The sequence below is a fragment of the Apium graveolens genome, chromosome 2 (genome assembly GCF_009905375.1).
Source record: "Apium graveolens cultivar Ventura chromosome 2, ASM990537v1, whole genome shotgun sequence".
Lineage (NCBI taxonomy): Eukaryota > Viridiplantae > Streptophyta > Magnoliopsida > Apiales > Apiaceae > Apium > Apium graveolens.
Window position 1 is genome coordinate 168,108,414 of NC_133648.1, and position 63,672 is coordinate 168,172,085.

A 63,672-nucleotide genomic window follows, 5' to 3' on the forward strand; every position below is an offset into this window, starting at 1 on the left:
AATTATCATCCTGGAAAGGCGAACATGGTAGCCGATGCTTTGAGTAAGAAGGAAAGGTTGAATATGATAGCAATACCAAAAGAATTGTGTGAAGAGATTAAGAGGTTTGAATTGGAACTTTGTAATTGTGGAATAGTTGAAGAGGTTTATCGTACTATGACTTTTCAGCCAACATTATTGGAAAAGATAAAGAAATGTCAGGAAAAAGTAATGCAACAGGAGAGGAATCAGCTAACAGGAGAAGAGATTGGGACTCAAAGGGATGAGCAAGGTATACCAAGATTCTCCTCAAGAATTTGGATTCCTCATGTACCTGAATTGAAGAACGAGATTTTGCAAGCAACCCACAATTCAAGATTTTCAATCCATCCGGGAAGCACCAAGTTGTACCAAGACTTAAAGCAGAACTTTTGGTGGCCAAACATGAAGCGAGAAGTGGCAGAATGGGTTGCGAAGTTTTATACTTGTCAGAAAATGAAGGCAGAACATCAAAGACCGAGCGGATTAATTCAGCCCCTAAAGATTCCAGAATGGAAATGGGAAAACATTGCTATGGACTTTATAGTGGGATTACCCCGAACGAAATCCGGACATAACGCTATACGGGTTATAATTGATCGCCTTACGAAGTCGGCGCATTTTTTTCCAATTAACAAGAGGTCTTCTTTGGACAAATTGGTCCATCTGTATGTGCATGAATCGTATTAAGACACGGCGTGCCCGTATCGATAGTTTCGGACAGAGATCCCCGATTTAACTCGAGATTTTGGAAGCAATTTCAAGAAAGTCTTGGCACGAAGTTAAACATGAGTACGGCGTATCATCCGCAAACTGACGGACAAAGCGAAAGGACAATTCAAACAATCGAAGACATGTTGCGCAGTTGTGCAATTGACTTTGCGGGGAAGTTGGGACGATCACCTGACATTGGTAGAATTCTCTTATAACAACAGTTATCACTCCAGTATTGGCATGCCACCATACGAAGCTTTATACGGACGAAAATGCAGATCACCAACTAGTTGGGATAAAGTGGGAGAAGGAAAGATTCTAGGCCCAGAATTGGTACAACAATTGCATGAGACAATCAAATTACTTCAGAAGAGGTTACTTGCTGCTCAAGATAAGCAAAGAAAGTATGCGGATCCAGCGCACAAGGATGTCAGATTCCAAGTGGGTGAAGTCGTTTTGCTGAAAGTATCACCGAAGGAAGGATTGTCTAGATTTGGCAAGAATCTAGATTTAGCACCTAGATATATTGGTCCTTTTGAAATTTTGAGTCAAGTGGGGAAGGTGGCTTATGAGTTAGCCTTACCACCTCAGTATCAACATGTGCATAATGTGTTTCATGTGTCATTGCTTAAGAAGTACAATCCTGATGTGAACCATGTGATAGAATATGAACCTATAGAAATTCAGGCAGACCTGTCATTTGTGGAGCAACCTATCAAAATACTCGAATGGCAAGCAAAGAGTCTTAGAAATAAGTCGGTGAAGTTAGTAAAAGTACTTTGGAGGAACCCCAAGGTCGAAGAGTCAACCTGGGAGTTAGAGTCTGATATGCGTTCCTGGTATCCTCATATGTTCTCTTAAATTCTGAGGACAGAATCCTTAAAGGGGGAAAGGATGTTACGACCGTCATTTTATGTAATATTATTTGTGAACTCTGTATAATATTTGAGTCGATTATAAATATACTTATTGATCATACATATGTGTGAATGGAATTTGCAGCGTTATAAATTGCTTTACTCAGAATATGAATTTTTCAAAGCGATAGTTTTATTAATTGCTCCTATTTTTGATTTATAAAGAATATTCTTTACCATGGAAAATTATCATTTAAAAATTATTTCATTCACAAATTTCAAAACTGATTTCATAAATTTCTAAAAATCCAAGTTATTTTATTGTCTAAATTTTATAATTTTTGAACTTTTATTTTATTTTATAAAAATAGATCTTTGAAAATTAGTTGTTAAGTAATTAGAAAATTACATGAATATCCTTTCATGCAAATACCCTCCCATTCAACTAAAGGTCTAAAAAGATAATTCCAACCCCAATAACTCTCATTTTGCTAGCCAAATTACCTCTTTGTCCTTGCATGCAAAATGACCTAAGTATGTTGGAAGGTTATTCTTGTCAATTCTCATTTCCACCCACTTCTTTTAGTCAATTAAAATCATAAAACCAAAATGCAAGGTGTTGTGATCATTCACCCCACTCCACACTCCACCCTCCCTTTTTCTCATCCCTCCCCTCTCAGCTCATCCTCCCTCTCGACAATTTCCATAGCCGAGGCCCCACATCCCCTTCTTTTCTTCATTCCTTCACTCAATCATTCATCTTATATTCAAGTAATCTTACTCCATACATGTTGTTCTTATATATTTCAAAAAGTTTAGAGTGAAAAGTTTGAGTTTTAATCTTGCATGTCATAGTTTAACTAGAACTCAAAATACAATCTTGATTCTCATGGATTTAAGGTTGTATTGTTGAGGGAACTACAAGGAATGGTGAAATTCCAAGTCAAGAGAGTGAAGCTCTTATTTTTAATGGCCATTTCCCTTCCATTTCATTCGGCCATGACCATAAGGGAGCCGAATGAATGGCTCCCTTATTAGGTATGTAATAACCCCAAAAATTTTGGACTTTTTGTAACCCTTATGAATAGTGATTTTGCTAATTATGCTGATTAAGGAAATTTTTCATGCCACACTATATAGGAGTACTGTTATAGAAATTCTAAGATCTTATTAGTACTTTATATGGGATATAAGTGTATGTAAAGATCGTCAGAATCCAAATTTGAACATTTTGATTTTTCCCGAAAATCCACCAGATACCGAAAGAATTGAGTATAAGGTAACATGATTAAAAAGATTTAAATTCAAGGATTTTAAGAGAGGATCATAAAAGGAATATAAAATATTGAGAAAGGTTTAGGGGAACCCAAGTAATAAGATCCCGGATATGATCCCTCGAACGATCACCGAGAACGAGAGTGAAGCGAACCGTAAAACAAATAAGCGACCAAGGATCAAGCTTATATAAGTAACCAATGGATTAACCAAATAATTAAGCACTAATCAAAGAGATTATAGGAGGATGACATCATCAAACCATAAGGGAAGGACATGTGGCAAAGGAATGATGCAAGCAATGACATGTGTGAGTGATGTCATGACTTTATCAAGATATTTGTTCAAAAATCTCCTCCACCAAGCATTTCTTTCTCATTTCCCAAGGAAAAACAAGCAAGAAAAAGCTCTCCCCCATTTCTTTCTTCTTCCATTCGGCCTTTTCAAGAAATGAAGAAATAGATTTTCAAAACTCAAGTTCTAGGCCATGGAAAATTACAAGGTTTGTTTCCTTGGATCCTATATTTCATAACTTAGTTATACCATGAGTTTAAGATCAAGATTCCATGGTTTACTTAGCTAATCCACTCATCAAAGATGATGATGAATAGTAGTGCATAGTAACTTACTTTGATTTTCTTGATTTTCATGAAAGCTTAAGGTTGATTAAGCATAGATCAAGGTTCCTATAGGCTTGTTAGTGACTACCCACTCTCCAAGGAAGGTATAAACTCTTGAACCCTTAGTTTTAAGCTTGGTTTGTTTGGATGATAATGGTGCTTAGATGAATGGGTTTAGTTTGATGTTGATGGATGTTGGATTTTTGTTGAATTGGTGATGATTTGGTATAGTTTAAACTTTGGAAATCGTTAGGTTATAGCCGTCGTAATGCCCGATTTTCTATAAACTGTTTTGTGATTAACTGTTGGACCCGAACACCCACTTCTATAAACTAACCACTTCCATGCTTAGATAGGTTATATTTCAAGCTTCGTTTTGATATGTGGTTCATTTGAATCCGATGTACGGTTTAGGAGAAACGACCGTTTTAAGTAACGGCATTTCGCGACCGAACCATTACCCCTCGCCTTACTTTGAAACCTTGGTTAAGGCCATTAAATGACTAATTGGAGTATAAAACATTTATGTAAAGTGAATTAGGAAGTTGATAGGGTACTCGCGAAAGAATCGCCTTAAAATTCTTAATGGTTAATTTATTAAAAATGGTGGAGCCGAGGGTACTCGAGCGACTTAAGTGAATCTTTAAGCGCAAAAGCGAACGTTAGGGTTCAATTGGTTAAAGTCTAGTTTCTTAAGCAACCGGGGTTTAATTCCGACTTATGTTGTTGTTCATAGGTTATCGGACCCACTCTAAGCTTCAGTCTATCCAGGAGCACTCAGGCAAGTTTTCTACCCGTTATACTGTTGTTGTGATGTAAATATATGTATATGCATTATCTTGTGATAAGTGCATGATTGTTATTAGCAAATTTTGCGATATATTGGAGCATGCTGATATGGTATATATGCATGTCTGTTTCGTAATCTTGATATCTAATTGTTGATTCAATTGCTTATAAGTTGCATAATACCTATGCTAGAGATAAGCAGTAGTTGCGTATACCCTTAGTATAGGGGACCCAAAGGTGAACATATTTTCTAAACCGGGAGACGATGTTCCCGAGTATAATATATATATATATATTTATATATATATATAGTTTTTAAAACTATTATTCTAATAAGGTTTATTCGATAACTTTATTTCACTTAATGAATATTATTTTGAATATTCATTCGAGGACTTATGACTCCGCTTATTTTATTTAATGAATATTGTTTTGAATATTCATTCGAGGACTTATGACTCCGCTTATTTTATTAAATAATATTCTTTATTTTATTAAAGAATAATGTTTCGATAATCAAGCTTATTTTTGATTATTCAAATAAAGATCGTACTTTCGTATAAGTATATCTTTGGTTATTTATTATTCATTTCAAGTATGAGTTTTAAAACTTCTACTTCAATTATTTTTATAAAGATTATTCTTTATAGGAATATTATTTAAATAATAATATTCAGATATTTTCTAATATATTGGGACTGATTTATTTTATTAAATCAGCATTACTCCAAACATTCTTAAAAATGTTTTCGAGTCTTCAAAATAATTTTTAAAGGTTAGGGCGGATCCCAAAACTCATTTTTATATTTAAGATCCTCCTTTCGAAGGGGATTTAAATACTCGCTCAAAACCTGAGGGATCCGGCTCTGTGGTGTGTTTTATATTCGCAACAAGGTTGCTGTTTTGATAAAAGAGTTTTTGATTACTTACCCAACACTCGGGAAGTAAAATTCTTAGAACAAGTTAATCCATTAACAGGCACCGCCTGGGAAATATCGGTGAGTTTTCCTTTTCAACTAGATACGACTTCTTGGTGGAGCCGTATCAACGAGTTTCTACTTGGGGAAAGGGGGGACTAGCTTTGCGTTTCAGAGTCATGGATTTCATCTGAACTAGGAGTGGCGTAAGTGGTCGAGTGGCACCGGCCCAGTCTTATTATATTGGCCCAAATGGCCTGGAAGTTCCGCTAAGACGGTCCATTCCTTAGGAGTCCAGTGTTCGGTTGATAAGTAAATCCGACAGGTTCTCCTCTACATGTAGAAAATGGTGGGGTTGCACTACTGCGACTGATCATCGTAAGTGGTCTTCCTGGCGTGGCAAACACCCGTAATGAGTTCATCATCCAATTGGATATTTCTGCAACACTACCCAGAGCACTTCGATAGAAAGGCTACGACTGGGCGATTGTTGAGTGTTGGCAGGGTCGAGTTTTCAAAATGATGTTTTCATCAAATGAAGTATCTCATAACTTCATTTCATTTTGATGATATTTCAAATATTGATTCTATACAATTTTTGTCGTGTAGCTTCATCTATAGGATGAACTATTTATACCTTGAACGGTGGTAGTTCAAGTAGTATTCGGAAAAAGATATAAGTATATTGGAGTATCTTGTAACTTCATCTTTTCAACTTATATCTAGTTAATGATTATCTTGTGAATGACAAAGGTTTTCAGAAAAATGTTGAGACAAGGTTAGATATATGAGATCACCTTGCAACGATATTTTTATACAGTTATAAACTGGAACTCTGTGTATATTATACATGGCAGAGGATTTCAATGATTTTGAAAAGTATATATGTATATACTGAATATTTTGCGACTTGGTCGCGTTAAGATATTAACTTAGTTCATTTCTTCTTAACCAAGACTTTCTTGAGTACTATGAGAATGCTCATATATTGTAAATTATTATACATATTATTTCGGTGGGCTTGTTGCTCACCCTTGCTTTCTTCTTTCATCACACAACATCAAATAGACAAGATGAACAGGATCAAGCTCCCAATTCGCGAGCGGATAGGAAACGTTCCGCAGTTTCCTGTAGGCGTTGATGCCGTTGTAGCTGAGGTAGGATCTATCAATAGGCCAGGCTTTCAACTTTTGATGTACCAGACTTATGTATATTATGAATTGTAATATTGGCAAAGAAATATAAATTTATTCAGAACCCTTTTGAGGTGTAATAGCTTTTAATTGTGGAATAAAATGACTTGTGTTATTTTTGGTATTCATCTCTGAGACTATAACTTGTGGTGTGTGTGTATATATTGTGGGGTCACAGTACGCAGTAGTTGGCTGACTGTTAAGATTAAGTATTGACAAGGGAAATGGAACTCGTGACAACCCGGATCCCCGACCCCGGATTTGGGTGTGTTACAGAAGTGGTATCAGAGCTAAGCGTTATAAACCTCAGAGATGATATGACGTTAATATAATAAGTTCACTAAGATAATAAGGTGATTATAAGGTGATTGTAAATTGTGTGTATATAGGCCTAAGTGCCATTGTGTTTAAATTTTGGTTTACAAATAGGTTGAGTTGATAAAAATATATTATAATGAGGTTATTATTATTTGTGTAGGATCTCGAGACGAGGGTAAACTTGCCATTAAGGTCGAGTAAAGCTTCCAGTTGCTCCTACCTGCCAGTTAAGTCCAGCCTTTCTCAAGGCAAGTGATTCAACCTGCCTTTTTTGTTTACACTGCAAGTATGTGATAACTATTTCATATATATGATGCGAGTAATTTAATTCACCTTGATATACATGAACCAAGTGGTTTCGAATCTATATCCGTATTATATGAAAATGACATGAACCATCAAGTATTTATTTCAAGTAGTTTAACTTTACTTGAAGATTGCTATGCAAGTAAATCAAAAGTCCTATCATGCTAGTTTACCCAAGTAATTGTGATGCTGAACCATGTGCAAAGTTATACTCAGTAACCTTATCTTAATACCTAAAAGTCAGTTATTCCTTAATGATTATCCATGATTGTTTGATAACCCTATCTTTACCCTAAAGCATGACACTCTGTTATACCTTGAGCCTATGTTCACTTTCTCTATATACCTATGTCTCATATGGAACCAATAATGCTCACCTTCTCTACATTTTACCTCATTTGGAACCATTAATGCTTACCTTCTCTATATTTTTAAATACCTATGTCTTACCTGGAAACATTACCTAGAACCTCGTTTGACCTTGTTCCTTCAAACTATCCGATAACCTTGCTAAATCTCACTGTCAAAATCCTTGTATATAGAAACCTTGCAATTCCCTTGATAAAGTATAGTCTAGTTGATCATGGCCTTGAAATTTAGTGGACCTTTTCCCTGTGCTTCAAAGTTGATCTAGAACCCTTGATAAAGATGTTCATTGTTCAATAGTTTAACTGTCAATTGGCATCAAATAAATTTGTTTTAAAATGAAAAAGTTAAAATTTGGATTTCCAGTCCCAAAGGGGGACAAATATTTTCTTTAGTGGATCTGGAATGAGACGCAAGTCCTTTCTGCTCTTAATTTGTAGGCTTAAAAGTTGCCTAGGGATCCCATTAATGTTCTAGAACCCAGCGAGGTTCGGGATTACTTCGCGGCTGATCACCGGTTGTAATCCGTAGTGTCATAAAATGGTTTTGTTAAAGAAATGGTTTTGAATTGTTTTGTTATAAATAAATGATGTCATCACTCAAAAGTTTATCTCTTGTTATTATTAGCTCTACCTTCACATTGTTATCCTTTTATCTCGATTTATGTACTGTACTGTATTGTATAGCACTTGTTGAGCATTTGGCTCACTACTTGCTTTCACCCTGATATTTCAGCGAGCAGATATGGTTAGATTCAAGCAGACAGCGTGTAAGACTTGTGATGCCGATGCTTATGTCCGAGCTCAGTTAGATTAGTGATCGTTATGTGTGAGGACTCGATATTAGAAATCATGTTGTAATAGTTAATAGTGTTGGGATGTTCTAAACCCTAAACTGTAAGATCTTGGATTCGGTTGTATTTACTTTCTTTTGTTAACTATTGTAATAATTTGTATAATATATATTATTAAGTCAGGGCGTGACATTAGAGTTTGAAGAATGAGAGTCTGATGATCTATCTACTTATCTCTCTTGAGTTGAATCACTTGTAGAAGTCTCTGGATTTGAATCATATTGCTCCCCCTCAACATATGCTTCAGTGTTAGAAGAATTTCCACTGTCATGTGGATCATCAGAGCTTTGAGTGATATCAGGATTTACTGTATCAGGATCGGAATTTAAAAGTTCAGCATATGGTACTTCATTTTCAAATCTCAATTTGTCATGGTCGTCTACATCTTCTAGACCTGTTATCTTCTTGTCATCAAAATATACATGTATAGATTCCATGACTGTTCTTTTTCTCAGATTATAAACTCTGAAGGATTTTGTAGACAATGGATATCCCACAAAAATGCCTTCATCAGCTTTTAGATCAAATTTGGTCAGCTGCTCCGGGTGAGTTTTGAGAACAAAACACTTACAACCAAAAATGTGAAAGTACTTCAAATTTGGATTCTTTCCCTTCACCATCTCAAATGGTGTTTTTCCATGCCTGTTGATCAATGTTGCATTTTGTGTAAAGCAAGCAGTTTGCACAGCCTCAGACCAGAAGTAAGTAAGCAACCTTGCTTCCTCTAGCATGGTTCTTGCAGCTTCTATGAGAGTTCTATTCTTTCTTTCAACAACTCCATTTTGTTGTGTGAGTTCCAGGAGCAGAAAACTCTTGTTTTATCCCCTTGAGTTTGCAGAACTCTTCCATAGAGCTATTCTTGAATTCAGTTCCATTATCACTTCTGATGATCTTCGCTTTGTATGTTGATCCTTTTTCCAGTTCTCTTACATGATCTAGAAGAATGGATGGGGATTCATCCTTGGTGTGCAGAAAATATACCCATGTGTATCTTGTGTATTCATCAAGAATTACGAGTACATACCTCTTATTGGCAATTGACATAACATTTACTGGACCAAAGAGATCAATATGAAGTAGATGATATGTTTAAGAATGGAGGATTCAGTTTTACTGTTGAAAGATGTTTTTCTTTACTTGGCTTTCTGGAATGAGTCACATAAGCCATCAGGAGTAAACACTGCATTGGGCAATCCTCTCACAAGTTTATTGATATTGTTGAAATTGTTAGGTCACACATACTGTAGAGGGGGTGAATACAGTGTATAATACAATCAAATCGAACTTTAATATCTTAAGTAACAGAAAACAAACTTTATTGAAACAATAAACTCTGTTACAGTATGGAACTGTTACCTCTCAGTGATGAACAAATATCACGAGAGCTGCTAGGGTTACAATGAATAATCTTCTCGAATATGATAACACTTATAGTGTAAACCCTATGTCTGTGTTTATATACTACACAGTTACAAGATAATCACTAATTGATATGGAATATAATTCTGCTTCCTAAAATATATCAATCAGATATCTTTTCTTCCAAGTATTCCATTCTTCACGGAACTCCTTCTTCATGCATATCTCTTCTTATGTTTATCTTGATCTTCTTTCCTTTAATCAGCTACTGTCCTTATCTGATCGTCCTTCAGCACTTAAGTTCTGATATCTAACTTCTGATGATTATCTCCTGATAATATAAGTACTGATATCCTTAAGTCCTGACTTCCAGTATAAGTACTGATCAACGGTTAAGTACTGATTTGTCCTGTTAAGTAAGATCTGAAATCTAAACATAAATTATATTAGCCATGACATTATCAAATATATCTAACAGAAATTGAGGTGAGAAAGTCTTTTATGCCAGTTCCAGTTGTCTTCCAAAGATGCTCTACTAAGTAGACAAACTTCTGATTCATCAATATTTGTGGAGACCCTGGCTTCATATAAACTACCATGTCTTACACCAGTCATTGTAAATTTGCCATCAGTCTTACTGACAATTTCACAATGCTCCTCATAGAAATTGACATGGTAACCTCTGTGACATATCTGACTCACATTGATCAGATTATGCTTGAGTCTTGCAACTAGAGCTATATTTTTAATGATGACATTTCCAACTTTGATTTTGCCATATCCCAAGATTTTTCCTAAGTTGCCATCTCCATAAGAAACACTTGGGCCGGCTTTCTCCTCAAATCCTGATATCAGGGATTTATAACCAGTCATGTGTCTGGAGCATCCACTTTCCAAGACTAGAGTATTCCTCCTGTTACCCTGCAATCAGTATTTGAAATTAGTTAGTGTTTTTAAGGACCCAGACTTGCTTGGATCCTTTGGCCTTTTTAAATTTATTAACATATGCAGCAGAAGACTTTTTATTAGAGTTTATGTTAACATCCTTACTATCAGTATTTACACATGCAGAAACAGATTTTGCTTAATTTAAAGAGGGTTTCAGTTTATAATAATCATAATACAAACTGTGATACTCTTTACATGTATAAATTGTTAGTGTTTGTGCCCTAGAGACAACACTATTATGTTTATATTATGAAACATTTGGATTATTAATTATGATTCTATGGATTATTCTTTAGTAATTTATTATATCTTTATTTTTTGTGATAAAAGGTTAGATTAAAAAATGTCCTTGGAATATGATATGTAAATCTATATCTCTAAGTACGTGACCTAGAAATGAGATTATGTGAATAGTATTGATATTCCTAAAGGTCCCTAGTCAAGTATTATTGTTAACTGACGATAATAAATACGTTGAGACTAGTGTATTTGTTGACTGATAATCACATCTCATTGATCATATGTATGGTGAAACTAAAGTCAAAACACAGGCACATCTATTAAATACATGGTGCTGGATTGACCCGTTATGAGATACTACATGTTTAAAGTGTCATAAGTAAATCTCACAGTGATAATGATGTATTGGTCCTTAGACCTGAAATCAACATATTTCTATACGAGAATTAATACACTTTGATACTATTGAAAGTTATCATTGACCGGGTAATAATAAAAGTAGACATTGGGTATATTATGAATCGTATGAGAAATATGAATGATCTAGATGGATTTAGACCTCCTATATTAAAGGAGTGATATTATTGGCCTCTTGATTGAGTAAGACTATAAAATGCATGACCGTGCTCAAATACTGATTTGTTTAATAATTTACTCATTGATCAAGGAAAGATGGATTAAACGTTAACAAAGGATGACACAATGCATGCATCGAGTTTGATCTATAATATAAGGCTAAAGGGATTATATTACATTGTACATTATTCATGAAAGGTTTAATTCAATCAACAATTATTATTATTACTTGGGGAGCAATGATGTATTACTAGATGCCACTCATTATTTATAATTTTATTATTAGAAAATAAAATTATTGCCAACGTAATAATAATCAAAAGGGTCACACACAAAGAACGTTTAAAACAGAGTGTTATTTAAATTATATATTTAAATATTTTTTATTATTAATTTGAATTTAATTATTAAATTAATTAAGTGAGACTTGATAAATTGTATATATATTAGAATTCAAATTTAATAATAACATAAACCCAAAATCAGAATGGGTCCTTTTAGAAGCCCATTATGATTAGGGTTTAGAAGTTTAATCATGTTTTTTAGAGAAAAACCCTAGCAGCTCTACATCTTGGAGAGGCTAGAAAGAGAGAGAGAAAGAGAGAGAGAGAGAGAGAGAGAGAGAGAGAGAGAGAGAGAGAGAGAGAGAGGCAACCAAATCGGCTAGTACTGGCTCCGGTGATCATTGGACGATCGGACGTTCGTGTGGATACCTTGGAGAGTAGATCTTCGAAAGGAGGGTTGCTGTATTGGTTCATCAAGATCAGAATATTCGTTACAATCAGCAGGAAAGCTTTATTAAGGTAAACATCTATTCTCCATAATTATCCATTCATTATACATAGATCATGCGGTAGGGATTCAAAGTTTTTTTTGTTTTTCCGTTGCGTTTTATTGCTTGAATCACTAACAATGGCATCAGAGCTATGTGTATAATGCGATAATTTAGTTACGTGTTTGACATTTTTTTCAATATATTAAGCAAGAATCAGATCTGCCATGTATGTATGTGATACCGTTTATGTGTGAGATTTAATATGCATGTGGCTATGTTAATTTATGATCGAACTATTATGTAGAGCTTTTTGAATATTCACTTTGATGTATATGGATATGATGATACTAGCACGTTATATTTTGCCATGACTGATCACTATACGATTTGTTGATTATGCATGATGTCTGGTTTATAGATTGAGATATAAACTGTTGGTCAGATGGTGTGTTGACATGATCTATGTAACGGGGTATGTTCAGTATGTATATGATACATGCTTTTGAATTTGCATATGATGCAGTAGAGGCAGAGACTGGTTCAGATATGATCTGTCATTCTGAAATTGAGATTTTTGTACTAGAAAGTTCTTCCGGAAAAAAAATCTTTTTCGAGCTAACTTGGGGCTGCCGCCCCCGGACCCCGCCTGGGGCCTGCCTCCCCCGAACCCCACTATATTTTGTTTTTCTCAAGTTCTTTATTTGTTTACTTGAGCATTGTGCTGGTTATGGCCTTAAGACCTTTAAATTAAAGTTTATGTTTTCAGTTTTATAAATATGACTTGCATGTCATTTTCATTATTCTTGTAACTATTTTACCTCGAATATAACTCGAGTTTTCTTATGTAAGTACATTAGTATAGATTGTTTTAATGTAATGTACTTCAAGAAGGCATGATTCAAGAGGAGAAATGTAATGTTCTTCAAGAAGGCATGATCCAAGATGAGAAGCAGCAATCAAGACAAGAAGAATGAAGACTTGTAATTTTAATTGTATTATTATTATTCACCATAGATTGACCTCGATCCTTTATTATCTTGAAAGGATCACATAGGATAAAGGCCATAAGCAAGCACGTTTACATACCGCACTTTACATATTGATGTATGAATGTATGTATAGAATAGTTAATGATGCATGCTTTAATTAGATTAATCATGCATGAATGTATGTATTAGATACGTCACCCATGCCATGCCTGCTAAACAAGTTAAAATCTATAACGACTTAAAATTTTACAAACGATTATGAGATTCTCGTGTTTATGAAACACGGAATGAAATACGAATCTTCTTTATTTCCAACATTGGGTGATTTTGTCAACAACGGGTTAATTGAACTTGTAAGGCTGTGGACTTTAAGCGGGACCGATATGACTCCTCCAGTACTTGGAAATCAAACCATTGACGAGTATTAATTTGAAGTATTTTATTCAAGGAAAAATTGGAAATCTCTTTATGATGGGATCATGATCTTTATAATACTAACAAAACCCTAATGTTTATATTAAGTTGTTTAGATGCCTTCCAATATGTCCAGCGCGTTAACCCCTAAACCGATAAGGAGTGGGTTCACCAGAGGGAAGTACTCCCATCTATCGTGGGACAGTGTGTTGAAGTATATGATACTTTTTAGACCTTTGGGTTTGGCTTAACTAAGTTACCAAAATAGGATTGTTAACTTAGAGGCATAGAGTTTGGTGAGATTTATTGGATAAATATGAATAATTGTTGTTCCACGAAACTATCCAAGAGTTATATAGTTGATATAATTGACAAATGTTTTCTACCTTATTGAATCATGTTTTAGGAGTAAATCCAAAGCTGAACTAAAATGTTGTGAAATTTGGATCTTGGCTCACTAGAAAGTATATAGAAGATATTCTTTCTGAATTAATAGTTAGGGCTATTAATTTGATAAAAAATAGTGGGAGATATATATTTTGAATATATATGAATAATCACTTAAACATAATTTAATAATCATCTGTAGAGTAATTTATCTTATGCATTGTATACATTGTAGATATCAAATGGCAATTAATTCAAACAACTTCTATGTACGATCAGTCCTTGAGAAGGACAAACTGACAGGAACAAACTTCCTTGACTAGCAGAGGAACTTGAGGATTTTCCTATGACAAGAGCGCAAGCTCTATGTAATAGATATCCCCCGCCCTACACCTCTCCCTGAAGGAGCATCCCATGCTCAACATAATGTTTATCGGAAACATATCGATGATGACACGGATGTTCAATGTCTCATGTTAGCGACCATGAGTGTTGAACTTCAGAAGTAACATGAGAATATAGATTATTATGATATGATTGAGCACCTTAAACGTATGTTTGAAGGACAGGCTCGTGAGGAGAGGTTTGATACTTTCAAATCATTGCATGCATGTAAGCAGGGAGAACGTGATCCGGTTGGACCGCATGTTCTAAGGATGATAGGGTATATTTAGTACCTTGCCAAGTTGGATGCCCCGATTGCTGTGGAGCACCAGATTGATCTAATTTTACAATATTTAAATAGCACCTATTCTCAATTTGTGAAGAATTACAATATGAATGAGATAGATAAGAACCCCACCAAATTGTTGGCTATGTTGAAAACTGCTGAGACCAACATTTAGAAGGCGTCCCTTGCTCCCATGTTAATGGTGAATAAGGGGAAGGCCAAAGGAAAGGGTAAATGGAAAGGCAAGAGGAAGATGGGATCTAAATCTAATGGCAATATGAAACCTAATCTGACCAAGGCTTTGAAGCCTAAAGGTGGTGTTTCAAAGGTTTGTGATTGTCACTATTACAAGAAACCAGGTCATTGAAAGAGGAACTGTCATGCTTATTTGGAGGATCTGAAGAAGAATATGGATGATGTTGCTGCTTCCGATTCAGGTATTTATGTTATAGAAGTCAATTTTTCTACTTCTAGATCTTGGGTATTAGATACTAGATGTGGTTCTTACATTTGTATAAATGTGCAGGAACTGCAGGGAAGTAGGACACTGAAGAAGGGAGAAGTCGACCTACGAGTTGGCAATGGAGAAAAGGTTGTTGCTTTATCTGAAGGGACTTATCATTTATCGTTGCCCACTGGGCTTATTTTAGAACTAGATGTTTTTACGTGCCTGCGATTTGCAGAAACATTATTTCATTTTCTTGTTTGGACAAGAAAGGTTTTTCATTTTTGATTCTAAACAATAGTTGTTCCTTTTCATTTAATAATGTTACCTATGGGGTTGCACATTTGTTTAATATTTGATATGTTCTTGATTTAGATACTCCTATTTAGAACATAAATAATGATAATAAACTTATTAAGATGAAAGACTCAAATTAAACATACCTTTGGCATTGTCGTTTAGGTCATATAAATGAGAAATGCATTTCCAAATTACATCAAGATGGTTACTTGGATAAGTTTGATTTTGAATCATACGAAGAATGCAAATCTTGTCTCATTAGCAAAATGGGTAAAGCGCCTTTTACCGGACAAAGGTGAAAGGGCCACGGAACAATTAGGACTTATACATAGTGATGTATGTAGTCCAATGCATATAATGGCAAGAGGTGGCTTTTACTACTTCATTACATTTACTAAAGATTTCAGTAGATATGGATAAGTGTACCTTCTGAAGAACAAATATGATTCTTTTGAAAAGTTCAAAGAATACAAGGCTGAAGTGGAAAAGCAAACAGGGGAAAGTATAAAAGTTCTACGATCAGATCGTGGAGGAGAATACTTAAGCCTCGAGTTGAAAGGTTTCTTGAAGGAGTGTGGTATTGTATCACAACTTACTCCTCCTAGAACACCTCAATGGAATGGAGTTTCTGAGAGGAGATATTGTACCTTGTTGGACATGGTGCGATCGATGATGAGTCTAGCAGATCTTCCAATAAGTTTCTGGGGTTATGCTCTAAAAACGGCTGCATATACATTAAACCAAGTTCCAACTAAATCGGGTCAAAAGACTCCATATGAGATATAGACTGAGAAACGTCACAACATGTCGTTTATGTAAGGATGAGGATGTGAAGCGTTTGTGAAATGCTTGGTGTTTGAAAAGCTAGGACCAAAATCAGATAAATGTTATTTTATGGGATATCCTGAAGAAACTAAAGGGTATAATTTCTATAATCCTACCGAGAACAAAGTTTTATTGCTTGAACCGCTATATTTCTTGAAAGAGAGTTACTTTCCAAGAAAATTAATGGAAGGACTATAGATCTCGATGAAGATCGAGTTGTATAAAATAACATTGAACCAGAGTTGGAAAGTGGGCAGGAAGTACATCAATATGTTCCTGCTCCGAAAACACAGGTTATTCGTAGATCTAGTAGGGCTCGTCATGAGCCAGAGAGATATTATAGATTTCTCTTGACTCAAGATGATAATGTAATGCTCATAGATAATGTTGAGCTTCTTACCTACCAAGAAGCTATGAACAGTCCAGACTCCGAGAGATGGCTAGAGGCCATAAAATCTGAAATGGAATCCATGTATCAAAATAAAATATGGACTTTAGTTGATCCACCTGAAGGGGTAAAACTTATATAGTGCAAGTGGGTTTTCAAGAAGAAAACTGACATGGATGGTAAAGTACAGACCTATAAAGCGCGGCTAGTGGAAAAAAGTTTCAAACAAATTCATGGTATAGACTATGATGAGAACTTTTCACCAGTTGCTATGGTCAATTCCATCAGGATTTTTCTAGCAATAGCTGTTTACTACGACTATGAGATTTGGAAAATGGATGTCAAAACACTTTCTTAAATGGGAGCCTTGAAGATGATGTATACATGATACAACCTGAGGGTTTTGTCGATCCCAAGTTTGCTAAGATGGTCTGTAAGTTACTTCGATCTATTTATGGATTGAAGAAATCCTCAAGGAGATGGAATCATCGTTTTGATGAAATAGTCAAAGAATTTGGCTTTATTCAAAATGAAGATGAAACATGTGTTTACAAGAAGGTTAGTGGGAGCCATGTGGCATTCCTAGTACTATATTTAGATGATATATTACTAATAGGGAATGACATCCTTCTCTACAGGATGCTAAGACTTATTTGGGAAATAGTTTCTCAATGAAGACTTAGGCGATGCTACCTATATATTAGGGATCAAGATCTATTGAAATAAATCAGGGAAATTAATCATCCAAAGTCAGAGTACATACATTGATAAAGTATTGCATCATTTTGGGATGCAAGGGGCAAAAATAGGATATGTCCCAATATCTCATGGGATATTGATCTCAAAAGACAATTACCCTAAATCATTATATCATAAGGGCCTTATGAGCGAAGTTCCATAGGCTTTGGCAATTGGATCTATAATGTATGTGATGATATATACTCATCCTGATGTTTCGTATGCCTTGAGCATGATGAGCAAATACAAGTCTAATCCAGGTGAGGGTCACTGGACAGCTGTCAAGAATATTCTTAAATACTTGAAGAGGACTAAAGATTCATTCTTGGTGTATGAAGGAGATGAGAATCTGGTTGTAAAGGGTTACACTGACGCTAGCTTCCAGAAAGACAAAGATGATTCAGTATCTCAGTCAGGTTTTGTGTTTTTCCTTAATGGAGGTGCTGTAAGCTAGAAAAGTTTAAAGCAAGAAACAATAGCTGATTCTACAATGGAAGCTGAGTATATTGCTTCCAGTGAAGCAGCCAAGGAGGCTGTTTGGATATAGAAATTCATGACGGGATTTGGTGTGGTTCCATTGATCACAGATTCAGTTGATCATTACTGTGATAATAATGGAGTCATCGCACAGGCTAAAGAACCAAGGTCCCATTCCCGGGAAAAGCATATACTTAGGAGATATCACCTTCTTCGAGAGATTAATGAAAGAGGAGATATACATATATGTAAAGTGCATACTGATGATAATGTTGCAGACCCACTGATTAAGGTTTTATCACAGCAAAAACACGAAGGTCATACTAGTTCCATGAGTATTATATACATGGGTGATTGGCTCTAGTGCAAGTGGGAGATTGTTAGTGTTTGTGCCCTAAAGACAACACTATTATGTTTATATTATGAAACATTTGGATTATTAATTATGATTCTATGGATTATTCTTTAATAATTTATTATATATTTTTTCAGTGATAAAAGGTTAGATTAATAAATGTCCTGGGTATATGATATATAAATCTATATCTCTGAGTACGTGACTTAGAAATGTGATTATGAGAATAGTATTGATATTCCTAAAGGTCCCTAGTCAAGTATTATTGTTAAGGGACGATAATAAATATGTTGAGACTAATGTGTTTGTTGACTGATGATCACATCTCATTGATCATAGGTATGGTGATACTAAAGTCAAAACACAGGCACATTTATTAAATACATGGTGTTGGATTGACCCGTTATGAGATACTACATGTTTAAAGTGTCATAAGTTAATCTCACAGTGATGATGTATTGGTCCTTATGTGATGCCCTCCAAACCCGGGTCAGGAGTTTGGGGTTCACAACACACACACACACACTCAATATATATACCTGCTTATAAAAGTAATATATGTAAAGACCCTAATTACCATAACCATGGATCGCAACAGGTTAAAGTATGAAAACAAGCCACAACCTTAAATTTTATTACATCGTACCAAATCCCAACTAGTTCCGCTTACAATTGATAATGATATTATTCTTACAATCTTACATAACTCATCTATATTATAAAGCTCCTGCTAACTCGGTCCATCTTATCCTGGAATCCTAGCTCGCATACTGGGTTGGGAATCCTCGTTACCAACAATTTCCTTTTCAACTGTAAAATAACATAAACAGATTTGCAAGAGTGAGCTAACTAGCTCAGCAAGTCATAATAGCATAGCTCAGCAAGTCATAATAGCAATAACTGAGGTTCAACAATGATCAGTTCAAATGATTCAGAAGTATCAAGTTTCTGGATAATCAATGAATAGAATTGGATATTCTCTTTTTATTTTTAAAAAAACAAAGGTTAGGCTGTTGATCAGTCACGCACTAACCCCGAGCAAGGCTCCCAGCTTTGTTCTATATAGTGGATCCAAGGCATGTATTAGCCTAATATGACCACGAATCTGGTCTGACCACGAATCTGGTCCACATTTATAAAACCATCCAATTCTAAAATTATTCAATATGATAACCATTGTAATTCAATAAAAATAGAATGATAATTAACATTGATAAAACATTTATCTCAGAGCATTAAACATTTCACAGGTATCACCAGGGTGTATCAAGGTGTAAGTATAAAGAAAAGCTTTAAGCCTGAGGAAGAATCAAGTATCTGAAGAATAATGGTTCAATGATAATACAGGGTATTGATCTTTGATGTGATAGGGTATTTCAGGGTGTATAAGTTTCTGTATGCTCAAGAAATTCTGTTGAAATACTTGGTTTATGGTGTGTATATATTTGTGGAGTAGTATTGTATTTGTATTGTTTAATATATGGGAAATCAGTTGTTGGTGGTTTACTCAAGAAATAAAGCTTACGGCTCAAGTTCAATGATACGATCAGGGTTCAAGGTTGAATAGTTTAAAACGCTTGCAATATAAAACAAGATTTATTTTGAATACTAGCAACATGTTATAAGAAAGTTCAGAAATATTTGCAATATATCTCGAAGAAAGGTTCAGAAGGACTTGCCTTATCATAAATGATTTCCAACTTTACTTGTACTCATCTAACAGTTTTAATTTTCAATCACTTTCCTTCTTTTTCTATGCCTTGCTTCTATTCGTCAATCACTTGCCTTCCATTTCTATGCTTCAATTCTATTTACGGATCACTGACTTTCTTTATCTATGCCTCTCTTACTCTTCTAGGCATCACATATATCTATCAATACTCAATCTCATATCATTCTAATCGTCATATAGACGTCATAATCTTTTATCTACCCTTCGTTCTACCCAAATCTGATTTACGGATTGAAAGTCACAGAAAAAACCATCAAAAAATAACCACATAGGCATATAACACATCAATCAAATAGCACATAGCACATAGCATGCAAGATATTCGATTAAAATAATTTTTCAAAGAAGATTCGGGGTCAAAATGATTTTTCAGATATTTAATACGAATTTTTGAACATTTTTCGGAATTAAAATGGGCCTCTGAATCATTTTATAATTAAATACTAGGGTTCGAACACCCGAATCTGACTTTAAAACCATTTAATAATAATTATTGAGCCTTGAAAATAATTTAAAATAATATTTTAAAGCTCGACTATTTTTCAGAAATTTTAAATCAAAATAAATAATTAAATCAAATTATTAAATCAATTAAAATTAATTAATAACTAATTAAATTAATTAATTAATTAATATTTAAATTAATTGACTAATTAAATAATTAATTATCAACTAAAATTAATTAATTAATTAATTAAGATTTATTTTTAAATAAGAATAATTTCCAGAAATTAAATAATGAATTTTTTTGGAATTTTTAAATAATTAAAACAATTTTCTGAAAATAAAATAAGCAGAATATCATTTTTATAAATAGGATTCTAATATTTATAAAGTTTTGAAACTACAGGGACTAAAACATAAATTTTGCAAAAGTTCAAGGGCATTTCTGTAATTCTGCCATCGCCCCCGACCTACGCCGGCGGTCACCATTGTCGGCGACCCCAAACTCGCCGGAAAATCTCATTCGAGCCCAGATCAGTCTAAAAACATGCAGAATCATAAAGTATCATGCCAGGAATCTATATCATATTTTGGAATCAACAAACAACGTATAGTTTGCTCGGAAAATCCATCTGAAACTTCGTCGGCGGCGAAGTCGAACATTTTTCCGGCGAAGTCAATTAAGCTGTTCCAGGGATCTTCTGTAAATTTTCAATATACCAATCGAATCATTGTTCAACGATCTACAACCTAGTGCAATCAATTTCAAGTAATACCCCAAACACAAAAATTCCCAAATTTCAATTGAAATTATTCAAGAACATAAACCCTAAATTTAATTCTGAGAATCAAACATCAATTTGAACATGTTATTTGTTATGGATAAAAACTTAGGGTGTATTAACTGCTGTATTAATTACTAAGGTTCGGGAGCTCAAGGCCTTTAATGGCTGCTCTCATGTTTCGTAGCTTAACTCTGCCTTTACGAGATGCCTATGTATCTCTGTGAATTAGAGAATCAAGCCACAAAATGTACATCTGATTTTTGGGGTGAGGCCCCTTATATAGATGTTGGGAGTCCTTGAATTGGACTAGATCTAGGAGACTTGGTGGGCAAGTCTCAGAATTGGAGTGGACTTTGGAGTCCTAGGAAGTAGGAAATTGATTCCTTATCTTATTAGGTCCCTTGGAGGCCAATCTACAAGGATTTATATCTCCACTAGGACTCATCTTAACAGCTGATTTTTCCTTTATTAATTAATTACAAAATTAATTAATATTCAGGATTTTGGGCCCTTTCTGATTGGGCTTCGTTGTTGGATCATATCTGGTCTTAACCAATTATATTCCTAGGTTATTTTTGGGCCCCTATTAAGGGTCTTGGGCCTCCTTTAATGGGCTTTAACCGCCAGCCCAATGTTAATACAATCAATGCGATTTTAATTACGCAATCAGGGTTTATTTTATTCCCTATCATTATTGAACTCCAAATTAGTCATATAATATACCAAAATGACCAGGAAGAAAAAATCTACATGATTCAAACATCAAATCACACAAACAACATCAAAAACAAAAATTCCTATTTTAATTACTAAATAATTCAAATTAAATTAATTAAATAAAAAAATCACCTTGATTTCTGCACTGAAATGGATGATTGATTATGAAAAAACTTTTCGAGAGCTTCGATTTGATATATTGCACGCCCGAATCGGAGGTCGTTAACGCCTTCGTTTGTGCGTTTGATTATGAAGAACGCGATGAATTTTAAGGTTTTTCTCTTGGAACTATATAGTTTTACTGTTTTCAAATGATTATCGGTACACAATACAATACTGTATTGGCTATTTATATTTACGAAATATTAGTACCTTTTGGGAAACCGTAAAAGTTTTCGCAGAAGTTAAGTTCATTCTTTCCCTTACAGGTATCGTTTTGGCGTAAAGTATGGAGTGTCCTACACATTTACAACGATTTGCCTTGTACACAGCTTCAGGGTTGTTTTTCCTATTATTATCTTACCTTTTTCCCTCTTTTTTAGGAATTTTATGGCATATCTTAAGAATTTTCCCTTAATTTCTGAGATATTTTCCCTAATTTTTCTGGGATTTTTCAGAATTTTTCAAAATAATTCAGCCCTTTTTCGACTAGGATCCTAGTCGAAAATTTGACCTGGATCCTGGTCGAACTTTGGGCCAGCTCCTGGGTCCCGGTCGAAGAAATTCGACTAGGATTCACGACCAGGATTTCAACCTGGTTCCTAGTCGAAATTTCAACCTGGATTCTGGCCGAAATTTTGGCCGCTTTTCAACTCCTGCTCGTGAAACTATGACTAGGATTCACGACCAGGATTTCGACCTAGATCCTAGTCGAGTTCATGACCTGGATCCTGGTCAAATTTTTGGCCACCTTTTGACTCCTACTTGTGAAACTACGACTAGGATTCACGACCAGGATTTCGACCTGGATCCTAGTCGAGTTCACGACCTGGATCCTGGTCGAATTTTTGGCCACCTTTTGACTCCTGCTCGTGAAATTTCGACTAGGATTTATAATCAGGATTTCGACCTGGATCCTAGTCGAGTTGATGACCTGGGTCTTGGTCGAATTTTATAAACATTTTTTGCTCCTTTTCGAAAATTTCGAGCTTGATCCAGGACCAGGATTCGACCTGAATTCTGGTTTTTTTATGGGTGTTTTTCTGGCTCCTATTCAAAAGAATTTGAACAGGATTCACAACCTAAAACTCGACCTCAATTCTGGTCTTTTTGATGGGTGTTTTTCTGGCTCATGTTCGAAAGAATTCGAACAGGATTCATGACCTAAAGCTCGACCTTAATTTTAGTCTGTTGGTTATATTGGGCTTTTCCTAATTCAACTTGGATTTGGGCCTAAAATTGGGCCTCTATTTTTCCAAATCATGTTTGGATTTGGGCCAAAGCTTGGGCCTCTAATTTTCCAAGTCATATTTGGATTTTGGCCTCGACATGGGCCTTAAGAATTATTGAGGATATTCTGGAAGGTTCTAGAACTTAATAATTTTCAAAGATATTCTGGAAAATTTCAGAACTTGGGCTTTTTCTTTGGGCCTTCAGCTTAATGGGCTTTTTTGCCCTTTCATCTTCCATTTTCCGCCTATATAAAGGAGTGAGTAGAGTCACTCACTTCTCACTTCTCATTTCCAAAAAATTTTCTTTTCTCTCTTCTTCTCTCAAAAGTCTTGGAGGCCATAGTATAACCGGAGGTAGGAGTTTTCGAGCCTTTCAGCCTTTTCCAAACCAGTCTTCGGCATTATTTCAGGCAAATATCCTCTTTTGTATTTTTGTTTTCAGGTACGCTTTCGTATAAAGTTTGTTCCTAAAATTGTTTTCTTTTCCGCCCTTTTCAGATGGCAGATAAGAAAATGACTCGTTTGGCCAAAATAAATGTGGCCAAGAAATCCAACGAGTTCCTCATTCGGTCAAGGTACACCTCTTCGATTGATATGATCAATAATCGAGGGGATGAGTACCCGTCCGACGCGCACCTGATGCACATGATCACGTCAATATTTTCCGGGATGCAAAGGAGTTGGATAAGATAAAAACTTTCTTCAAGATCAAGGAGCCCTTCAAGTTGGTTCTTGCGGGTCCGGCCGACAGGGTCTTCCAATGGAAGAAAGACGCTCTATGCGTCTTTAGGGACACTTTAAGGGCAGGTATCAGACTCCCCTTTCATCCTTTTATCCCTGTTTTACTAGCTGATGTGGGCATCAGCCCTTGCCAACTCCCTCCAAACTCTTGGAGGCTGATTCTTTGCTACATGTCGCAATGCGCAAAGCACAACATCCCTACTTCGGTCGCCGTGTTCAGAAAAAATTTCCAGTTCAAGAACAGCCCCGACAAGAATCCGGGGGGGTTTATTTGAACCAGCGCCCCACTGTCCCCCACATAGTGAATGGGAAGTCCATCCCTGACAATAACTTGGGGTGGAAGAAGGAGTTTCTATACGTCCTTTAGGAGGGCGGCGGCTGGGGCACCCTATTTCGCTCGTCTTTTGGGCAAGTTGTGGATGGGAGCCCAAATGACATAGTTTTGACTGAGGAGGAGACCAGGGCCTTCAACCTCCTTACCCAGAATAATGGGACATCCCACTCTTGGGATCTCATCAGGGAGACTATTCTTGTGGAACGTGGCCTTTCTTCCATTCCTAAAAAGGTACGTTTTCTTCCTTTTTCTAGTTGTCTTTATTTTCCTCACTTTTTTACTTTACTATTTTCTCAATCCACTTAACTTATTCATTGCAGTTGCTGAGAGGATCGAAGAGGCTACCAAGCCTAAAGACCTGGAAACGAGCAGGATGAAGCGCATCGGAAAGATCTTCAAGGACCCGCGCCTTGGGGATCGCTTCCCAGAGTTCCTTCTCCAGGAAAAGGAAGGAGATGAGGAAGGCCCCAACCAACCCTTGCGTACAAAACAAAAACCAGGGGCCATCTTCCAGCCTGCCTGGGGAATCCGGGGTAAGGAATTGATTGCTGGAAATACAAAACTTGCCATAGAGTGGTCCATCCAGTTTATTTCCCCCGTAGACTATCATGATCTTGTCCTCCAACAGGACTTGGAGGCTAACGAGCTCTTCGGAGTTCAGGCCCTAGCGACGGTACATTCTTTTCTTCTTGTTATCCACAGTTTCTTATCATGATTTTTCTCGTTTCTCACTTTTTCTTCATCTCTTGTAGGCGAATGTCCATTTTCAAGGGGCACTTCACCAAGCCAAGGCTTGGAAAGTTGGCCTAGAAGACACAAACAAGAAGCTGGAGGAGGCTAACCATCAAATAGAAGCTCTTCAAGCCCAACTTGCCTCCTCAACTTCTGATCTAGAAACGGCTCGGGCTGAGATTGTTATCCTTAAGGCTCAGAAGGACAAGGCCTTTGACGGCTTGATGGATACACAAGATTTCAAAGATTTAATGGTAGAGCATGATGCCCTCCTTCATCCAGTCAGCTATAAGGAAGGCCGGGACGCTGCTGTAGAGGCTATCCAGGACGAGTTTTCTGAGATTCTTGAATAATCTTCCTTCCCTTGCCCTGTGCAGGTCCCAACACTTGGAAGCGTTGCTGACAAGCTTGCTGATCTTATTAAGGAGGGCACTTCAGTGTCCCCTGTTAGAGTGCCGTTAGAAATCCAGGGGCAAGGCCAGAAGAGGAAGGAGCTTGAATCCAGCTCTGAAGAGGTGGAACCTTCTTCTAAGGAAGAGGCCGAGCCTATTATAAAGAAGGCCAGGGTGCAAGAGCCTCCCAAACCAGCGTCCCCTAAGACATCTAAGGAGTCCGAGGGTAGTTCTGAGGAGACCTTTGCGGAGACTTTTGAAGAAACTTCCGAGGGACCGACCCAAGATACGTCCGAGGAGACTTCAGTGTGGCTCTGAAGAATCTGAGCCTTCTAAGGCCTAACTTCTTTTCATTATGTACTTTTCTCTTCTTTTTTTTAGACATTATCCAACTTTGTAGACTTTGGTTACTTTAACTTGTATTGCCCAAGTATTATCGTAGTTTTTTCGAGTTTCCAAACTCAAGTTTATAACTTTGTTTTACCCTTTACAATATAACAATCTATTAAGCTAGATCAAGCTGAATGCTTTTCATCATAACTTGGTATTTTCGATACCTTACATGAAATGGGTTCAACCCTGATAAAACTAAACATATCTTCTATCCAATATATAAAAATCATAAGCAAACAAAGCTTCAAGGTGCTTTTAAACCTACTTGTCATCTCGTCAAGTGAGAATCGTGCTTAACCATTTTACACATAGTAAACCTTCAGGTTCTGCGCGTGCCAAGTTCTCAGGACTTCAAAACCGTCCATAGTCTCTAACTTGTAGATTCCTCTTCCTTGAACGTTCTTAACCTTATATGGCCCTTCCTAATTTGGGGCGAGCTTTCCTTTCTGCCCTACTCCAGAGGCCTCCACTTTTCTAAGGACTAAATCTCCTTGCCTGAAGAACCTTTCTTTAACCCTTAGGTTATAGTAGAATGAAGCTTTCTTCTGATATTCCACTATCTTCGCATGTGCCTCATCTCGCACTTCATCAATTAGATCTAGGGCTAATCTTTGCCCTTCCTCGTTTTCCTCAACATTAAAAGCTTGAATCATGGGAGACGAATGTGATATCTCCACAAAAACAACCGCTTCTGCCTCATATGCTAACATGAAGGGAGTTGCCCCAATTGTGACTCTACAAGTAGTCCTATAGGCCCATAGAATTGGGAGTATTTCATCCACCCAGATATTCCTTGACTTCTCGATCCTCTTCTTTAGTCCATCCAGGATTATTCGGTTCGCCACTTCCACTTGCCCATTGGCTTGCGGGTGAGCCATAGAGGTAAATCGTAACTCAATTTCATTCTCCTCATAATACTTCTTGAATTCCTCATTGTTGAACTGTGTTCCATTATCAGTGACTAGGATGCGGGGAATTCCATACCGGCACATGATATTTTCCCACAGGAATTGTGCAACCTGCTTAGTTGTGATCTTGTCCAAAGGCTTGGCTTCAATCCACTTAGTAAAATAATCAATGGCTACAATAAGGAACTTCCTTTGTGCCATGGCAATGGGGAAAGGCCCAAGTATGGGGAAATGTCCAACCTAGTGCAATCAATTTCAATTAATAACCCCAAACACAGAAATTCCCAAATTTCAATTGAAATTATTCAAGAACATAAACCCTAAATTTAATTCTGAGAATCAAACATCAATTTAAACATGTTATTTGTTATGGATAAAAACTTAGGGTGTATTAACTGTTGTATTAATTACTAAGGTTCAGGAGCTCAAGGCCTTTAATGGCTGCTCTCATGTTTCGTAGTTTAACTCTGCCTTTATGATATGCCTACGTATCTCTGTGAATTAGAGAATCAAGCCAAAAAATGTAGTTCTGATTTGTGGGGTGAGGCCCCTTATATAGATGTTGGGAGTCCTTGAATTGGACTAGATCTTGGAGACTTGGTGGGCAAGTCTCAGAATTGGAGTGGACTTTGGAGTCCTAGGAAGTAGGAAATTGATTCCTTACCTTATTAGGTCCCTTGGAGGCCAATCTACAAGGATTTATATCCCCACTAGGACTCATCTTAACAGCTGATTTTTCCTTTATTAATTAATTACGAAATTAATTAATATTCAGGGTTTTGGGCCCTTTCCAATTGGGCTTCGTTATTGGACCGTATCTGGTCTTAACCAATTATATTCCTAGGTTATTTTTGGGCCCCTATCAAGGGTCTTGGGCCTCCTTTAATGGGCTTTAACCGCCAGCCCAATGTTAATACAATCAATGCGATTTTAATTACGCAATTAGGGTTTATTTTATTCCTTATCATTATTGAACTCCAAATTAGTCATATAATATACCAAAATGACCAGGAAGAAAATATCTACATTATTCTAACATCAAATCACATAAACAACATCAAGAACAAAAATCGGCTAGTACCGTATCCTGTGATCGTTGGACGATCGGACGTTCGTGTGGATACCTTGGAGAGCAGATCTTCGAAATGAAGGCTGTTGTGTTGGTTCATCAAGATCAGAATGTTCGTTACAATAAGAAGGAAAGCTTAATTAAGGTAAACATATGTTCTCCATAATAATCCATTCATTATACATAGATGTTAGTCGCTAAACACGCGCTAATGATACACGTAAGTATACGCGTTCGCAAGTAGTATAAGATATAAATCAGATTTGTTCCCACAGAGACTGTATTGGTTAACTAAGTAATACACACCTAAGCAACAATGTATGGTTATTATTCAATGCTAAGACGATAACAAAGTGAGATTGTTTATAACTAAGAATTACGCTAACAATTATAACTACGAGAATTAGATTGAATGAATTAATATGTATGATAAACATGGGATTATAACTTCATTAAATACTTTATTCAATAGTCATATTGTTCTTAACCTTAGCATGCAATGGTGATGATACTAGTCAGACAACACGAAACTGATAAACGCCAACTTTCGTTGCACGAGTACCATTCTATCAGGCATCCACAAAAGAGATAGAAGCTGAATAAGCACCAATTATATTGAGACCCTATATGTCTATAGAATTTGACAACATAACGGTTTAAGCACAAGTTATCTATCTTGATTACATAGGGCAAGTAAGATGGTTAAAATTACCTACGAATCATGCATAACAATACATGAACCTATGCTAGCATGGCAAGTTCTAAATCCTTAAATTCTCTTTCGCTTCATTAAGAATTAACACACTATCTTATATGTTCGCGACGCTCATAAAACGAATACGCACAACCAATACTAGGATATCATACAATCACCACATACTAAGGCATCAAACAATTTAACTAAAAAAATCCATAAATAAATCCGTTAGAACCCCACGATAACGATTAGCCCATAATCGGACTCATCATCAACGTGGGTTCCGATGAAAACATGATATAGCAAATGTAGTCTTTATACGAATAAATAAAACCAAGTACAAATAAGAGTATAGGTTCAACAAAACAAGAAACAAGCATCCAAGATTACAACTCAAAATAAAGATTCACAAGAATAAACTAGATCTTTTTCGCCTTTGTTGAATTGTGATATAGGTCTCTTGTCGTCTTCTCCTTGTGCTCTGGTAAGTCTCCTTATTAAAAAATGACTTTAGGTTATCAATATATAGCAGTTCAATCATCCCAGGAGTCCAGAAAATAGAATTATAATAGAATCAGGATTTTGTTTATCCCGACCCAGTGCGGCCGCGCGCTTCACCAGCGCGAGCTCGCTGACTTCCTGTACCCCGGTGCGGCCGCGCGCTTCATCAGCGCAGGCGCGCTGGACTTCTTCCAAAAACACTTTTTTTCTTTCTCTTTATTTTTGCAGCTTCGAGCCAGCTTCAACGAGCTTTTATTCCAACACCACCTAGACACCATATTAGCATCAAAACAATGCTAATTCATCTGATTCACAAATTAATGCCTGAAATGCAAAAACACTTGAAAACACGTTAAAACACAAATAACTTGAGTACAAATACACCAATTCAAAGCTTATTAGAGCATAAATAAGTGTCATAAATCCCACATATACCACTTCTGTTCATGAAGAAACTTCTTCCTTTGAGCATAAGATAAGTCGGGAGGCATGATATTACTCACAAGGTAGTTCACAATGTCTGCAAATCACGGTTCTTCTTCTTGTACTCCAAACAGTTGCTCGTCGGGGAAAGACTCATATATCAATATCCTATCCAATGAAGTAGCATTAGGATTCTCTAAACGCGAGAGATGATCAGCAACTTGATTTTCAGTTCCTTTCCTGTCCTTGATCTCTAGTTCAAATTCTTGGAGCAAAAGAACCCATCGAATCAATCTAGGTTTTGAGTCCTTCTTTGAGACGAGATATCGAATTGCAGCATGATCAGTGAAAACTGTCACCTTAGTCCCAAGTAGATAAGATCAAAATTTCTCAAAATCGTAGACAATAGCCAAAAGTTCTTTCTCTGTAGTAGTGTAATTCAGTTGAGCACTATTTAGAGTCTTACAAGCATAGTAGACCACATAAAATATGTTGTTCTTTCTCTGCCCAAGAACTACTCCAACTGCATAGTCGCTTACATCACACATCATCTCAAAAGGCTCATTCCAATCAGGTGCAGTAATGACTGGTGCCGTAATTAGACTCTTCTTCAATATCTCAAAAGCTGCAAGGCACTCGTCATCAAACTTGAAAGGAACATCTTTCTCTAACAAACTGCACAAAGGCTTTGAAATTTTCGATAAATCTTTGATGAAACGCCTGTAGAAACCCGCATGAGCAAGAAAATTGCGAATTCCTTTAACCGAAATGGGTGGAGGAAGATTCTCAATAACCCCCACCTTGGCCTTATCCACCTAAAGACCCTTACTAGAAACCTTATGCCCGAGAATGATGCCCTGTCGCACCATAAAGTGATATTTTTCCAAATTGAGAACCAGATTGGTCTCAACACACCTCTTGAGAACATGTCCGAGATTTTTCAAGCATTCATCAAAAGAATCGCCAAAGACTAAGAAGTCGTCCATGAATACCTCCATATTCTGGCCAATCATGTCAGAAAAGATGGCCATCATACATCTCTAAAATGTGGCTGACGCACCACACAAACCGAAAGAAACTCATCTGAAGGTGAAAGTACCAAATGGACAAGTGAAGGTAGTTTTCTCCTGATCTTCTGGAGTGATACAAATTTGATTGTAACCCGAATAGCCATCCAAAAGACAATAGTACTCATGACCGTCCAACTTGTCAAACATCTGATCAATGAAAGGCAAAGGGAAGTGATCCTTCCTAGTGGCTTTGTTTAACTTCCTGTAGTCCATGCAAACTCTCCACCCCGTGACTGTCCTTGTAGGAATAAGCTCATTCTTCTCATTTGCTACCACAGTAATTCCACCTTTTTTTGGTACACATAGAACCGGGCTTACCCATGAACTGTCAAAGATAGGGTAGATGATCCCTGCATCTAGCCACTTAAGAATTTCCTTCTTCACTACCTCCTTCATGATAGGATTAAGTCTTCTTTGCTACTCGACCGTAGGTTTTCTACCTTCTTCTAGCAGACTTTTATGCATACAGTAAGAAGGGCAGATTTCCTTGATATCTGCTATAGTTCATCCGATTACCGACTTGAACTCTCTCAGAATCCTCAAAAGCTTTTCCTCATCACTACCTGAAAGGTCAGATGCAATAATAACAGGAAGAGTAGATGCATCACCTAAAAACGCATACCTCAAATATTCAGGTAAAGGCTTAAGCTCGAGAGTGGGAGCTTCCTCAATAGAAGGCTTGAGGCGTTTAGGAGCTTTATCCAATTCCTCCATTCCAAGAGATTCAAAAGGCATATCAATTTAGCATTCAAATATTGCAATTGTTCTTCACCTTCATCATCTTCACTATCTGAATTCCCCAATAAGGCTTTTTCTAAGGCATCAGGCCTTAGCAATTGATCAATTTCCGATGTGACCACCGAATCGACCAACTCCACTTTTAAGCACTCCTCATTATTAGTAGGAAATTTCATAGCATTGAACACATTAAAAGTAACATCCTGATCCAGAACTTGCATGGTGAGCTCACCTTTCCGCACATCTATCAAGGTTCATCCAGTCACCAAGAAAGGTCTTCCCGAGATTATGGGAATCTTCTTATCCTCCTCGAAATCAAGAATTACAAAATCAGCATGAAAGATGAGTTTATCAACCTTGACCAAGACATCCTCCACAATACCTTGCGGATATGTAATAGAACGGTCGGCCAACTGCAAAGTCATATACGTCGGTTTAGGATCAGGTAGATCCAACTGCTTGAAAATTGACAAAGGCATCAGATTGATGCTAGCTCCCAAATCACATAAGCATGTCAAAAGACACTTTTCCAATAGTACATGGAATGGTAAAGCTTCCTGGATCTTTAAGCTTCAGAGGTAACTTCTGTTGCAACACAGCACTGCATTCCTCCGTGAGAGCGACGGTCTCTAAATCATCTAGCTTCACCTTCCGAGAGAGAATACCTTTCATAAACTTCGTATAACTAGGCATCTGCTTGAGAGCCTCGGAGAAAGGTATGTTGATATGAAGTTTCTTGAACACCTCCAGAAACTTCTCAAATTGCTTGTCCAGCTTTTTCTTCTGCAGCCGTTTAGGAAAAGGCGGTGGAGGATAGATCTGTTTCTCCCCTGTATTACCCTCAGGCAGAGTGTGCTCAACAGTAGTCTTCCTTGGTTCCACTTCTTCATCCTGCTATACTACTTCTTTCTCAGCCCTAACTTCTTCAGTTAGCTCTTGAGTTTGTTCAGGATTCGCAACCTTCCCAGACCTCAAAGTGATTGCCTTTACCTGCTCCTTAGCTTCCATCTTTCCTGGCACTTCAGTGTCACTAGGAAATGTACCAGGTTGATGATTTAGCAAGGCATTGGCAATTTGCCCAATTTGATTTTCCAAGGTCTTGATAGAAACAGCTTGACTCTTGCACATAAGCTTCAACTCCTCCAATTTGGATTTTTCATTAGCTTGTTGCAGCTGGAGTTGTTGTCTTGGTGCATACTGCGGTTGCTGAAAACCAGGGGGTTGTACTACTTAGCTGGATATTGCTGATAAGGCTGTTGAACCGCATTCTGAGTGTTGCTCCAACTGAAATTCGGATGATTGCGGTTGTTAAGATGATAGATGGATGGCACAGGTTGCTGCGATCGCTGGAAGTTGCTCACAAACTGAGCTTAATCACTAGAAATTGCGCACTGATCAGTCTCGTGGGCTCTAGCACATAGCTCGCAGACACTAGTGATTTGATTAACTTCATAATTCGCCAAGGTGTCCACCTTCATCGTCAAAGCCTTTAGTTGGGAAGCGATAGCAGTTGTTGCGTCCAACTCCAGAATTTCTGCTACTTTTCCCTGAGTCAGTCCCTGAGTCATTAATGTCTCGAACACATTAATCCTTGTGGATGCAGGTTGTTACAAACACCTTATTTCATTGGTATAACATTCTCATCGATCTAATAAACAAATTTTCTAAAAAAATGCATTTTAACTCGATCGCACTCTGATACATTTGTGAAAAACGGTCAAACTTTGTGTTTTTCTTAAATCGAGTAGAGTATGACGCTAAGTTCGAAATAAGCCTAAATATTTTGGTCCAAATCAAAAATTGAAAAAATTTATGAATTATGTGTACATCCAACACTACTTCATTTATTTTGTTGACTTATTTGATATTTTGCGGTCAATTTGGTCAAATCACTAAAAAACTATTCTATTTTTTCTTAAAATATGTTACATATACTTTCTAATTTTTATTGAATAAACACGTATTATAAACTTTATTTATTTTCCGTATTAGTGTGAACATGATTATTTGACATTGTTAATTAATTTTTATATATAATATCATAGATTTTAATAAGACGGTTACTTAAAGAAATATTACATTATTTATAAATACATGCTATATCTTAATTTATTTATATATTTCATATAATGACTTTCTTTACATGTTAAATATTGATCAAAAATATTATTTTAATTGACTCTAATTATTTAGAAATATATAGCTAACTAAACAATATATATAAAATAAAAAACATGACAAAAAGTGTTATTTCATGAATTGTAACAGAAAATTGAAATTTTATTTTTTAGCGACACATAAAATAAGTGTTTGATTAAAAACATAAAAGACACAGTGTAGTATGAGAAGTCAATAACATTTTTTCATCGTTATGCAAAATTTTTTAATTATAGCAGATTTCACTAACACTATTTTTATCGTTATGCATGGAAGAGATGTGAAATTTTATATATTAATTTTTGAAACTGACAATGTTTTTTTTTTGCCCGAAAACTGACAATGTTTAATTACTGTATTTGGTAACTTTGCTGCTGTAATATCAGATGATTACACGTGGGTAGCTCTTGTCCAATGTTTGATCCAGAGTTTCGGGTGTAGTAGATTTTCTGGTGAAGAGACCGTTTTTTCGGTTGGAAAAACATGTCTTGGTATTCCAGTAGTAGACTAACCTTATTCTCTACACAAACTCAATATAACATAAAGTATGTCACCAGTCCTATGCTGTTTCCGCAATCAAATTGTCAAACACCTTGCCTGCACTAATTCACTTGTAAGAGACAAAATTAGTCTCACCAAGTTTTTGTCTGTTAAGGCAATGCCGTTCTCTTCTTCAGAGTCTTGCACCAGTGCTTCATTTAAATCGCCATATCTCTCCGTTCACATTCAGTGTAGAAGAGATTTTGCGGTAATCACCACCTCTACTGCAAAAAAAAATTTGTCTTGTATTTTATCTTGGTAGAGTTTAGATAGTTTGCCAATGTATCAGGTTAACTAATTTGGATATTTTAATTGGATTTTTTTAAAGCCTTAGCTGGTTAGAAATATTATAATTATTTGTTACAGCTCCAGGTCTTTCAGAGTTCTGGTTCCCCCACTTACCTTGCCTGAGTTTAGTTGAGTGCAGGTTTCTCTAACAACTGCTTGCTCTTCTGTGTTTTGGTAAAACAGGATATGCTGTCAGAAGCATTGCTATGTTTTGGTGCAAGTTCAAGCAGCATTGATGAACAAGACAGCTACGTGCAAAACGAAGAGGTAGGCTCTTTTGAGCATTCTTGAGACTTGAGAGTTGTCTTTTTATTCTTAGTTCCTGACTTTTGATTGTAAAGTATAATCTCCATGAATGTGGACTACTACCTAGTAGCCTGTTTGCCTGATAATTGCTCAGTACCAATACTTTTGCAGATATGCATTAGTTCAATTTTCGATATATCCAAAGACATTCGGAAGAGCATTACACATGCTGCAGATTCCATAGGCTTGAAAGATTTGCCTAGTTATAAAGTTATAAAGGGCTACCACTCTGACTGGATCAAAGATATTCAGGTGATATTTATGACCCAAACTTGGTTCTACTTTCAACTAAAAGAAAATTACATTTTTCCTTATATTACGTTAGCAGCAAAGTGTCATGTTCATCGAAATACTTACACTTGCACCATATTTTTGGCGATTGTTACTAATTTATTCTGACGCGTATGAATCTTTTTGGTAGCTATAGATGTAAAATATGTAAATATTTTTCCATCTTTAACGTTTATGCTTCCTATTATTAAGTTTATGGTTGGGTGAAAAGGTAAGTGAAGATGAATGCAGCCAAAACAATTCTAATTAGTAGTTCACCTCTGTATCAGCACGTTATAAAAAAAATTATAAGTTATCTTCATTTACTTGCTTATGCTTGGCTAATTGTGACTGGAGAACTCAATTATGTATGCTCTTACAGGGTTTTTTAAATTTGAATAGCCACTTCTAAGAACTCTAATTTTAGAAATATTTAGCCGTATCAATATTAAAAAAGAGGCGTTGAATGGTAGATGTAGTACCGAGTGTCTACTGTTAACAGACTTGAGCTTAACAATCTACATGAATATGTCACTAATTTGCTTGGCTTCAACTCTGACCTGACCTGGCCTCTTCGCCCATTGCTATGACTATCCCAGATCTTCATCATTTTTGTTACTGTACACTTCTTTTCTGAAATATTGAGTTTTTTTGCTACAAAAAAATCTTAGAAAGGGAGGGACCTATTGTTTCTCTACATATCATGCAATGGTCTACAGTCAAGCATCTCGAAGATAGAGGCTCCAGTTTATCATTGTCACTACAAATGTCATATACGCAAGTAAAAAGTGACCAGTTATCTTTATATAGTATGTGTTATACTTTTATCTTGAAGGAGAAAACTAAATTAAATTCACCTATCACTCTATCAGGGTAATCTAAAGAAATCACTGTAGCTTGTGGTTAATCTGTGCAGTGGATGTGTGTATTATATATAATTATTCTGATTCAATGTCATAAGTATTGCCTAAAATATGAGCAATTTGTACAAGGAGACAGATTAACATGATTTTTTAGTTTCGACTTTCCAATTTTTTCTCTCTCCTGTACGTTTTTTTATGTGTTGCAGTAATTTTTGTATGTCTTTGACTGTGACTGGCAAACTCTAGTGCACTAGCTATGTCAACTAGCTCCTGTTTTTCTGCTATCCCCATTTCTCTTTCGTGTGTCAAGGGTAATTTTAGCTCATATCATTTGTCATTCATGCGGTGTAGTGTGCATATCCACTGCCTTATTATATAGACATCATTCTGTGATGAAGAATCTGACGGTTAATAATTAGTTATAAGTTAGAGTTCAACCTTCAGGCCTGTTTTTTATTGTTATATTCTTCTTTGCTTCTTGTTGGTGATTTTGCACTCGAAATCTTCTACTATGCTGATATATGATGTACTGTTGCAGGATTCATTTCATCCAGTTGAAGTCACAGAAGGACTCTGGATTGTACCTGAGTGGAGAACTCCCCTAGTAAGATTATTCACTCTCTTTGACATTTTCCTGGTTTATGTTTATCTATTAGAATATGCATCTCTACATGAGAAGCCAATTTTAATGACCTCTATTACAAGTTACATCTTGGATTTTGCAACTTAAAATATTTTTAAATTAATGCTAGTATTCTAGATTAATCATTATTCTAACAGGAAATGTTTTTGCAACTCATCAGTATCCCCTGTGACTGTTAGATCTTTCATTTCTGTTGAGAACCGCGTGAATTTTTAACTATTCTTCGTAGATTCTAAATTAGAGACGTTCGTGATTTAGTTCATATCAGGATTCTAATTTGGATTGCTGCAGGACCTTGAAGCAACTAATATCATTCTAAATCCTGGTCTGGCATTTGGAACTGGGGACCATCCTACAACTAAGTTGTGTTTACTATTGCTGCACGAAATAATTAAGGGAGGAGAATCATTTCTAGACTATGGCACTGGTTCCGGAATTCTTGCAATTGCTGCACTTAAGGTACTGAATCTGGCTTTAAGTGTAAATTATCTATACACTTGGAAACCCCGTACATTAAAATTTCTAATAAAATTTAACTTTTTTTAAACATTTTTACTATAATCACTCTAAGGTTATTAGAATACATTCTTCTCTCAGTTGCAAAATTATTTAGAATTTACGTATCGAAGTGTTTATAAAGCCTCTACTTTTTATAACAAGATAAATAAATTATGAAATATCAAATCACAAGCCCTCGCCTAGAATATTTGGAGATTAACTATGCCAAAACGGAGGCAGATATTATAATCATCTAAAGCTTAGCGACTTCTGAATTTGTTGATTCTGGACCAAGTAAGAATACTGTTAAGACATATTGGTATATGTATGAAGTCTGTAAATGTCTTGCTGCAGTCAGATAGAGTGAAGCGACATATCGGTTGTCTCTATATAAGTATCGCCTTTATGTTTTGAAGTTGAATTAGGATAGAAAACATCTGCTGTATGAGAGTATCTTGTCATTGTACTAAATATTGTTGCATTTACTTACAGAGCCATTATCCTCTATTCATCTTGCATCTCTTTCTGATTATCACTTTATGGTCAGAAATATTTATAAGATCAGAATTGACAAGTGATATTTTCAATGGTTACATATTTATAAGAGGACTGATATCTTCATTTAAATTATTGTAGAACATATTATGGATATGTTTTGATGGAAGGAAAACAAGTAGAATCTGAAGAAATCCACTTTGCTAAACTACCAAAAATAAATCTTGATGTATGTTAACAAAGAAAAACATTTCCTAAGAAACTGAGGATTAACAAATGGATGTCAACTTAAGTGCGCACATGTTATATGCGTAATGTTTTTGTATTTTATGATGCTTTGATGAACAAGTGCAACATAAGTTTACCGCTTGTGCGTTTAAATATATGGTGAACCGAAATCAGCAACTGTTACCTTCACCCTTTTATGAATATATGACTTAAAACATTATATCCTTGTATATAACAAGCTTAAGAGGGATCTTATCCGGAATTTCTGTCGTCGCGATATAGTACGACAAAATAAATTAGAATCTGTTAGATCTTAAATACATAGATGAGGATCGTTGGATCAAATATAAAAGAATATTTTTATTATTTAATGGCCTAAACCAAATATGAAGAAAATATGAATCCGGTAATTGAAGTTTAGAGAGAAAAAAAACTACTCATAGTTTATCTCAACACAAAATTTTTATATCATCCATTATTTGTCTTAAAAGATTACATAAGAGGGATATTTATAGGCTTAGACAATAACCCATACCCAATAGGATTCCAAAAGAAATTCAATATCAGCTTGAATTAGCCAATATCTGAATCCTTCTGGGAAACAAATTTAAAAACCAATCTGAATAGAAAAAAAAAACAAAAACTCAATCCAAATAGGAAAATAAAATTCTAAGTGCTTATAAAAAGAAAAACCCTTTCAAGTGAATGGTAAAAACTTGCAAGCAAAATTCTAATTAATAATTATATAATAATCAGCTACTTGTCCAACTTCATGCATCGCTCCTTTATTCCTCGTTGTCCAAGTAAGCTTCATAACCCATGTTTGCGTCCTCTCCAATTGAACATCACAACTAGTACATATAGCCCAATCCCAATTAACATATTCATTCCTTGATCATCATCATCCTCCTCTCCTTTAAAAAAAACTTGTCCTCAAGTTCTAAAGTATTTAAGAATAAGCACACAACGAGATGTTTTCTCGTGGAACTTGAAAACTTTGAATTTCATTTCCAGGAGCAAGATCTTTGGAAGGAAACTCGAAAGACCAAGATAGTTTGATGAGATAGGTGCATTCAACAAGGTTTCTACCTCTAGAATGTCTATGTGTTCCACCATGATGTTGATGTATTCCTCGCACACAACCTCATTAGTTTGGAACTTGTCTTTTAGCACCTCTTTCACTTCAACAATATCGTTACACACACATTTAGGAGATGCATCTATTGGATCTTCTTCAGTAACCAAGATTTTCTCAATGTGTGACATGCTTTCTTCATACTTCTCTGTTATAGCTTCCCTTGGAAGTTGTTCCTCTTTTGCAACAATACTTGGTGTAATCTCAGCTAACACCGTACAATCAACAAGCAAATCATCATTCGTCGCATAAACAAATATTTCTTCTCCTTCCACATTTGCTACCTCCTCTTGTGTTTGTTGAGAAAGATCAAACTGAAAAGTATGCTTACGATTCTCCATTTGCTCATCTTCTTGATAATTTTCAAATTTCAAAGCTATATTGCAGACATCTTTAAAAGAGATATGTGGATTTAATTTAACCTTTTGATAAATATGCAAATTCAATCCACGAATAAATCTTCCAATATTCATTGTTTCTGTCTCTTCCAAGTCACAAATAAGGTGCAATCTATCAAATTCAGAACTATACTCGGAAACACTCATAGTACCTTGAGCCATGGATATCATCTTCATTATACATTCTAATTTATAATCCAAAGGAATATATTTTGAACAAAGTTTCTTTTTCAAAGATGTCCAAGTCGTAATCTTTTCTTTTCCAGATCTAACTCTTTTTGTGTTAGATTATCAAACCACAAGTCTGCTTTCTTTGTAAGTTTAAGCGCCGCAATCTTGAATATTTTCATCTCAGTCCAACCTGTATAAGCAGAAATCTTCTTGACTTGTGTAACCCATTCAACAAAATCTTTCGTGCTACCCAAACCTGTAAAATAACCAAAGTCTATGCCGGGATCATAGACTTCATCAATATCTTTCACCTTAAGTAAAATTTTACCCAATGCATCAAACCTTGATTCCGTTGAATTAGCAAGCTTTTGAGTACGTTTATCAATCTTATCAAATTTTACAAGTAATTTTTTGAGTAAGAGCATCTCCAATAGGGGTTGCTAAGGAGGTTGCCAAGCTTATGTGGCATGGCACCCTTGGTTGCCTACCTTTTGGAGTTGGGAGGTTGCCAAAAGGTTGCCTACCAAGGTTGCCAAAATTTGGCAACCCCTTGGCAACTTCCTAAATTAGCAAAAAGTCATAAAAAACATCTAAAATGTATATTACTCAACCCACTTTTATATTGAACTAAATATAAAATTAATATAGAGGGGCCACATGGGTAACCTTTAAAGTTGCTTAACTATTGTAGCAAAATTTTAATAAATGTTGCCAAGAGTGACATGGATGTGAGAGAAAATTAAAAAATAATATATTTAATGATTTGTTATGATTTGGCAACTTTGTTAATAACCTCTATTGGAGATGCTCTAATTCATCCGAAGTCATAAAAAAAAAAAAAAAAAAAAACTGGTGAACAGTACCCCCGTGAACAGTGCCGATGAAAGTAATTGTGAACAGTGCCGATGAACAGTGTCCGGGAACAGTGTTGATGAACAGTACCCAAGAATAGTAATTCGTAAACAGTAACTCGTGAATAGTAAACTGTTTTTCGGAACCTAGATCTCCCAACAATTAAGAAAATTGGAGAAAAAACCTTGGCTCTTGATACCAAATTGATGTGGATCGCACCACAAAGAAGAAGAAGAAGAAGAAGAAGAAGAAGAAGAAGAAGAAGAAGCGTGAACTTTGAATCTCAAATTGCTTAGATCAATCCAGAAACTAAGTAATTCGAATCTAACCTTCAAAATAATCCAGTAATTGAAATTTAGGGAGAAGAAAAACTACTCATAGTTTATCACAACACAAAAGTTTTATATCATCTATTATCTGTCTTAAAAGATTATATAAGAGGGGTATTTAGAGGCTTAGACAATAACCCAAACTCAATAGGATTGCAAGAGAAATTCAATATCAGCTTCAATTAGCCAATATCTGAATCCTTCCACGAAATAAATTTTAAAACCAAATTCGAATAGAAAAAAATGACAAAAACCAAATCCAAATAAGAAAATAAAATCCTAAGTGTTTAAAAAAAGAAAAGTCCTTTCAAGTGAAACGTAAAAATTGCGAGCAAAATTCTAATTAATAGTTATATAATGATCCAACTTCATGCATCGCTCCGTTATTCCTCGTTGTCCAAGTAAGCTTCATACCCCATGTTTGCGTCATCTCCAATTGAACATCACAATTAGTACACATAGCCAAATCCCAAATAATATATTCATTCCTTGATCCTCATCTATAAGTATCCTAAATTAAATAGATTTTTTAATGTAAAATTTGTAATTATCTTATTTCATCAGTTTCTAGATAGTTTTAGATTTATAATACTTTTCAATCCATCATTTAATAAAAGATTATTTGGTGAGTTTCGCGTAGGCAATAAAATCATCAAAATTTAATTTCTAGAACTCAAAATAAAGTCCAAACAATTGATCGCATGCATGGAATTCAATAAAATCCTTTTTTTATTGCAACTCCATTCTGATTTGTTTTCTTTAACTTTTTTAAATTAATGCATTCTTTATTTTATGTAAATATAATTGAAATTAATCTAATACAAATCAAATTCGATACAAAATATATATAATTTGAAACCCAATGAGTTGATTGTTTAAATTAATTTTACCGCCAGTTTGGTTCTTTTTTCTTTAACTCTTTCAAATTTATGAATTCTTTTTTACCACCATGAAATATCAAAATCTACCAAAAAAATATTTTATTCAATACAAAATTTATTTAATTTGAGACTAAAATACTATAAAATATATAGATGTATACATTTTTAATATTTATGAACCAATTCATCATCTTTTATGTGAATTTCAAGGTCGTAATAACCAATTAATTCTCCGGTTGTGGAAAAAAATAGAGTTCAGCGATTATATATAAAGTTATCTTTTTTGATTAGCATTTGAGTCTACCCCACCTGTAGTTTGCCTATTAGATTTTTTTCAGCCAAGCAGAAGCATGTATTTTTAATTCAGTTAATCAAAATTCATCAAAACATTTCCTTTTTCAGTTTTTTAACCACGATGTTAACTAAGTTGGGTCATCTATTAACCACTGTAATAATAAATATCTTTTAGTATAATAAGAACACGATATAATTTTTTTTCTTATTTATTGATCAAATTAAAACCGAGTTTAAATTATTAAAATTGTTATTAATTTCATCTTTATACAACATACAAAGATGAAACCGATAAAAAATCTTTTTTGGGTGTTTGCACACAAGAGTCGGTAAATCAAAGATTCTTATAGGTGTGACATGAGAGACCTAAGTTCGAATTCGTAATATTTAAATTATATATCTCATCATTTTATTTCTATAATACAAATGTTATTGGTGTCCAGGGACACAAACTTCATGTACACTCAATACTGAGTGGAACAAAAAATACTTATATGACATTATTGATAGCAGGTATTTTACTATACAATATCACCTATACAATTTCTCAATATGGAATAACATATTTCACATATGCTTCTAAATTTAGGAGTTTGCAATTTCTCATACAAAATTGTTCTTGATTTTCGACGACACACAATATGTTAAAACTAAGTTTAGTGATTTATTTTTTTTGAGACAAACCATAAAATCTTACAAATTGAGTGAAATTAACATTGTTAGGTCACACACACCGTAGAGGGGGTTAATAAAGTGTATAGTACAATCAAATCGAACTTTTATAACTCAAGTAACAGAAAACAAACTTTATTGGAATAATAAACTCTGTTACAATATGGAACCGTTCTCTCTCAGTGATGAACAAATATCACGAGAGCTGGTAGGGTTACAATAATTAATCTTCTCGATTGTGATAACACTTCTAGTGTAAACCCTATGTCTGTGTTTATATACTACACAGTTACAATAAACTCTATTACAATATGGAACCGTTCTCTCTCAGTGATGAACAAATATCACGAGAGCTGCTAGGGTTACAATAATTAATCTTCTCGATTGTGATAACACTTCTAGTGTAAACCCTATGTCTGTGTTTATATACTACACAGTTACAAGATAATCGCTAATTGATATGGAATATAATTCTGCTTCCTAAAATATATCAATCAGATATCTTTTATTCCAAGTATTCTATTCTTCATAGAATTCCTTCTTCATGCATATCTCTTCTTATGTTTGTCTCGATCTTCTTTCCTTTAACCAGCTGACTTCCTTATCTGAACGTTCTTCAATACTTAAGTTCTGATATCCATCTTCTGATGATTATCTCCTGATAATATAAGTACTGAAATCCTTAAGTCCTGACTTCCAGTAAGTACTGATTTATCATGTTTAAGTAAGATCTGAAAACTAAACATAAATCACATTAGCCATGACATTATCAAATATATCTAACAATCTCCCCCAACTTGTAAATTAGCATAATATACAAGTTTAACAGATATTTGATGATGTCAAAAACATTAAGTACAAATGCATGAGAACTTGACTAGATAACTACAACTTACAGTCCTTAAAGCTTTATCAATCTTTAACTTCTGATAACAACTTCAGTCTGTATTCATATCAGAATTTAAGCAGTTGTAGATCTTGACTTGGCTTCATCTTCTGATCTCTCTAATGTCAGGAGTTGTTCTGAGATAGTTTTTCAATAAACATCTCTCAGCATATCTAAGTTCATCAATCATCCTCCTTTTAGCATCTTTAAGTTCTGCATGTTCTTCACCTGTTTGAAAGATTGCAGCCCTGAGATCATTAATTTTAGCTTTCCTTATGTCCTGATCCAGTCTGATCAAATATGCTTTATCAGACTCAAGATTGAATTCCACAGCCCTGTAACCCAGAAAGGTAGTTATAATCTTGGCAGTGTTGGGCTTCATCTCAACTATATCACCCTTGTGATCTCTGTACTTTGGAAGATATGTGTTGTCAGACTTAACAGAATAAAGCCTTTTCTGTCTCTGAATCTGATTCTTCAAATAGTTTGCAGCACTTTCTGTTATTCTGTCATTCACTTGAAGTAAGAATAATACATGCTCCAGTTCTTCAAAATACTTCAGTGGAATGGCATTTTCCCTTATATGATAAACCCTACCATCTGTCATGAAGTACAACAAAATGTGTTCTTTCAAGTAGGTATGGTAAACCATTTGTACAGATTCCAGTTGATTCAATCTCTCAGGAGTTGCTCCAATACCTGGTTCACTTAAGGAAGTTGGATCATTGGTAGTGTTCTGTATTCTTCTTTCATCAGTACTTCCCAATCCAGTTTTATCTCTTGCTTCCTTTCCAGTAACCACTCTTGCTTCAAAACCACTTGCAGCAGTCTTCAAAGGCTGAGTCTGTTTGGCTTTAGTGAATCCTGGTAGGAGTGTCTTTGATTTATCAGAACTAACTAGCTCTTGACTCTGAACAACTTGAGCAATGTCAGAGTTTGTCTTAAAAACTTTTCTTAAAGTCAGAGCAAGATCAGCATCTTCATCAGTAATTTCTTCATTCACAGGAGGCACATAAACCTTGATAGGTTCACCAACTTTCTCTTTGCCCTTAGACCTTGGATCTATCTGCAGTTGTGATTTAACCATGATTGCTTCAGGATTTGTCTTTTCTTTTATCACAATGTCTTTGAGTGTTGGAAGTTTCTTTTTACCAGAAGCTTCAGATTTAGATTTGACTTTTTCTGATTTAAGTCTGGCTTCTTCTTCCATTAGACTCTCCAAGTCCATTCCTGGATTTTCCTGAAGAAATAACTGTCTTGACATTTCTTCATCAAGATCTAAAAGTTCATCAGAACTTATCCTTTTACCAGTAGCAGAAGTATTTTTTTTTCCAGCATCAGAACTTGTTCTGTGACTTGTGATTTCAACTTTTCTTGATGAGAAACCTCTACCTTGACTATGACCTCCACCCATTCCAGAGGTTCCTTGGTCATCTTTTTCATCATCCCTCCCCTTCAGTGTCTTATCAGTTTTGCATTTGGACTTAATTACTTTCTCCCCCTTTTTGGCATCAGCAGGTAACATAAGAGAGACAAGCAATTCCACTGAGGCTTGGATTTCATCAAATTGAGATTGCTGAGAAGCTTGATTTTCAAAATATCATCAATCTGAGATTGTTGTTTCTCTTGAGTCTTCTCAATATAAGCAACTCTGTCAAAAGTAGGTTGGAAGAATTTTTTCTTGTCAATTTTCTGAACTTGTTCTTGCTTGAGTAATTCTTCCTGAATTTTATGTATTTCTGCATGAGTAGTGGAATGAAGACCTTGCAGATGTTTAGTACTCAATGCAGTGACTCGAAGCTGTGTTTTGAAATCATCAGTAATTAACATCTCATCTGCTTTTGTCAAGTGCTCAGCATGATTCTTTGCAGATGGAACACAGGTAACTGAGTTTCATTCCTTAGTCCACTCCTGTCCTGCAGGAGTTTCACTCCAAGACACTGGTGCTTCTCTTGTAACAAACTTCTTAACTAATTCAGATTTAGGAACAGTTTGTTAAGGTGCATGTCATGAAGGACCTGCTTCATCAGCATCTGCATTTAGAGCAGCATCACCAGTATCATCAGCATTTGCAGCATCAGAACTTACAGAATCAGCATCTTCTGATAAAACAACAGTATGAGAAGCAATTGAGACTTCAGCATCATCCTTTAAGTGCTGATCTGGTTCCAAGTTCTGATCAACAACCATATTCTGATGCTCACCTAGAATCTGATCATCATTATCTAGATGCAGAGAAGGTGTAGTAGATAATTCTGGAGTTTGAGTAGCATCAGAGACAGGTATTGCTGATGGATGAAGTGCTGTCGGAGCTTCTAAATAAAGTACCTCAGGCACAACCAGGTTCTGAATATCAATTTCAGCACTTGTGTCTGGATCAACAGGAGATACAGTCTTTTGAACAGGAGACACAGATGGTGTGTTTGCCATTTCAGTAGCAGCTTCCTGAGGTGGAGTTAATGGAGAAGCAGTGGCTTCAGCAGATTCTGGTTCTTGTGAGATCAGAGATTCCTGATCCTCTTCCTTAGCTGCTGCTTCCTCATCATTTGAAACTGACATTTTAGCTCTCTGTTTCTTGTATCTCTTAGAAGGTGGGGATTCCTTGGGAGTTTCAGCAAAAGTCATTCTTCTAAGCCGTTTGAGAAGCTTAGATCCCCCAATTCCAGAATCCTTCTGAGAAGGAACTTTCTCAGCTTCTTTAACAACAGGTTCTGATGTAGAAACCTGTTCCTCACTATTAGACTCATCTCTCAAAACAATTCTCCTTCTCTTCTGAGGTGTTTGAGGAACAGTCTTTGTCCTCTTTGGCTTGGAAGATGAAGGCTTCACAGTAGGTGTTGAGGATGAAGGTTGAGCTGTCTGTGAAGTTGAGAGATATGATTTGAGATATGTTCTGAGGGATGGTTGAGGTAGAGATGGATGAGTGGTGTGTTCTGATGGTTGCTGTGGTGTTTGGGAGGTGGTGGTAGGTTGGACATCAGGATAAACAGATCTATAGGTTTGAGGATCAGAATTTACTAAGATCTGTTTTACAGACTGAGGAATCTGTAAAGGTCTAACCACCTTTTTCTTAAGGTCGGCATTTACCAAGTCATTAAAGGCTCGTTTTGCAATTTTGAATGGTGGAATTAAGGTACTGGCTAGTTGAGGGGGGATTAGTACAACAAAAGTTATATATAAGCTGACAGAATCTAGCAAAATAAACTACATTTCTATCTTATGTCATCCTATCCCCAATGAAACCTATCACAGCACTTGCAAAATCAAAATAAGTTTGATTAATGATAGCATACCCGATGTGCTGACTCATTATAGGAATGGCATCAAAGTTGGAACACTTATTCCAAAAGCTTTAGTGATGCAGTCAAAAAAGAAGCTTCAATACTTTCTGATATGAGCCCGTTTCAACTGCCCAAGCTTAGCCAAACTCTGCTCATACCCCAAACTGGCCATTAACTCCTGAAGAGCTGATTCCGCCGGGGTTGAAAAAGTATAGCCTTCTGGTAAATGAAGGGCCTTGCGAGTTGTACCAGGAGTTACCACATGTGTAGAATCATCCCCTTGAAAACAATACTGGGAGTACCATGTGTACCACCATTATCAAAGTGCCCAGTCCGCCAAAACGTCAGAACTTGTTGGCTTGAAAAGACTGAAGGTTGGGTCAATGCATACCCAATTTCAATGTGTGCAAGAAGATCTTGCACAAAATGCAACTCAGACGGAGCTTCAGCATGATCGAGAATTGCAGCATAGTTATTTGGAACAAACTTAGCTCCATCAATGATCAAATCCTTAGGTACCATGAGAAAAATCGAAAATGTCTGTATGAAAAACCAACGTCAGGAGATAAAAGAGAGTAAAAGCAAAGAAAGAGAGATAAAGTGTAAAAGTAAATAAAAGATTGGAAAATCGCTCTGTCTTACTTATACTTGAAAAAAAATAAAACCGTTGGACACCTGTCAGACATGCAGTAATAATGAATAGTTAATGGGCACGAGAAAACAGTAATCATTACTTATCCACTTGCAGTTTTTCAAGGAAAAACCGTCCCACTTACCCAGTAATTCCATTAATCGAGGTAAATCAGTTTTAATTCAAAATTGAAACTGTTCCCACTTATTCAATTATTTTTCACTGCAACACCAATATTCTGAGAAGAAATTCAAGTAAGAGAATGACCAAAATTAAATCAAGTAAATAAGTACTGATATTGTAAGATCAGAACTTAATTTAAATTAAAATGAAATGGTCATCAAAATATGGATTTATCAGGATTTATCAGTGCATTTAAATTACAAACATCTCAGAGACAAAAACTTGCAAAAAGTAGAAATTCCATTAATATATTAAGAGAATACATTAATGAAATTTAAATTACATCAGAACTTTACATGATTGTCCTAAGCTTCTAAACCTAACATCAACAGCCTTTGTCCTAGCTAAAGAAGCAGGGCAAGGCTGACGATGAAGAAAAACAGGAAGAAGAAAATAAATTATTTCTTCTTCCTACTCTCTACAAAAAGAATAGCAGATTTAGAGAAAGAACCTTAAACCATTCCAAGTTCATTTACCAATCTTGTAAAAGTAGCTTCACACAGTGGTTTTGTGAAGATATCTGCTAGTTGTTGATCTGTTGGAACAAAGTGCAATTCCACTGTAACTTCATCCACATGTTCCCTTATGAAGTGGTACCTGATACTGATGTGCTTTGTCATTGAGTGTTGAACTGGATTACCTGTCATAGGAATAGCACTTTGATTATCACAGTAAATAGGGATTTTGAAATATGTTAACCCATAATCCAGTAACTGATTCTTCATACAAAGAATCTGTGCACAACAGCTTCCTGCAGCAATATACTCTGCTTCTGCAGTTGATGTGGAAATTGACTTTTATTTCTTGCTAAACCAAGAAACCAATCTGCCTCCAAGAAATTGGCAGCTTCCACTTGTGCTTTTCCTGTCAATTTTGCAACCTGTAAAATCTGCATCTGAGTAACCTATTAGTTTAAAATCTGATTCTCTGGGATACCATAATCCCAGATCAGTTGTTCCATTAAGGTACTTGAAAATTCTTTTCACAGCTGTTAAGTGAGGTTCTCTTGGATCTGCTTGAAATCTTGCACAAAGACAGGTAGCATACATGATATCAGGTCTACTAGCAGTTAGATAGAGTAGTGAGCCAATCATACCTCTGTAATCAGTAATATCTACTGATTTACCAGTATCCTTGTCCAGTTTTGTTGCAGTGGCCATGGTAGTGGATGCACTTGAACAATCTTGCATTCCAAATTTCTTCAGCAAATTTCTGGTGTACTTAGTTTGACAAATAAAAGTGCATTCTTCATTCTGCTTGACTTGAAGGCCCAGAAAATAGCTAAGTTCCCCCATAATACTCATTTGATACCTTGACTACATCAGTTTGGCAAACTTCTTGCAAAGTCTGTCATTTGTAGAACCAAAGATGATATCATCAACATAAATCTGAATCAAAAGTAAGTCATTTCCATGGTTGAGGTAGAACAGTGTTTTGTCTATATTTCCTCTGTTAAATCCACTTTCCAGAAGAAACTGAGCTAAAGTCTCATACCATGCTCTTGGAGTTTGCTTAAGTTCATAAAGTGCTTTATCAAGCCTGTAGACATAATCTGGATATTTGGAGTCTACAAAGCCTGGAGGTTGTTCAACATATACTTCTTCCTCCAATTCTCCATTGAGAAAAGCACTTTTCACATCCATTTGAAAGACAGTAAACTTTTTGTGAGCAGCATACGCCAAAAATATCCTTATGGCTTCCAATCTAGCAACTGGTGCAAATATTTCATCATAATCGATTCCCTCCTGTTGAGAATATCCTTTTGCAACCAGCCTTGCTTTATTCCTTGTAATTATGCCATCACTATCAGTTTACCCATTTTGTACCAACAACAGATCTGTTCTTTGGTCTTGGCACTAGGGTCCAGACTTTGTTTCTTTCAAATTCATTTAACTCTTCCTGCATTGCTTGCACCCAATCAGCATCTTGAAGAGTTTCTTCCACTTTCTTTGGCTCAGCCTGAGAAAGAAAAGAATTGTAAAGACATTCACTTGAAGTAGCTGTTCTAGTTTTGACACCTGCATCAGGATTTCCAATTATCAAATCAGGTGTATGTGATTTAGTCCACTTCCTTGCAGATGGAAGATTTTCTCTAGAACTGGATGCTCCCCCATGATCCATGCTCTCTTCATTAACATTTTCTGATGCTCCCCCCTGAAACTATGCTCTCTGAGTTGGATTCTTCAGAATTTAGATTTTCAGAACTATCAGAACTTGGCTTATGAGAACTTGACGAATCAGAACTTGACGAATCAGAACTTGAAGAGCCAGATGTATGTTCTGATGCTTGTTGAGATGTGGTTATATCTTGAGTATGCTCCCCCTGCATAGGTGCATCTTTCTTTGGCGTAGTCACCACAGTTTCAATAACATCAGAGTTTAATCCATCAGAGTTTGCAGTATCAGGATTTAGATTGTCAGGATTTTCAGTATCAGAATTTGAGTCTTCATTTTCAAATCTCAGCTGATCATGATCAATAAAATCTTCAAGTCCAGTAATCTTCTTATCATCAAAAGAGACATTGATAGATTCCATGACCACTCTTGTTCTCAAGTTATAGACTCTGAAAGCTTTTGTGGAAAGTGAATATCTAACAAAGATTCCTTCATCAGCTTTTAGATCAAATTTGGATAGCTGTTCAGGATGAGTCTTAAGAACAAAACACTTTCATCGAAATACATGAAAATACTTCAGATTTGGCTTCTTTTTCTTCACCATCTCATATGGTGTCTTTCCTTGCTTGTTAATGAATGTTGCATTCTGAGTAAAACAAGCAGTCTGCACAGCTTCAGCCCAGAAATAGGTTGGAAGCTTTGCTTCATCAAGCATTGTACGTGCAGCTTCAATGAGAGTTCTATTCTTCCTTTCAACAACTCCATTTTGCTGTGGAGTTCCAGGAGCAGAAAATTCCTGCTTGATTCCATGGTTTTTGCAGAACTCTTCCATTATCAAATTCTTGAACTCAGTATCATTATCACTCCTTATTATTTTCACTGAGTCCTTGATCAATTTATCCAGTTGCTTGACATGATCAATCAAGATAGATGCAGTTTCACTTTTTGTGTGCAAGAAATACACCCATGTGTATCTGGTGAACTCATCCACTATGACCATAGCATATTTCTTCTTTGCAATAAACATGATATTTACTGGACCAAATAGATCAACATGTAGTAGGTGATAAGGCTCAAGAATTGATGACTCAGTCTTGCTCTTGAATGAAGATTTCCTTAGTTTGGCCTTCTGACAAGAATCACAAAGACCATCAGAAGCAAATACTGACTTTGGCAGTCCTCTCACAAGATCTTTCTTAACCAACTCATTTATATTGTTGAAATTTAAATGAGAGAGTTTCTTGTGCCAATTCCAGCTTTCTTCAATTGATGCTCTACTCATCAGACAGATTGCAGAACCATCAGTACTTGTTGAAAGCTTGGCTTCATAGATGTTACCACGCCTGTATCCTTTCAGAACAACTTGGCCTGTAGATTTACTTACAACTTCACAGTGTTCTTCAAAGATATCCACATGATATCCTCTGTCACATATTTGACTAACACTCAGCAGATTGTGTTTAAGTCCTGAGACCAGAGCTACTTCTTTAATGATGACATTCCCAAGATTGATATTGCCATATCCCAATGTTTTTCCAATGTTACCATCTCCATAAGAAACACTTGGTCCATCCTTCTCCACAAAGTCTGATAGCAAGGCTTTATTTCCAGTCATATGTCCTAAACATCCACTGTCCAGAACTAGGATGTTTTTCCTGTTGCCCTGCAATCACAAAGAACACTAATGATTAGTTTTAAGGACCCAGACATGCTTGGATCCTTTGGCCTTATTAAGTCTGTTAACATTTGCAGCGGATTTAGCATCAGAGTTTATGTTAACATTTTTCTTATCAGAATTTACACTATCAGACTTTGAATCAGAACTTACACTAGAAGGAACAATGGTAACTTTCTTTAAAGAAGGTTTTATTTGATAATAATTATAGTACAGACTATGATATTCCTTACAAGTATAAATGGAATGTCATAAACTACCACAATGAAAACAAGGATTTTGTGGCTTATATCTAACAGACTGACTCTTAACTCCTGACTTTAAAGGTAAGGAGTTTATGTTCTTATTCTTCCTGCAAAAAGAAGCCAGATGGTTAGAACTTCCACAGTTATGACACGTTTTCCTAGGAGCTTCAGGAACAGCCTTATAATCATTGCTTTTATTCACACCTTCCTTTCCATTCCTATTTTTCCTAGGTGATTTTACCTTGTTTGCATTCTTAACATCTTTCAGCTTATGCTTAAGCTGCTTTTTTGTCATTAAGCCTACGTTTACTTCAGTTGTTTTTTCCTGTTTTAGTTTGTCAGAAGTTAATTCATTTTTAACTTTTGATTTCTCATTATCAGACTTTACAGCTACAAACTTAACAGGCTTTAGCTTAGATTTTTGTTTAATATCTATAGGCTTAACATCTACAGTTCCTTTATCATTCTTATCCTCTCCATAACTTAAGCCCTCTTTCCAGTTTTAACTACTTAACAAATTCTGAGTTGTTCTGCCAGAGTTAGTTCAAGTCCTGATAATCTCTCTTTCTTTTTCTAACTCAGCTTTTAGAGATTCATTCATTTTAAGCACTTCATCCCTAACATAGAAAGCATCATCTCTATCTTTCTGAGTTTGATGGAACATGACTAACTCTTTTTCTAAATAATCATTCCTCTTTTTGCAAGCAAGATTTTCAGAAGTTAATCTTTCACATGTTAAAGTTTGATCTCTATAACTAATGAACATGGTTTTAAGATATCTTCTCAACTCATTAATATCATCAGTATGAAAGGCATAAGTAGTTTGAGGTATCTTTAATTCAGCAGCTTCAGAACTGCTTTCAGCACTTGCCTTATCAGCATTTGCCATCAAGGCATAATTCTCCTCACTTTCAGAATCTGAGGTGTCTGTCCAGCTTTTCTTCTTTGTGACAAGAGCCTTGCCTTTGTCAATCTTCACTTTCTTGCAATCAGGAGATATGTGGTCTTTCTCACCACAGTTGTAGCATTTGATATTTGTATAATCTCCTCTGTCAGACTTTCCTCCTCTTCCTTCAGATTTTCTGAAATTCTTCTTATCAGAACTTGTGCCTTTCCTGAAAAACTTCTTTCCCTTCCTGAACTTCCTGTATGCAATCTTTGTGATCCCTCTCACCATAAGAGCACACAGCTTCATCATCTCTTCATCAGCATCCGTCTCAGGCAAGCTTTCAGATTCTGAGTCATCATCACTTTCAGAACCTGATCACTCAGTATCAGACTTTGTGAAGAGAGCTTTACCCTTGTCTTTCCTTGAGGTAGCTGCCTTGGGGGATTCTTTTTTTTTTTATCGTAGGTAACCCGTAGCCGCTACCCTTCGGGTGCGCACTGGGTAAACCCTACGGGCTCACGCAATAGCCTGCAAACCACGTGAACCAAGGTAAACCGCATTTAAACGACAGGCTCTGACTCAGGAGGCATAATCATAAATTCTCCTCCCGTGGGATTCGAACCTGTGACCAAGAGGACAATTTTACTCTCTTTAACCAACTGAGCCAACCCTTGCGGGCCCTTGGGGGATTCTTCTTCAGCCTTAAGAGCAACTGTCCCTGACTTTCCTCCTTTCCTCTTGCTTCTTTGTTCCATCTCAAGTTCATGAGTCTTGAGCATTCCAAAGATTTCATCAAGAGTTGTTTCATCAAGATTATAGTTGTCTCTTATTGTTGTTGCCTTCAAATCCCAGCATTCAGGAAGAGCTAACAGGAATTTAAGGTTTGAATCTTCAAGATCATACTCCTTATTAACCAGTGACAAATCATTCAAGAGTTTGACAAATCTATCATATAAATCAGTCAATGACTCATTAGCCTTTGAGTCAAAGTGTTCATACTCTTGAGTGAGTATTGTCTTCCTGTTTTTCTTGATCGTATCCGTTCCTTGACATCTTGTTTCCAAAGCATCCCATATCTCCTTTGCAGTCTTGCAGTTTATTACCCTGTTTGACATTACATTATCAATAGCACTATGCAGTAAGTGTCGTACCTTAGCATCCTTAGCAATTGATGCGATATCTTCAGCAGTGTAATCACTCTTCTCCTTTGGTACAGACTTTGCTGCTTCACCTGCAACTGCAACAGCGAGCTTGGTTGGTTTGTGAGGTCCTTCCTTGATTCTATCAAGATATTCTGGATCTGTAGCTTCCAGAAACATGGTCATCCTCACCATCCATATGGCATATTCAGATGGTCTCAATATGGGAACTCTAATAGTCTCATATCGGCTTTGAACTTGTGTCTTTGAAAGTTCTTCAGTTTTGGTGGGCTTAGTTGGAGTTTCTGTTTCAGACATGATTGTGTTTGGATCTTAAACTGTTTGTGCGTTAACAGATAGGCTCTGATATCACTTGTTAGGTCACACACACTGTAGAGGGGGTGAATACAGTGTATAGTACAATCAAATCGAACTTTTATAACTCAAGTAACAGAAAACAAACTTTATTGGAACAATAAACTCTGTTACAATATCAATATGGAACTGTTCTCTCTCAGTGATGAACAAATATCACGAGAGCTGCTAGGGTTACAATAATTAATCTTCTCGATTGTGATAACACTTCTAGTGTAAAGCCTATGTCTGTGTTTATATACTACACAGTTACAAGATAATCGTTAATTGATATGGAATATAATTCTGCTTCCTAAAATATATCAATCAGATATCTTTTCTTCCAAGTATTCTATTCTTCATAGAATTCCTTCTTCATGCATATGTCTTCTTATGTTTGTCTCGATCTTCTTTCCTTTAACCAGCTGACTTCCTTATCTGAACGTCCTTTAGTACTTAAGTTCTGATATCCATCTTCTGATGATTATCTCCTGATAATATAAGTACTGATATCCTTAAGTCCTGACTTCCAGTAAGTACTGATTTATCCTGTTTAAGTAAGATCTGAAAATTAAACATAAATCACATTAGCCATGACATTATCAAATATATCTAACAAACATGTTACAATCTAAATATAAAGATGTAGATGAGCTGAGAAAAGTTCACGCACATTGTAATAATAATTTTTGAAATACGTGTTTTGTACTATTTCATCATTATTATTGTACTATAGATGGAATTAGAGAGATATGTTTATATAAATAAATCATGATTTTTTTTGAAAAAATAAATAAACAAAATCGGTGCATATCAGGGGCTAAATGCTAGTTAACCATAAAAATCGGCCAATAGCCTACAGTTCAAAACTTGGGTGACAAATCTTAATTTATTTGTTTTGATTTTATTTTTGGTTAAATTATGTATGTGAATTTTGTTTTCCAAATGCTCCATTCAATTTTTTTTTAAAAGTAAATATAAAGTGTGAGCACTAAACCATAAGTGGTCGTGTTTAAACTGTATAAATTCATGTACAAATATTATTTTGTTATCCAAGATGAAATATAATATATGTTATTTAATTGAAGTTTTTGGGTAGGATAATATAAAAAATTATATATTATATTATTGCAATAATTAAAATATGAATATTAATTCGTTCCACATAATATTTATCCTATTATTAAAAACACCAATATAATTATAATATTAACATACTTATAAGTAATAAAGGAGGTTGATATATAAGTTTGTAAAATAAAATTTGAAATACATGCATATTTATGAATATATTTAATTAAAAATAAAAATTTCTTGCATTGCACGGGTTATAAGCTAATATAAATAATATACCAAGTCAGTTTCTTGCCTCTGATTGACATATCATGAAAGTTCTCTTCAATAACGAAAAACAATTGGTAACAAATTTTATGTTATTCTAAAACCACTTGTCATGTTTTGCACTGTTTTGCAGTGATGTTTTTCTTTCGTTGTTTTATATTGTATGCAAAATGCAGTTTGGTGCAGACCTCGCAGTTGGAATTGATATAGATCCCCAAGCAATTACTGCTGCACGACATAATGCCACTTTGAACAACTTAGAAGCTGATGTCTTGCAATTGTACCTTGTTCCTGGTGAGGACACTAATTCCCCATCAGATAACATATCAACTGGTTTAGAAGGTCAGATTACTAATAAACCAGTGGCCACCTATAATGGACTAGAGAAGTATGATACTGTGGTCGCAAATATACTTTTGTACCCTCTGTTAAATTTGGCAGACCAGATTGTTTCTTTTGCTAAGCCAGGAGCCATGGTTGCTTTATCTGGAATCATAACCGAGCAGGTATGCATATAAAGTTTAAGATTACTTATGACCTTTAGTTTGGCCACTAAAAAATTTTAAGAATTTAATTTTTCTTTTTTCGAAAATATTTTATGAGTTTATTATATTTTTTTTATGTCATGCACTTTTTTTTAAGCAGTTACTGTTGATGCATCGTAAAACCTCTTAAGTATAGTTTTTATATATCACTGAAAATACCTTCAAATTCAATTTGGAAACGGGGAAACCTTACGAATAAATGTTTTTTCATACCTTCAATTTGACTGGCCTAAAAAACACTGCAACATGTAGCATCCTCTTAGTTAAAAAGTTTTGTTTAATATAATATCTCCCAATGTACACATACTATTGAAGTTTTGTACATGTTATTTCTCATTTAGGCTTTATATAGATTTAGATTTACAGCTAATTATACATCTACGCAGCTTCCACGTATTATTGGGCATTACTCTGAATTTCTTGAAGACATTACAGTGTCAGAGATGGACGATTGGGCTTGTGTAAGTGGGAAAAAGAGAAGAATTTAGTGAAGTAGTAATTGTGACGTTGGAAATAATATACAGAATTTAGTGAAGGAATAATTGTGATGCTGTTGGAAATAATATACAGAACCAAAATTTCTTAATTGTGGATGGAGAGAAACTGTGTATCATATGCACTTGACTTGAGTTGAAACTTGCAAAGTCGTCTTGTCCAGTTTGGTTTTGTGCAAGCATTTTGTATCTCAGTGTAGCAAGTTAACAACTTGTACAGTTGCAAGATAAGAGAACAATGAGCTTATGGTAATTCAAAATTCGGTGGGCTGTTTTGTTAGTTTGAATTATACATCGCTTGTGCATTCTTTGGTGTTATGATTCTGCTCACAGCATTTAAATACTAGTGATTTTTAAAAAAATTATTAAAAAAGCACAACTCAAAAATATGAGACAGAGGGCACATACATTACCTTTGGCTAAGGATCTCACCACTGCTTCCACGGGTTAAATAAGGTTTTGGTGACTCGAATGACCGAAAACTTATAATTGGATCATCTAGGTAAAAAACTTTCAGTCACATTATTATATTCTTAAAAATGTTCATTCAGGTCACCTGATTTTTACATTCCATTAAAAATTATTTATTTCGAAATAATTTTTGAAATTATATCAACAGGGATGGCAAATTTTTCCGAACTGACGGATATTCGACCCAAATTGTTTTTACCGGCCACGGTTTTTATGCTTTGGTTACAGATTTGATTTTGAACTTGAAAAAACCGATTGAAATTGATTGAGGTTTTTAGGCAACTGAACCAAAACCCGACACGAATACGTAAAACCCGATCGAACTTGATATATTAAATTTAATATACAATCATTATACATTTACATAATTGAGAAATTAGCATATGAAAACTCAGTTTAATTACCTTTAGTAACTAAATGTAAACGGTTGTAATGGATTAAGAGTTGGTTAGACCTTGATAAATAAAATCGATTAGTTTGTATTGAAATACAGGTATCGATTAATTTGTATTGAAATACAAGTAAGACGAGAATGAGAATATCATTTTACCGTTATTTTCAATGGAACAATCATTATATTTTTTTTAAATGTAATGTCTTTTTTTTTAATTATGAATCATTTATGTAATTGTTAAATTTAATCACACATATTTTTATGTTTGCAACAATGTTAGATATTTATGTTGGTACTTTCTATAAAAAATTTGCGATTCAAACCCGAACCAAAGCGAAAATCGGTGGTTTGTGTTTGGTTTCTATACTTAGAATTTCGTTCGGTTTGGATTTGGTTTTGACAAATAATATTTAGTGCGGGATTGGTCCTTGTCAAACTCGAATTATGCCAACTCATTGTTATCCCTATATATCGAATTACATTTGATTTTGAGTTAACTAAGAAAACACTTGTTTTAGACTCTGTATTACTTAAAAGTAATAATATTTCTCAATCGTTTATATAATTTTAGCTTTTGGGAACCAAATGTGACAGCCTCAACCCCGGGGTCAGGAGTTGACGTCATCAATAACAATATTAATAACATAACATAATCCAACTCAACATTGTTATATAAACACAACCCCTTTTTCCAAGATCTTTTCCAGGTTTAAGTATGACTTAGGTTACAATCACCACAAAACCAACTTACTAAAGACAATCCAAACAATATTATCTTTGTTCAGCAACTCAACAAACCCGTTTGGGTCCAACACAACTACCTCAGAGGAGCCTGACACGGAAGGAACTGGAACTCTGCCCCAACTACCACTGAAGGATCTCCTAGGCATCTACAATACATGTATAAAACATTTTGCAAGGGTGAGCAATCAACTGCTCAGCAGTACCACTATATGAATAATAATCAAAAACAGTTTATGATAAACAATTATAGGAACAGAATTCATAACTTGCTAGAAAACAAGTAAAACATGTATGAACTGGATATCAAAACTAGCATGCTCTGTAAAACCAAATCATTAGTTGTGTGATGTGCATAAATATCAATTTAAATTTTATCATGCTTCTTTCATTTTCAAATCTTCCGTCCCATCGCAGGACCCATAAAACCATTTGTCCTGTTACGGGGACCCAAAATCATTTGTTCCGTTACGGGAACCATAAAACTTGTCCCATCACAGGACCTATAAAACTTGTTCCTCTCCGGGAACCTCAAAATCACTTGTTCCATTACTGGAACCACAGAATCATCTGTTCCATTACGGGAACCACTAAATCACAATCAGATATGTATTGGATATTATCTAGGGACGGCTGATCAGGCCTCCACACAAATTTTCTAGGATAGTTGGTCGGGCTATCATACAAAATGTCTAGGAAAGCTGATCAGGCTTTCACACAAAATCACCGGATCCGTAGAGACTAGCTGGGTCTCTGATTATCTATGCTGGACTAATCGGTTATGTAATGCGCGCAACCGAATTAGCCACTTACGCAACGTTATCCAATATCTGATTCGTTTTATCCAGTTTCAAAATCACTTTTACCTATCTCTTGTTAAAATCAATTCTGTCACAACACACTATTCAAAACCTCTTTTCCATTTTTAATCACATTTTAGAGATAGGTATTTTCAGAAGTTACTTTTCCCCAAAACACAAGTTAACAAAACAATTTGAAACCCAGGGGATATGTGACTTAAATCGTTCTGTTCCAGTACGTCATTTAAATCAACAATTATTCATATATACTGAACCGTAAAAGATTTGTTCAGGGGTACTTGCCTTGCAGAACTTTACAAATATTATTGATTGACCTTGAGCCGACACGGACGCTCAGACTTTAACGTCTAACCACTAGATTACCCTGGATTCGACTCCAACACCCAGGTCCTTCGATTGGAACCTTACTGAGCTCGTCGACTGTCCACTAGGCTATCCAACGCCAACTCTTGGGATTTCCGACTAGCACCTACAAAGTCGAAATACCCTAATTTAGACTTTCGATTATGCTTGACATATCCTCGCTAACAATCTACCCGAACGTTAACAAAACCCGACTCGTAATACTTCATATAATAATACACGTATCAATTAGGGTTCACGTCTTCGAAAGTCGGTTCGGTGTTCGTTTACAGAAAATAGGTATATTTATCCTTTTATGAAATTAGGGTTATCGATTTCCGCAAAGTATTTAATCACAACACATAATCAGATTTCGTACAAAATAGTTACATATAATCGATCGACGTTCCGATAGCCATTGGGTACGGCCTCGTATTTCCATAATTAAATTTTCCGGAAATCGGGCAGCACCTCCTTTGATTATCGGCTAACCCGTCGAACATCCGACGTCCAAACAAACACAACTACAATCAATCACAATCCAAAACCCAACCACCGATTTCAGTTAGCAATATTACTCGCAATTCACAAACACCAATTAAATACACTTATTAATCATTATTATCCGCATTTTTATGTCTTAACTCGCATTTTATAATTGTAATCGTGTTTTGTATTTTAAATCGTAGGACTCATAACAACGTCATCACCGTCCACCGTCCTCTCGTAAAACTTCATCGCGGACGGCGACAAAATTCCGCGGGTAGCCGAGTAATTTCCCGGGTTTCCAACGCGAACTTCGCCGATTAATAAATTGAATTCCCGCACGAAATTATATTTAATTTCACAAAATTACTCAGAATAATTCCTGCAGAAAATATTAAAAATATAATTAAAATATGACCAGCAAAACGCGCGTGTAAAACGCGCTAATCGGAAAACAGCCACACGGCCGAGAAGGCAGGCGGCAAAATACGAAACAACAACCAACCATTCCAACAAACTCAATTACCATACACACATATATAATCATATGTATATATACATGTATGTTAAGCCAACAAAACGGAACTGAGATGAATCACCGGAAAAACACACCGGAAAAGAACAGGGAACAGACAAACGGAGCGGCGGTTGTCGCCGGAAAGAAGAAACAGAGTGACAACACACAGCAGCGCCCAGCACCACACACACGTAATACTCACACACGCATAACACACACACGTACACGAATATAACACACGCCACCACAGCCACCTCGCCGGAAAGCGAAAGACGGCGGCGATCGAAAAAAGAACAGGAGGCATCGAATATTTACACAAACCGAAGGAGAAAGGGGAAGGAGGGATAGGGATTTAAGAGAAATCAGGGAAAGAAAGAATAAATTTAGAGAGGGAAAGACTTCAGAGATTGATTCAAGAGGAGGAGGACGATGTAGAGAGATGGAGAAGAAAGAGTCGGGTTCTACCCGATTGAAAACAACCCCCTTTTTTTTAACCAAATAAACCCCGCAACAAAATTTATCTGACCCGCATTTTTGTTATAACGAGCAATTCACGGATAATTAAAACCCGAGTATTAATAAAATATTTTATAAAATATCACCAATAATTAAAAGTTCATAAAAATAGAATTTTCAAAATTTTAAAATAATTTTTGAAAAACAATTGATACCCGTTTTGAACGAATAAGCGAAACAACACGCAGATAATATTTATCCCAAAAATTACCAAAATAATAATATTAAAATTCTCGGAATATTCCAAACTTAAATAATTATAAGTTTCATAATTTTTGAAACTTTTCTGGATTTAATACGAATTTTACAAATGAATACGATCAGAAAATCATTCAAGGGTAAATAATCAATAAAATATTGATTTCTCAATTTTAAAAACTCCTAAAAAAATTAATAAAATTATGAAGTCATAAAAATGATTTTAGAGATAACCCAAGTATTTATGGAAATAATTCTTGAATAGAATCACCTTTAAATACAAAAACAAAACAACACAACTTCACAACTAATTACACAAATTATCCTCGAACACCAATAATCACATATAAGTAATAATAATTTAATATCCAGCTGACTGAACCCTTACACATATTTTATTTATGTAATTATTTAATAATTACACATTTAAACAATATAAAAATATACGAGTCGCTATACCAAAGGCCAACTTTATCCTAAAATATTTATTTTTCTTTTCAATCTTTTAGATAATTTTAGCTTTGGGTTGTTGAGCAAAATTGAAATTATATATATAACTCAAAAATGTTGATTTCGATAACTCAACATAGAACGAGAACTTGTAAATAATATATGTTTCACTTGAATCAGTAAAGATTAGATATATACACATATGGTTATGAGGATTGCAGTGAAAAGTCGTCAACATTAGTCCTGGTGAAGTTGATTAATATGTTCATGCATCGGAATGATAAGGTTAAAGATATTTGAAACAGTTCATAGGATTAGTGTGAAGATTTCAAGGGTTAAAGTGAAGTTGATTGAAGAATATAGAAGACTTAACAATACAATGCAAAGATTATAATAGGAAGAAATGAGAGCGTCACTAGTCGCATTATGCGTCAGTGATCTGCGTCAGTGATCTGTGAAAAAAACTAAATATTATTTCTAGAAAGATTGTTAATTGATGATTCATGTTAAAGCACAATGTCATATGAATAGTATGAAGACTAAAAATTTGAAGATTAGAAGAGGAACAACTTAGAAGCTTACGAAGGTCAAGATTAAGGGTTTAAGGACAAAAAGGCCTTAATGGATCACAATTACAAGAGTATTTCTTATGATTATTGTTGGCTCCAAGACTTAATATGACATATAAACTCTTTCTTATAAATGTTTATACATCGGTGGCCATCAAGAACTCAAGCAATACAATATTCAATGCCCGGTCACCATGGTTCTTGTCTTCCTGTGTGCTAGTCGCCTTTTTACTAGAATTAAAGCCTCAAATTATTTCCAAGACAAGTTAAGGTCGCCTTTTAAGGCTTCTGGGACATCAGGTCACCTTGAAGAAGTCACATGGTCGCCTTGGATCTTCTTAAAGTGGTCCCTGTAGCACATGATCGCCTTAAACATTAAGGAGCTTGAAAATTTCTAAAAAAACCCACACAAGGTGACCTGAACATGGTCAACTCTAGGGTGAGTGCAAGGAGCATGCCGCCTTGTAGTCACCAGTCATTCTTGATGGCTTAAGTCGCCTTCTTCCACGGCCCAAGTCGCCATCTAGCACAATAAGCATCCAAGCCGTCTTCTAAGGCATAATCAAGTCCAAGTCGCCTTGGACAAGGCCTTGGTCGCCTTCAAGAAAGGTTGTCACCTCAAAAATTATGTACTTGGTCACCTTCTATCATTTTATGGCCCACTTGGAGATCTGAATACTTGGTTTACAGTAAGTCACGTAGCCTTTCCCCTACTCCAAGACAACAATTAAACCAAAGCCTATATAATCAATCAATCAGAAGCCAAATTCTGCAAAATTCAATTCTTGGAGAATAATTTGATTTGATTTGTTGATTTTTATGAAGAAAAGTGCTGCCAATTTTTTCTACACCACGTTAAAGACTTACACAACTACACTTACATGTTACAAATCTATGTGTCCGTTTGGGAAATCTTAAAATAAATAACTTATAACTTAAAATGATTAAGTGCGAAATAAGTGATAAGTTGATAAATATTTATAAATTTTATAAGTGTTTGGATAAATTTACTTATAAGTCAGAAGTTTTTTTACTTAAATGAATTAAAATAAATAATTATTAAATACAATTATCTTAGTTCATGAATCTTAAATTATAAAATATTTAAAAATTTATATTTTAAAATCAAAACTTTAAAAAAAAGTGAAAAAATGAAAATAAGTTAGAAAAAAGTACGTCTCTGCCAACTTTCCACTTATAAGCTTATAAGTTGTGAATTCAACTTATAAGTTGGGTCGACAAACAGTCATCAATAAGTTGTCACGAGCTTATAAGCCATAAGTAACTTATAAATAGTAGCCAAACAGGCCCTATATTTTGATAACTATAACTTATTTGAGTGATGAAAAAAACCAAATATTTGATAGTCTATTATATTGGTTTCTTCTTGTGCTTGTTGCTTCAAATCTTTAGTATTTCAAGTTGTAAGCAAATCCTGAGATTTATTTTCATAATAAAAGAATTGAACCTCGAATATCGTGTTTAGTCTTTAACGATTAAATTACATTCACTGTAATTGAACTTGGATTACCGACCGTAAATAGAGTAAAGTATGTATCTTATTTCTATCAAAAGACGCATTTGGCAGTTGCAAATTCATAACAAATGAAAAACTGAAAAAAGGAAAGGAATCGATTTTGGCGTAACTCGTTGGGACAATGATTCAAGTTGAGCGGAGCCGAATATTCGTTGAAGACGTTCGAGTTGTTAAATAAACGAGTCAAGTCGAACTGCTTGTTTAAATTAAACTAGGTCAACTCTCTAACCAAACCCGACACGTTTCATTAACGAGTAGAGTTGAGTTTGATCGCAAGCCAAACTAATCAAGTTTAAACGAGCCAAACCAAGTGTACTCACGAGCTCAACAATAGAAAAAAATGAAAATATATAAAAAATTAACTATTTTTGAAATTATGAACATTAAATAATAAAATTAAAGTTTAATAGTTCTTTATTTAAATTATAAACAGGTTCAGGTTCGGGTTCGGGTTCTAGTTCAGGATCTAGCTCAAGCTCAAGAGCCAGATTCTCGAGTTTCGAGTCAAGTTAACTCGAATTCGGCATATACTCGACTCGTTTAACTAGACGACCTCAAACTTGTGTTCAAGCTCGAGTTCGGGCTCTCGTACAAATCGAGCCTTGTTAAACAAGTTCGAGCTCGGACAACCTAACTCGAATAACACCCTGTAC

General features: G+C 35.4%; 1 protein-coding gene across 1 annotated transcript; it reads left to right on the top strand.

Moving 5' to 3' along the window:
* Window positions 1-33,752: 33,752 nt before the first annotated feature.
* On the top strand, window positions 33,753-56,240 carry LOC141706116 (uncharacterized). Its single transcript, XM_074508941.1, has 7 exons — window positions 33,753-34,084; window positions 34,348-34,431; window positions 34,582-34,722; window positions 36,142-36,207; window positions 36,538-36,705; window positions 55,115-55,444; window positions 55,870-56,240. Exons 1-7 carry the CDS (start codon window positions 33,884-33,886, stop codon window positions 55,969-55,971), a joined length of 1,092 nt encoding a protein of 363 aa, XP_074365042.1. The 5' UTR covers window positions 33,753-33,883; the 3' UTR covers window positions 55,972-56,240.
* Window positions 56,241-63,672: the final 7,432 nt, after the last annotated feature.

Coding starts and splice junctions, on each gene's coding strand:
- LOC141706116 (XM_074508941.1), top strand. CDS start 33,884: ATGTCACCAGTCCTATGCTGTTTCCGCAATCAAATTGTCAAACACCTT. Junction 34,085..34,347: donor AGTGTAGAAGAGATTTTGCG/GTAATCACCACC, acceptor TTGGTAAAACAG/GATATGCTGTCAGAAGCATT. Junction 55,445..55,869: donor CTGGAATCATAACCGAGCAG/GTATGCATATAA, acceptor ACATCTACGCAG/CTTCCACGTATTATTGGGCA.